The following is a 60,710-nucleotide window of genomic DNA, read 5'->3' as shown; positions in this document are numbered from 1 at the left end:
AAATACACACACACACACAACATGTTAGTGTATGAGAGATTCCGTGAATGCAAGAGCATGAGAGTCCTTGTGCCATAATAATAATTAGGCTAAGGATGGTGTGTGTGTGTGTGTGTGTGTGTGTGTGTGTGTGTGTGTGTGTGTGTGTGTGTGTGCATGGTGGTCTCAAGGGATGGGAGGTTCACAAGCATCCATTCCTATAAACCTGTCACCAAAAAATGTAACACAACTGAACAGAACTGAAAAAACACAGCTGGACTTAACTCTCAGACACACAGAGACACCTACTGTACATATCAGGGTCACATATCAACATGTATGTGCATATGAACATGTGATGTATATGCCCTGTTATTTTGAAAACACACACAAGCACATACATGCCTGCACGTACACACACATTCATTCAAAGAAACATAAAGACAATGTGCATCCTATTCCCTATATAGTGCACTATTATTGACAAAAATAAGTGTATTATAAAGGAATAGGGTGCCATTTGGGAGACAGACACAGACATTTTGAACCCTAAAGTATACTGTCTATGAAGAAGGCATTAAGGAAATATTGCTGAAATAAATACAAATAAATTAAATTATATAAAACAGTGGGTTAAAAAACATTAAAACTCTGTTAAATACAACAAATCATCAATTAATAAAACAAAAAACATATCTTTAAAAATAATAATCCATACCAAGTCACATCTGCTAATAGAAAACATACTTTTGTACGGGTCCAAAAGACAGACAGTACTCTGACAACCTGTAGATGGAGACAGACAGGTACATTTGTAAACAACAGACAGAGTAAAAGACATACAGACATACAGACAGAAAAACAGACAGAGGTGGACGGATCTCAATTTAGACATTCAGAAATCATGTCAGTATGAGGGAATGGAGGTGTATGTAGTCTTGAGGATGTGTAGGGGGGGTAGGTGAAGAGGGGTGAGGAGGGGTGACGAGGGGTGAGGAGGGGTGAGGAGGGGTGAAGAGGGGTGAGGAGGGGTGAGGAGGGGTGAAGAGGGGTGAAGAGGGGTGAGGAGGGGTGAAGAGGGGTGAGGAGGGGTGAGGAGGGGTGAAGAGGGGTGAGGAGGGGTGAAGAGGGGTGAGGAGGGGTGAGGAGGGGTGAAGAGGGGTGAGGAGGGGTGAAGAGGGGTGAGGAGGGGTGAGGAGGGGTGAAGAGGGGTGAAGAGGGGTGAAGAGGGGTGAGGAGGGGTGAAGAGGGGTGAAGAGGGGTGAGGAGGGGTGAGGAGGGGTGAAGAGGGGTGAAGAGGGGTGAAGAGGGGTGAGGAGGGGTGAAGAGGGGTGAGGAGGGGTGAGGAGGGGTGAAGAGGGGTGAGGAGGGGTGAAGAGGGGTGAAGAGGGGTGAAGAGGGGTGAAGAGGGGTGAGGAGGGGTGAAGAGGGGTGAGGAGGGGTGAAGAGGGGTGAGGAGGGGTGAGGAGGGGTGAAGAGGGGTGAAGAGGGGTGAGGAGGGGTGAAGAGGGGTGAGGAGGGGTGAGGAGGGGTGAAGAGGGATGAAGAGGGGTGAAGAGGGGTGAAGAGGGGTGAAGAGGGATGAGGAGGGGTGAAGAGGGTTGAAGAGGGCTAAAGAGGAATGAAGAGGGGTGAAGAGGGGTGAGTGAGGAGAGCTGAAGAGGGCTGAAGAGGAGTGAAGAGGGGTGAAGAGGGGTGAGTGAGGAGGGCTGAAGAGGGGTGAAGAGGGGTGAGTGAGGAGAGCTGAAGAGGGCTAAAGAGGAATGAAGAGGGGTGAAGAGGGGTGAGTGAGGAGGGCTGAAGAGGGGTGAAGAGGGTTGAGTGAGGAGAGGTGAGGGGAGGGTGAGGTTGTGTGGTTGTCTGGGGGGTCAGAGGGGTGAAAGGGGCAGAAGTGGCTATGGCCAAGGGGATGGGTGGTAGGGGGTGCAGTAAATCAGTATTTCTAAAGTCTCACAGGAAGTCCTGTGGAACAGTGTCTGACATCCCTTCCTGTTGCGACAGACACAGTTGATTGGCAGTGCTGCGGTGATCCCCTCTAAAACCTGTCCTGGATCAGCCACCGCCGTCCAAAATAACAAAATAACTTTATCGACATCAGTTGGTTGGTGACAACAGTGCAGACAGATAAACGGGGCTTCATGGCAGTGTGAATGTAGCTCTAGGCTTGGAGCTGATAGGTGGACTGACGCCCTCATTTGAGAACTCACATGGAATCAGGAAGGGGGAAGCAGACGTGATTGGTTTGTATTGGGAGAGAGGCGGGGACTGGGGAGTGGACAGCACCAAAACATGTCGGACAGTGATAGCCGTTTGGGTGGGTAGGGAGTCAAACAGCTGTGTGTGTGTGTGTGTGTGTGTGCGTGCGACATTGTGTGTATTTATGACAATAGTAGGCTGAGTATATCTCAATAATGATATAGGTTGATCCCATCGATCTTGTACTGTGTTGGTCAGCCATTTGTCACTCTAAGCATTGTCATTGTGTATATGGATGTGTACTATAGAAGTGAGAGTATGTGTGTGTGTGTCAGTAAATGTACATGTGAGAGTATGTCTAGCTGAGTGTGTGTGTAACCCTGTACATCAATGTCTGTGCGATGCAAGTCCCTGTGTGTAGAGTGGCGGTAGAGGGGTCAGGCTCAGACTGGGATGAGACTCCGCCTGGGAGATAGGGGTCATCCTGGTTTGGGGGCCAGTAGTTGAAGTTGTGAGGTTATAGCTGGGTTTAGTGGGCAGTAGTTGAAGTTGGGAGGTTATAGCTGGATTTAGTGGGCAGTAGTTAAAGTTGGGAGGTTATAGCTGGGTTTAGTGGGCAGTAGTTGAAGTTGGGAGGTTACAGTGGGGTTTAGCGGGCAGTAGTTGGAGTTGGGAGGTTATAGCTGGGTTTAGTGGGCAGTAGTTGAAGTTGGGAGGTTACAGCTGGGATTAATTTTCAGTAGTTGAAGTTGGGAGGTTATAGCTGGGTTTAGTGGGCAGTAGTTGAAGTTGGGAGGTTATAGCTGGGTTTAGTGGGCAGTAGTTGACGTTGGGAGGTTATATCTGGGTTTAGCGGGCAGTAGTTGAAGTTGGGAGGTTATAGCTGGGTTTAGTGGGCAGTAGTTGACGTTGGGAGGTTATATCTGGGTTTAGCGGGCAGTAGTTGAAGTTGGGAGGTTATAGCTGGGTTTAGTGGGCAGTAGTTGAAGTTGGGAGGTTATAGCTGGGTTTAGCGGGCAGTAGTTGAAGTTGGGAGGTTATAGCTGGGTTTAGCGGACAGTAGTTGAAGTTGGGAGGTTACAGCTGGGTTTAATGGGCAGTAGTTGAAGTTGGGAGGTTATAGCTGGGTTTAGTGGGCAGTAGTTGACGTTGGGAGGTTATATCTGGGTTTAGTGGGCAGTAGTTGAAGTTGGGAGGTTACAGCTGGGTTTAGTGGGCAGTAGTTGAAGTTGGGAGGTTACAGCTAGGTTTAGTGGGTAGTAGTTGAAGTTGGGAGGTTATAGCTGGGTTTAATGGGCAGTAGTTGACGTTGGGAGGTTATATCTGGGTTTAGCGGGCAGTAGTTGAAGTTGGGAGGTTATAGCTGGGTTTAGTGGGCAGTAGTTGACGTTGGGAGGTTATATCTGGGTTTAGTGGGCAGTAGTTGAAGTTGGGAAGTTACAGCTGGGTTTAGTGGGCAGTAGTTGAAGTTGGGAGGTTACAGCTAGGTTTAGTGGGTAGTAGTTGAAGTTGGGAGGTTATAGCTGGGTTTAATGGGCAGTAGTTGACGTTGGGAGGTTATATCTGGGTTTAGCGGGCAGTAGTTGAAGTTGGGAGGTTATAGCTGGGTTTAGTGGGCAGTAGTTGAAGTTGGGAGGTTATAGCGGGGCAGTAGTTGAAGTTGGGAGGTTACAGCTGGGTTTAGTGGGTAGTAGTTGAAGTTGGGAGGTTATAGCTGGGTTTAGTGGGCAGTAGTTGAAGTTGGGAGGTTATATCTGGGTTTAGCGGGCAGTAGTTGAAGTTGGGAGGTTATAGCTGGGTTTAGCGGGGCAGTAGTTGAAGTTGGGAGATTATAGCTGGGTTTAGCGGGCAGTAGTTGAAGTTGGGAGGTTACAGCTGGGTTTAATGGGCAGTAGTTGAAGTTGAGAGGTTACAGCTGGGTTTAATGGGCAGTAGTTGAAGTTGGGAGGTTATAGCTGGGTTTAGCGGGCAGTAGTTGAAGTTGGGAGGTTCTAGCTGGGTTTAATGGGCAGTAGTTGAAGTTGGGAGGTTATAGCTGGGTTTAGTGGGCAGTAGTTGAAGTTGGGAGATTATAGCTGGGTTTAATGGGCAGTAGTTGAAGTTGAGAGGTTACAGCTGGGTTTAATGGGCAGTAGTTGAAGTTGGGAGGTTACAGCTGGGTTTAATGGGCAGTAGTTGGAGTTGGGGGATGTCCCAACTAGTTGGTCGGGGGTACAGTTATTGTTGGGGGGCTATAGCAGGGTCTGGGGGGCCGGTGGGGCCTTGGGAGGTTTAAGGGTACAGTCGAAGTTGGGGGGTGTCCTGTGTGGTTGTTTCTGGTTGAGAAGTTAAAAGTGGGGGGCTATAGCAGGGAAGGGGATTGGGGTCCGATGATGTTGGTCTGGGGTACAGGAGCAGGGTTTGGGGGGCTATAACAGGGAGGGGGAAGGAGGTGGTCCCGTGTCATTGCCCTGGGGTACAGGAGCAGGGTTTGGGGGGGCTATAGCAGGGAGGTGGGGGTCCTGTATCGTTGGCCTGGGGTACAGGAGTTGGGTTTGGGGGGGCTATAGCAGGGAGGTTGGGGTCCTATGTCGTTGGCCTGGGTTGCAGAGGCAGGGTTTGGGGGGCTATAGCAGGGAGGTTGGGGTCCCGTGTCGTTGGCCTGGGGTGCAGAGGCAGGGTTTGGGGGGCTATAGCAGGGAGGTGAGGGGTCCTGTATCATTGGACTGGGGTACAGGAGCAGGGTTTGGGGGGGCTATAGCAGGGCGATAGGGGTCCTGTGTCGTTGGCCTCGGGTGATGGAGCAGGGTTTGGGGGGCTATAGCAATCTGTCCATGAAGCTAGTGTCGAGGCGCTGGATGAGCACGCGGATGAAGGACATCTCTTTGCGTGTGTTCTCAAAGATGATGCGTGGGTCGTCTGACTGGCAACGCAGGCAGTTAGGGGCCATCACCATGGCCAGGTTGTTCACATCCATCTTAGTGATCACTACGTTGGCAGGCTGGCCAAACACCTGGAGGGAGAGAGAGAGATGATGATGGGTGATTTTGATTGTGTGTGTGTTTGCTACCTATAGGAAGTGGGTGATGTTGAAGTTGATAGCGTGTATTTGGAACAGAAGATGAGTTCGGAGCAGATGATGTGTGTGTTACCTGTAGAAAGCGTATGAGGTAGCAGAGCACCAGTTTGTTGATGTGAGGAAGACCCATCACTACGTTGACTGCAGCCTCAGGGTCATCATAGTGAGTGATACACTCCTCATAGAACTCATGAGGAATCAACGGCTCCTCCAACTCCCTGTACCACAACTTCAACAGAGAGGCTGGTTGGGTTGTTGGGGGGTGGGGTGGGAATAAGGGGAGCAGAGAGGGGGGAGAGAGAAGGGGAAAAGGGGTAGAATTGGAAAAGGGAGACGGTGAGAAATAGTTATTTTTGGGCTCTAGCTATCTGTATGTACAGTGTAAGTCAATTTTCTTTACAAATTCATTGACAGTCCAATCAAGAGACAGAAACAGTTGACTGGCCAGACACACAGCCCCCCTCTACGCACTGACACTAATGCCTTAATCACACACAGAACAGACCAGAAGAACACCATCGCACTTCTCTATGTGTGAGTGTGTGCTCATCCATGTCTGTGTTGGTAATAGAGTTGTGACTGATGATGACCTCTGCCAACCTCCACACAGGATTGCTCCTTCTTTTCTGCTATGAAATCTATTTGATTGTTATTTATAAAAATTGCAGTAGTTTAGCAGCGGGCCCATTCAGTGTGTCAGTGTGGTGGGGGGAATGTGTGTGTGTGTGCTGGGGGTGGGTCATCCAATCATGTTGACCTGCTGCTGCAGCTCCTAACATGCTTTGGTGTTGGGGGTATTCATATTCAGAGAGAATTAGAGCACCGCAGAGGGCCTGAGGCTAGGGGAGGGTGGAAGAGAAGAGGGGGGGGGGGGGCTGGGGCTAGGGTAGGGTTGGAGAGAAGGGGGAGGCCCTGGGGCTAGGGGAGGGTTGAAGAGAAGGTGGAGGCCCTGGGGCTAGGGGAGGGTGGGAAAGAAGGGGGAGGGCCTGGGGCTAGGGGAGGGTGGGGTGGGAGAGAAGGGGGGGGGCTCGGGCTAGGGGAGGGTGGGAGAGAAGGGGGGGGGCTCGGGCTAGGGGTGGGTGGGGTGGGAGAGAAGGGGGAGGGCCTGGGGCTAGTGGAGGGTGGGGTGGGAGAGAAGGGGGAGGGCCTGGGGCTAGGGGAGGGTGGGAGAGAAGGGAGAGGCCCTGGGGCTAGGGGAGGGTGGGAAAGAAGGGGGAGGGCCTGGGGCTAGGGGAGGGTGGGAGAGAAGGGGGAGGGCCTGGGGCTAGGGGAGGGTGGGAGAGAAGGGGGAGGGCCTGGGGCTATTGGGGGGTGGGGTGGGAGAGAAGGGAGGGGCTCGGGCTAGGGGTGGGTGGGGTGGGAGAGAAGGGGGAGGGCCTGGGGCTAGGGGAGGGTGGGGTGGGAGAGAAGGGGAGGGCCTGGGGCTAGGGAAGGGTGGGATGGGAGAGAAGGGGAGGGCCTGGGGCTAGGGGAGGGTGGGATGGGAGAGAAGGGGGAGGGCCTGGGGCTAGGGGAGGGTGGGATGGGAGAGAAGGTGAGGGCCTGGGGCTAGGGGAGGGTGGGTGGGAGAGAAGGGGGAGGGTCTGGGGCTAGGGGAGGGTAAGAGAAGAGGGGGGGGGGGGGGGGGGCTGGGGCTAGGGTAGGGTTGGAGAGAAGGGGGAGGCCCTGGGGCTAGGGGAGGGTTGAAGAGAAGGTGGAGGCCCTGGGGCTAGGGGAGGGTGGGAAAGAAGGGGGAGGGCCTGGGGCTAGGGGAGGGTGGGGTGGGAGAGAAGGGGGGGGGCTCGGGCTAGGGGAGGGTGGGAGAGAAGGGGGGGGGGCTCGGGCTAGGGGTGGGTGGGGTGGGAGAGAAGGGGGAGGGCCTGGGGCTAGGGGAGGGTGGGAGAGAAGGGAGAGGCCCTGGGGCTAGGGAAGGGTGGGAAAGAAGGGGGAGGGCCTGGGGCTAGGGGAGGGTGGGAGAGAAGGGGGAGGGCCTGGGGCTAGGGGAGGGTGGGAGAGAAGGGGGAGGGCCTGGGGCTATTGGGGGGTGGGGTGGGAGAGAAGGGGGGGGCTCGGGCTAGGGGTGGGTGGGGTGGGAGAGAAGGGGGAGGGCCTGGGGCTAAGGGAGGGTGGGGTGGGAGAGAAGGGGAGGGCCTGGGGCTAGGGGAGGGTGGGATGGGAGAGAAGGGGAGGGCCTGGGGCTAGGGGAGGGTGGGGTGGGAGAGAAGGGGGAGGGCCTGGGGCTAGGGGAGGGTGGGATGGGAGAGAAGGTGAGGGCCTGGGGCTAGGGGAGGGTGGGTGGGAGAGAAGGGGGAGGGCCTGGGGCTAGGGGAGGGTGGGAGAGAAGGGGGAGGGCCTGGGGCTAGGGGAGGGTGCATAGCCATTACTATGTACCCGTACTCCCCATTTAAAGTGCCACCAGCCATCACTGGTGTACAGTGTGTGTATTACCTGGGATGTGTGGGTCCTCCAGGTCCGTGGGGATCTTCCATTGGTCCACTTGCAGTTTGAGAGCGTTGACCTCATCTATGTCACCTGGAACCCTGTGAGGTCAGGGGTCAGAAACACAGCCTTCCTCACAGCATTTCTATCCCTTTACCAATCCCTCTAGCTCATTCATGTATTGCTCTTCCTTTGTCTGGTCTCCATTAAGTACTAGGGCCCAGATTAACAAAACCTTCTTAAGATATTTCTTCTTAACTGACTTTTTTCCTTAACTATTTTATTGGTCATATACACGTGTTTAGCAGATATTGTGGGTGTAACGAAATGTTTGTTAAGCAAAGTTACTATTCCTCAAAAAGGTTATTGGAAATGTTCTTGCGCTATTTCTTCTGTTTCTCTGTAAGCAAAAAGTTAAGAAGAAATTAGATTCTTGAAAATAAAGTTGTTGGAAATGAAATTCCAAGATAGCTAAACCATTGTCTTAAACTCAGGGCAGTGAGAGAAAAAGCTCATGAAAGCAATTGAACATGTTAATTCACTCAAACTTCATCTGAAAGTTTCAGTATTGATTATATAAAACCCAAGAACACGTTTTAGAACAGTAATATCAGTATGAAATATGCTAACATGATTGCCATTGCTAGCTAGATAGCTAGCTAAAACGGTTGCCTAACAACAAGAAGATATTTGAGAAATTTGTAAGAAAATCATTACATCTTAAAACCTGTTAAAGAGGCTGCGAATTTTTGCAGCTTTTTGTTAAAAATCGCGCAACATTTCAACGTCCTGCTACTCATGCCAGGAATATAGTATATGCATATGATTAGTATGTGTGGATAGAAAACACTCTGAAGTTTATAAAACTGGTTAAATCATGTCTATGACTATAACAGAACGTGTTTAGCAGGAAAAATCCCAAGGAAAACTGTTCAAAAAAAACCCCTAAAAATATCCCTCCGCCAGTCTCTGTATTGTCTATGGCAAGGGAAAATAGATAGGGCCCAGTTTACAGTTCCTACAGCTTCCACACGATGTCGCCAGTACTGTCAATTGATTTTAAATTAATCCTTGGTAAAAATGAGGAATAGGCACTTCCTGTTGTCGAGCACACCAGAGGAAGTTATGAAAGAGAGAATGTGGACCATGATTTCAAGACTTGCTGCTATTGAATACAGATCGCCCCGTGATCAATTTGATCGATTATTAACGTTTACTAATACCTAAAGTTGGATTACAAAAGTAGTTTGAAGTGTTTTGTCAAAGTTTATAGGTAACTTTTTTAATTAAAAAAAATTACGGTGCGTTTTGGAACGGTGCTTTTTCATGGATTAGACGGGCTTCATAAATGGACATTTTGGGTATACATGGACGGATTTAATCGAGAAAAAAAAGACCCAATTGTGATGTTTATGGGACATATAGGAGTGCCAACAAAGAAGCTCGTCAAAGGTAATGAATGTTTTATATTTTATTTCTGCGTTTTGTGTAGCGCCGGCTACGCTAATTCTTTTGTTTACGTCCCCTTTGGGTATTTCGGGGGTTGCATGCTATCAGATAATAGCTTCTCATGCTTTCGCCGAAAAGCATTTTAAAAATCTGACATGTTGGCTAGCTTCACAACGAGTGTAGCTTTAATTGAGTACCCTGCATGTGTGTTTTAATGAAAGTTTGAGTTGTATCGAGTACTATTAGTTGTCACTCTGAAATTTCCGCTGATGTCCGCTGATGTTGATTCCTGTACAGGGACAGCAGCCGTAAGATAATGTTGAGGAATTGCACTTACGAACTATCTTATGCACTTCTTATTTTTTTTCTTAAGAAACTTCTTAAGTTTTTGTGTAAGAAGTGTTTTGTGAATCTGGGCCCAGGATCTTCACTGACAGGCATGTCTAATACTACTAACTCCTCCCTCCTTCCCTTTACCCCACTTCCACTCCTCCCTCTCGCCCTCCCTACCTCTCTCCCTAGTGTTAGTGAGTGAGAGGTAGGTACTGACCTGAAGATGCCCTCTATTTGGTCTCCATTAAGACCCAGGACCTCCTCAGAGAGGCGTGTCTGGACCCAGGGCAGCTGGCTATCGGGGTAACGCTCCTTCTGCAGTGACATCACTTCCTCCAGGGAAGAGCCAAACATGGAGGGGCTGAAGATGGCGTTCCTGGCGTGTTTGATCTCCTCCAGACACGGCTTCTGCAACCCCTGGATTACAACACAGGCAGATACGTCAATCAATCTATCAATTAATAAATCAAATGTATTTTATAAAGCCCTTTTTACTTCAGCAGTTGTCACAAAGTGCTTAAAGTTATCCGGCCTAAATGCCAGAGCATGCAATGCAGAGGCAGAAGTGGCCTGGAAAAGTTCCATAGAAGGAAGGAACCTAGAGAGGAACCAGGTTCAGAGAGGTGGCCCATCCTTTTCGGGTAGAGATTTAGAGTACATTTGTTTTTTTCTATAAACTAGGGTACCAATGAGGATTTCCTACACTGGACATTAAAGATACAAAGGGGGAACATGGCTATATTCAATACAATTCACAAGTTGATTTAAAACCTATCTTTAACCCTTTATCATGGTTGGTTTTTCAGTGGCAGGGACTGGGAGACTAGTCAGGATCGAGGCAAAGTACAGAGAGATCCTTGATGAAAACCTGCTCCAGAGTGCTCAAGACCTCAGACTGGGGAGAAGTTTCACCTTCCAACAGGACAACGACCCTAAACACACAGCCAAGACAATACAGGAGTTGCTTCAGGACAAGTCGCTGAATGTCCTTGAGTGGCCCAGCCAGTGCTCGGACTTGAACCCAATCTAACATCTCTGGAGACCTGAAAATAGCTTTGCAGCAACAGTCCCCATCCAACCTGAGAGAACTTGAGAGGATCTGCAGAGAAGAATGGGAGAAACTCCCCAAATACAGGTGTGCCAAGCTTGTAGCGTCATACCCAACAAGACTCAATGCTGTAATTGCTGCTAAAGGTGTTTCAACAAAGTACTGAGTAAAGGGTCTGAAAACTTATGTAAATGTTATATCAGTTAAAAAAATAAATAAAAAATTAAATGAACATTTCTGCCATAATATAAAACTACGGCTCTTGAGGCAAAGCCCAAAGTCACATATTACACGCTATGTTTAGCAACTGTGTGTTTACTGAAAAATAATGGTATTCATAAATGTTTCTAAATTCATAATTAAAAAATATGTGGGATTCAAGTCTCCATCTCAACCAAAAAGAAAAGTTAAAGAATATGATTATATCAAATCAAACTGTATTAAAGTGCATTTAAAGTTTTATTCGATTTGTTCCTATTCTTTAACTTTTCAATTTTTAGTTGAAATGGAGACTTGAATCAAACATATCAATTCTACATTTTAAGGGGAAAAGAGAGCATGGTTAAAGGATGGGGAAAAGGGAAAAGAGAGCATGGTTAAAGGATGGGGAAAAGGGAAAAGAGAGCATGGTTAAAGGATGAGGAAAAGAGAGCATGGTTAAAGGATGGGGAAAAGAGAGTATGGTTAAAGGATGGGGAAAAGGGAAAAGAGAGCATGGTTAAAGGATGGGGAAAAGGGAAAAGAGAGCATGGTTAAAGGATGGGGAAAAGGGAAAAGAGAGCATGGTTAAAGGATGGGGAAAAGGGAAAAGAGAGCATGGTTAAAGGATGGGGAAAAGGGAAAAGAGAGCATGGTTAAAGGATGGGGAAAAGGGAAAAGAGAGCATGGTTAACTAAAGGATGAGGAAAAGAGAGCATGGTTAAAGGATGGGGAAAAGAGAGTATGGTTAAAGGATGGGGAAAAGAGAGCATGGTTAAAGGATGAGGAAAAGAGAGCATGGTTAAAGGATGAGGAAAAGAGAGCATGGTTAAAGGATGAGGAAAAGAGAGCATGGTTAAAGGATGGGGAAAAGAGAGCATGGTTAAAGGATGGGGAGAAGAGAGCATGGTTAAAGGATGAGGAAAAGAGAGCATGGTTAAAGGATGGGGAAAAGAGAGCATGGTTAAAGGATGAGGAAAAGAGAGCATGGTTAAAGGATGGGGAGAAGAGAGCATGGTTAAAGGATGAGGAAAAGAGAGCATGGTTAAAGGATGGGGAAAAGAGAGCATGGTTAAAGGATGGGGAGAAGAGAGCATGGTTAAAGGATGGGGAAAAGGGAAAAGAGAGCATGGTTAAAGGATGGGGAAAAGAGAGCATGGTTAAAGGATGGGGAAAAGAGAGCATGGTTAAAGGATGAGGAAAAGAGAGCATGGTTAAAGGATGGGGAAAAGAGAGCATGGTTAAAGGATGGGGAAAAGGGAAAAGAGAGCGTTGGTAAAGGATGAGGAAAAGAGAGCATGGTTAAAGGATGAGGAAAAGAGAGCATGGTTAAAGGATGGGGAAAAGAGAGCATGGTTAAAGGATGAGGAAAAGAGAGCATGGTTAAAGGATGGGGAAAAGAGAGCATGGTTAAAGGATGAGGAAAAGAGAGCATGGTTAAAGGATGAGGAAAAGAGAGCATGGTTAAAGGATGGGGAAAAGAGAGCATGGTTAAAGGATGAGGAAAAGAGAGCATGGTTAAAGGATGAGGAAAAGAGAGCATGGTTAAAGGATGAGGAAAAGAGAGCATGGTTAAAGGATGGGGAAAAGAGAGCATGGTTAAAGGATGAGGAAAAGAGAGCATGGTTAAAGGATGAGGAAAAGAGAGCATGGTTAAAGGATGGGGAAAAGAGAGCATGGTTAAAGGATGAGGAAAAGAGAGCATGGTTAAAGGATGAGGAAAAGAGAGCATGGTTAAAGGATGAGGAAAAGAGAGCATGGTTAAAGGATGAGGAAAAGAGAGCATGGTTAAAGGATGGGGAAAAGAGAGCATGGTTAAAGGATGAGGAAAAGAGAGCATGGTTAAAGGATGGGGAGAAGAGAGCATGGTTAAAGGATGGGGAAAAGAGAGCATGGTTAAAGGATGGGGAAAAGAGAAAAGAGAGCATGGTTAAAGGATGAGGAAAAGAGAGCATGGTTAAAGGATGAGGAAAAGAGAGCATGGTTAAAGGATGGGGAAAAGAGAGCATGGTTAAAGGATGAGGAAAAGGGAAAAGAGAGCATGGTTAAAGGATGGGGAAAAGAGAGCATGGTTAAAGGATGAGGAAAAGGGAAAAGAGAACATGGTTAAAGGATGGGGAAAAGGGAAAAGAGAGGATGGTTAAAGGATGGGGAAAAGGGAAAAGAGAGCATGGTTAAAGGATGAGGAAAAGAGAGCATGGTTTAAGGATGAGGAAAAGAGAGCATGGTTAAAGGATGGGGAAAAGGGAAAAGAGAGCATGGTTAAAGGATGGGGAAAAGAGAGCATGGTTAAAGGATGAGGAAAAGGGAAAAGAGAGCATGGTTAAAGGATGGGGAAAAGGGAAAAGAGAGCATGGTTAAAGGATGGGGAAAAGAGAGCATGGTTAAAGGATGAGGAAAAGAGAGCATGGTTAAAGGATGAGGAAAAGAGAGCATGGTTAAAGGATGAGGAAAAGGGAAAAGAGAGCATGGTTAAAGGATGGGGAAAAGGGAAAAGAGAGCATGGTTAAAGGATGGGGAAAAGAGAGCATGGTTAAAGGATGAGGAAAGGAGAGCATGGTTAAAGGATGAGGAAAAGGGAAAAGAGAGCATGGTTAAAGGATGGGGAAAAGGGAAAAGAGAGCATGGTTAAAGGATGGGGAAAAGAGAGCATGGTTAAAGGATGAGGAAAAGAGAGCATGGTTAAAGGATGAGGAAAAGAGAGCATGGTTAAAGGATGAGGAAAAGAGAGCATGGTTAAATGATGGGGAAAAGAGAGCATGGTTAAAGGATGAGGAAAAGGGAAGAGAGAGAGAGAGAGAGAGAGAGAGAGAGGGAAAGTGAGAGCGTTCAGTGGGTTTGATCTTCCTTCACAAGGGCATAATCAGTACTATTAATCCCCCGGTAGAGGCTCTGCTCTGGGGTTAATACCAGTCAAACACTGTGCCTCAGGCTACAGGCTGCATTCAGAGTGTGTATGTGTGAGTCCACCAAGTGACAAACTGTCTCTATTACCACCCTGCAGAGATGCTGGCACATGCTACATGCCTCACACACGCTATGCCAACCACCAGTGCCCGCTATCACAGGCTGACATCGCCACGGGTGATAGGAGACAGGAACACACACACACACACACACACACACACACACACACACACACACACACACACACACACACACACACACACACACACACACACAAACAATTAATTACACTACCCACCACTATCAATCCATATTTTCACTCTTTCATTCCCTGTCTATTCGTCTTCCTCCCTCTCCATCTCAGTCAATTCCTCTCCACTGCTCCTTTGCTCTGATCCTCCCTCTATCCCTTGGTCTCACTCTCCATCTGTCTTTCCTCTGTCCCTCATCTGCCATTTCCTTCAGTTCAGCCCTCTGTCTGTTTCTGCCTCTATAGAGGCACTCTATAGTGTAGACAGCAGATGACTGCCTCACTGGCCCCCTACTGTGGTCGGAAAGAGAGAAGCACCATTCTATGACAGGAAGTAGAATTATTGCTCCATGGTCACATTGGGGCCTGTTTGAGAGGATGTAATGTTAGCAAACTTTCAAATAGAAATGCATTGTGATATATAACTGATATTAGATAGAATAAAGAAACCTGTCAGCTCTATTCATTCTATTTCAATCTCCAATTTTCAAAATATTTCACATGAACTGAGCTAGATGTAGCCCACTGGGCACAAACTGGTTAAATCAATGTTGTTTCACCTAATTTGTCAACGTATTGTGATGTGGAATCTACCCGGAAAATACATTGAATTAGAAAAAAGTAATTAGCATAAACTATTGTTAAGAGGATAACATTTCAACCACAAGATCATGTCATCATGGTAACCAACTTTCAAAATAGACAAACCTTGCATAAAATATGTTGAAATTGTACCTTTGAAACAACGTAGTGCAGGGTGGTATACCGTATTTTACTATATACCGGTATTTATCCACGGACCGGTTTGGGTTCTTACTTTACCTTCTATAACAGTATTTGAATGTTTGGTTTGTTAAATGTGATGCGCCGTGTGTAACGTCCATGTTTTATAGTTTACTCCGCTACTTGAGTCATCCCTCTCTGCTCTCTCAATTCAATTCAATTCAATGGGCTTCATTGGCATGGGACACATTTGTTTACATTGCCAAAGCAAGTGGAGTAGATAATATACAAAAGTGAAATAAACAATAAAAATGAACAGTAAACATTACACTCACAGATGTTCCAAAAGAATAAAGACATTACAAATATCATTTTATGTATATATACAGTGTTGTAACGATGTACAAATGGTTAAAGTACAAAAGGGAAAATAAATAAGCATAAATATGGGTTGTATATACAGTGGTGTTTGTTCTTCACTGGTTGACCTTTTCTTGTGGCAACAGGTCACAGGTCTCTCTCTCTCTCCATGCCGCTTTCCACACAGAACTAGTGTTGCTTGACCACGAGACACTTGCGTTTAGTCTGCATGGTCAATGCAGCACATGCAACAATGTTGATGACAACGATGTTGTTTCCACTTTAATCTTAATATAAATCCACAAGCGTTCTATAATTACAATATTAGTTTGTATTTCTTACATCTGCAAACAGCTAGTTTGTATTTTCTTAGCACTAATGCTAATCGCTAGTTAGCTGGCAAGGTAACTAGCCAATAAAAGTACTAGCTAGCTAATACAGCCTGATACCAGTGCTGGTGGAGGCCTAAATCAGCATGTTGTTTGTGCAACAGTATCTTCTAAATCAAAGAGGAAATAGGCGAAGCATGAACACGTTGGCTACATTAATAAAGATTTAATGTAGCCAAAGATTATAGTGTCCCCTAGGAAACACAACATCACTTTGGTTTCTACCCTGTCACAATAACTCGTCCATGGCATTTTCATTTGTCATGTCAAACAACACTGTATTCAAAGTGCCCACTATTATTTATATTCTAACTATAGAATTAGAATAAACATTCTATTTCCATGATTCCAAAAGTTCACCAAATGTTTTGATCTAAATCACAATTGCAACATTTGGTTAAAAATAAGGTGTAGTATTTTTCCCCATATTGTGGCAGTGTGGAAATGATCTGAAATGAGTGCAGGAAATGCAGAAATGGATGGAAATGCAGGAAATGATTTTAGGTTGAAGTTGAATTGAACAGTATAAACCATTCAGAAAGGAGAAAGACCCCTTTAAATCATTTAGAATGTATGTCTTGCTACCCTAGGATCACTCACTACTCTAAAGCACCCTCGGATCACTCACTACTCATAAAGCACCCTAGGGTCACTCACTACTCATAAAGCACCCTAGGGTCACTCACTACTCATAAAGCACCCTAGGATCACTCACTACTCATAAAGCACCCTAGGGTCACTCACTACTCATAAAGCACCCTAGGGTCACTCACTACTCATAAAGCACCCTAGGGTCACTCACTACTCATAAAGCACCCTAGGGTCACTCACTACTCATAAAGCACCCTAGGGTCACTCACTACTCATAAAGCACCCTAGGATCACTCACTACTCATAAAGCACCCTAGGATCACTCACTACTCATAAAGCACCCTAGGGTCACTCACTACTCATAAAGCACCCTAGGATCACTCACTACTCATAAAGCACCCTAGGATCACTCACTACTCATAAAGCACCCTAGGATCACTCACTACTCATAAAGCACCCTAGGGTCACTCACTACTCATAAAGCACCCTAGGATCACTCACTACTCATAAAGCACCCTAGGATCACTCACTACTCATACAGCACCCTAGGATCACTCACTACTCATAAAGCACCCTAGGATCACTCACTACCCATAAAGCACCATAGGGTCACTCACTACTCATAAAGCACCCTAGGATCACTCACTACCCATAAAGCACCCTAGGATCACTCACTACTCATAAAGCACCCTAGGATCACTCACTACTCATAAAGCACCCTAGGATCACTCACTACTCATAAAGCACCCTAGGATCACTCACTACTCATAAGCACCCTAGGATCACTCACTACTCATACAGCACCCTAGGATCACTCACTACTCATACAGCACCCTAGGGTCACTCACTACTCATAAAGCACCCTAGGATCACTCACTACTCATAAAGCACCCTAGGATCACTCACTACTCATAAGCACCCTAGGATCACTCACTACTCATACAGCACCCTAGGATCGCTCACTACTCATACAGCACCCTAGGGTCACTCACTACTCATAAAGCACCCTAGGATCACTCACTACTCATAAAGCACCCTAGAATCACTCACTACTCATACAGCACCCTAGGATCACTCACTACTCATACAGCACCCTAGGATCACTCACTACTCATACAGCACCCTAGGATCACTCACTACTCATACAGCACCCTAGGATCACTCACTACTCATACAGCACCCTAGGATCACTCACTACTCATAAAGTAAATGTAGAACTTTTATTAATCAAAAATATTAAATACCACATACCATCATACCGTCAAAAATGTGAAAAATACCATGATATGATATTTTGGCCAAACAACGTCAGATCTTCAACGTAATATCCACTATAAGAACCGTACCCAATTCTCCACGTTGAAATGACGTGTTGTGCCCAGTGGGAGGCTAGTAGTCTGGTTTACGCAGGGATATTAGATGGTCCGATCACACAAATTGCCTGGGTGCCAAACGTCTGGATGGATAATGTAATTTATCCGCGTTGTAACAAACCCCCACCTTACAACCCATGTGAGCCCATGTATTCACACCCCTTGCTGGCGGATAAAAAAATGCAAATTTCCTGCAATTCTACAAATTTTGCATGGGGCAGAGATTTATTTAGCTGTTTTAAAGCTAATCTCATGCAATTTTACGCATTATTCCAAAAATATATACGGTGCATTCGGAAAGTATTCAGACCCCTTGACTTTTTCCACATTGTGACGTTACAGCCTTATTCTAAAATTTATTGAATTGTTTGTTTTCCTCACCAATCTACACACAATAAATACCCCATAATGACAAAGCAAAAACAGGTTTTAGAATTTTTTGTAAATGTCTTAAAATAAAAAACTGAAATATCACATTTACATAAGTATTCAGACCCTTTACTCAGTACTTTGTTGAAGCACCTTTGGCAGCGATTACAACCTCAAGTCTTCTTGTGTATGATACTACAAGCTTGGCACACCTGTATTTGGGGAGTTTCTCACATTTTTCTTTGCAGATCCTCTCAAGCTCTCTCAGGTTGGATGGGGAGCGTTGCTGCACAGCAATTTTCAGGTCTCTCCAGAGATGTTTGATCGGGTTCAAGTCAAATGCCTGGGCCACTCAAGGACATTCAGAGACTTGTCCTGAAGCCACTCCTGCGTTTATCCTGGCTGTGTGCTTAGGGTCTTTGTCCTGTTGGAAGGTGAACTTTCACCCCAATCTGAGGTCCTGAGCACTCTGGAGCAGGTTTCACCAAGGTTCTCTCTGTACTTCGCTCTGTTCATCTTTGGGCGCCAGATAGCCTAGTTTTTAGAGCGTTGGGCCAGCAGTAATAGAAAGTTTGCTGGGTTGAATCCCCGTGCTGACAAGGTAAAAATCTGTCATCCTGGCCCTGAACAAGGCAGTTAACCCACTGTTCCCCGGTAGGCCATCATTGTAAATAAGAATTTGTTCTTAACTGACTTGCCTAGTTAAATAAAGGTAAAATAATAATAATATTTCCCTTGATCCTGACTAGTCTCCCAGTCCCTGCTGCTGAAAAATATACCCACAGCATGATGCTGCCACCACCATTCTTCACAAAGGTTTCCTCCAGACGTGAAGCTTGGCATTCAGGCCAAAGAGATCAATCTTGGTTTCATCAGACCAGAGAATCTTGTCTTTTAGGTGATTTTTTGGCAAACTCCATCCAGGCTGTCATGTGCCTTTTACTGAGGAGTGGCGTCCATCTGGCCACTCTACCATAAACGTCTGATTGGTGGAGTGTTGCAGAGATGGTTGTCCTTCTGGAAGGTTGTCCAATCTCCAAAGAGAAACTCTGGAGCTCTGTCAAAGTGACCATTGGGTTCTTGGTCACCTCCCTGACCAAGGCCCTTCTCCCCTGATTGCTCAGTTTGGCCAGGGCCAGCTCTAGGAAGAGTCTTGGTGGTTCCAAACTTCTTCCATTTAAGAATGTTGGAGGCATCTGTGTTCTTGGGAAGCTTCAATGCTGCAGACATTTCTGGTACTGTACCCCAAATCCGTGCCTTGACACAATCCTGTCTCGGAGCTCTCCCGACAATTCCTTTGACCTCATGGCTTGGTTTTTGCTCTGACATGCACTGTCAACTATGGGACCTTATATAGACAGGTGTGTGCCTTTTCAAATCATGTGCAATCAATTGAAATTACCACAAGGGGACTCCAATCAAGTTGTAGAAACATTTCAAGGATGATCAATGGAAACAGGATGCACCTGAGCTCAATTTTCGAGTTTCAAAGCAAAGGGTCTGAATAAGGTATTTATGTTTTTTGTGAATGGGCCTACCCCTCACCCTCCGATCCAACAGTTCCCAGATGTGATGGATTGAGATCCCATTGAGATCCCAAGTACAGCGTCTGGTTGCTCCTCATTACACACCACAGACCAGCAAATATTATTTACATCATCAACATATGAATCACTACAAAACTTCTTGTATGACCTCTTATACACTACAGTGGGGAGAACAAGTATTTGATACGCTGCCGATATTGCAGGTTTTCCTACTTACAAAGCATGTAGAGGTCTGTAATGTTTTATCATAGATACACTTCAACTGTGAGAGACGGAATCTAATACAAAAATCCAGAAAATCACATTGTATGATTTTTAAGTAATTGATTTGCATTTTATTGCATGACATAAGTATTTGATACATCAGAAAAGCAGAACTTAATATTTGGTACAGAAACCTTTGTTTGCAATTACAGAGATCATACGTTTCCTGTGGTTCTTGACCAGGTTTGCACACACTGCAGCAGGGATTTTGGCCCACTCCTCCAAACAGACCTTCTCCAGATCCTTCAGGTTTTGGGGCTGTCGCTGGGCAATACGGACTTTCAGCTCCCTCCAAAGATTTTCTATTGGGTTCAGGTCTGGAGACTGGCTAGGCCACTCCAGGACCTTGAGATGCTTCTTACAGAGCCACTCCTTAGTTGCCCTGGCTGTGTGTTTCGGGTCGTTGTCATGCTGGAAGACCCAGCCACAACCCATCTTCAATGCTCTTACTGAGGGAAGATCTTGCGATACATGGCCCCATCCATCCTCCCCTCAATACGGTGCAGTCGTCCTGTCCCCTTTGCAGAAAAGCATCCCCAAAGAATGATGTTTCCACCTCCATGCTTCATGGTTGGGATGGTGTTCTTGGGGTTGTACTCATCTTTCTCCTTCCTCCAAACACGGCGAGTGGAGTTTAGACCAAAAAGCTCTATTTTTGTCTCATCAGACCACATGACCTCCTCCCATTCCTCCTATGGATCATCCAGATGGTCATTGGCAAACTTCTGACGGGCCTGGACATGCGCTGGCTTGAGCAGGGGGACCTTGCGTGCGCTGCAGGATTTTAATCCATGACGGCGTAGTGTGTTATTAATGGTTTTCTTTGAGACTGTGGTCCCAGCTCTCTTCAGGTCATTGACCAGGTCCTGCCGTGTAGTTCTGGGCTGATCCCTCAACTTCCCCATGATCATTGATGCCCCACGAGGTGAGATCTTGCATGGAGCCCCAGACCGAAGTTTATTGACCATCATCTTGAACTTCTTCCATTTTCTAATAATTGCGGCAACAGTTGTTGCCTTCTCACCAAGCTGCTTGCCTATTGTCCTGTAGCCCATCCCAGCCTTGTGCAGGTCTACAATTTTGTCCCTGATGTCCTTACACAGCTCTCTGGTCTTGGCCATTGTGGAGAGGTTGGAGTCTGTTTGATTGAGTGTGTGGTCTTTTATACAGGTAACGAGTTCAAACAGGTGCCGTTAATACAGGTAATGAGTGGAGAACAGGAGGGCTTCTTAAAGAAAAACTAACAGGTCTGTGAGAGCCGGAATTCTTACTGGTTGGTAGGTGATTAAATACTTATGTCATGCAATTAAATGCAAATTAATTGCTTAAAAATCATACAATGTGATTTTCTGGATTATTGTTTTAGATTCCGTCTCTCACAGTTGAAGTGTACCTATGATAAAAATGACAGACCTCTACATGCTTTGTAAGTAGGAAAATCTGCAAAATCGGCACTGTATCAAATACTTGTTCTCCCCACTGTATATTAGGCCCAGCCTTTGGAACTTTGGTTTTCCTAGATATGGCTATTATATTGTGATCGCTACATTTGGATACTGCTTTAAAGCAAATATCTGCAGCGTTAGTAAAAATGTGATCAATACATGTTGATGATTTAATTCCTGTGCTGTTTGTAACTACCCTGGTAGGTTGACTGACAACCTGATCGAGGTTGCAGGCACTGGTTACGGTTTGAAGTTTCTTCCTGAGGGGCAGCTTGATGATAGCCAGTCAATATTTAAATCACCCAGAAAATATTATTCTCTGTTGATATCACGTACATTATCAAGCATTTCACACATATTACCCAGATACTGACTGTTAGCACTTGGTGGTCTTTAGCAGCTTCCCACAAGAACGGGCTTTAGGTGAGGCAGATTAACCTGTAGCCATATTACTTTAACAGTATTTAACATTAGATCGTCTCTAAGCTTTACAGGAATATGGTTCTGAATATAGACCGCAACACCGCCTCCGTTGGCATTTCTGTCTTTTCGGTAGATTTTATAACCATGTATTGCTACCACTGTATCATCAAAGGTATTATCTAAGTGAGTTTAGAGATAGTCAGAATATGAATGTCATCTGTTACAAGCAAGTTATTGACTTCATGGACCGTGTTTCTTAGGCTATATATGTTGATATGGGCTATTTTTAGCACTTTTCTGCATTGCTTGATTGTTTTTAATGCTTTACTGGGAAGCTTATCAGAGGTAGACTTCCTCATGTTATTTACATTGGAGCTGATAGTGCAGGGTGAGCTGCATAAAGTGGTCTTCCTACTATTGCACACCGCCTCAGTGCTAACAGTGTAACTCTGGTTTATAGGCTCATGATTACTGCTTACAATAGCTGTAGGATAAACAGATGTATTCGGTGCAATTAGGGGTACATAAATTAAATGACTTACATTGTGTTTGCCAATGCCCCTAAGATCAGCATTATGACTACTCATTGTCACAATGGTAGGGATTAATTGAGCTGGTCTTTGATCATTTACCAGTCATTGTTTCAACGCAGCCTTGAAATGCATGGACAGAGTCCAGGAGCCAAGATGATTTGGATGGACTCCGTCATTCCTGTAGAGTATCTTCTGTTTCCAGAAGGTGTCAAAGTTATCAATAAAAGTGACTCCATCAGAGCTACCCTAGTCTTTTAGCCAGATGTGTAATGCCAGCAGTCTGCTGAATCTTTCACACCCACGGCCCAACGATGGTACTGGACCTGAAATTATTGGCTGTTTTTTGTAGTATTTTAATGCTAAAATCAGTTCTATAAAATCAATTTTCAAATGTTCCGAGCTAGCCCTCCTGATGTCGTTCAACCCCACATGGACTACGACAGTGTCAGCTCCCGGCATCTGTGGTAGAACAGTCGGAAGCAGCCTTGTTATGTCCTGTACTTGTGCTCCTGGGTAACACAGGGTTTTTGCCTTGGGGACCGAGATGTTTCTCACCATAGAGCTGCCTATGATGACAGGTGATGTTGAATGGGCCGGTCTCTCAGGCATCCTCACTGTCTGGTGAGGCTGGGAGCTCTGAGGATTTGAACCCGAGGTAGAAGGCACCGGAGAGGGAGACAGGTACCTCCGGATCCGATCTTGATTGGGAAGCCACCACGGACGAAGGCAACGGAACCTCTAGATCTAGGGAGGCAAAGCTGTTTCTGGTCTGTGTCAGTTCCAGGCTCAACATCTCCATGGAAACCCCCGTTGCCAGAGGACGCCTTCTTCGACTTCCACGGCGAGTGACGTACCTCCATGGCTGGTTGGTTGGGTCGAGATCAGCTACATTCTTCAGGGAAGGGGGAGAACCCTGCCTAGCACCGGCCAGTTGTCTATGGAGAGCAAAACTAACTAGAAAAATAAAAAGTAGGTGGGCGTGGGTTCCCCAGTAGCTATGTAGGTTTTCTACTTGCTTGCTAAGAGTAGCTACTTCACTCCTGTAGTTCTCTGCAAGCAAGCAGTTGCTACATTGAAAGTCAACGCGGTCCACATTGTCCCGGAACAAAGCAAAGTAAACACAACTCCTGCAACGTTGGAAACGTTCAATAGCGACCTCCATTTGAGACGCCGAGCCAGCTAGGCTAGCTGGGCTTTCGCGTCTCTCCCCCTATACGGAATCTGGCAGGATCCCGGGACAGGTAGCTGCGCTCATAGCAATTTAGCCCAACAGTGGATTCAAAATCAAATAAAAGTATTATATATATATATATATATATATATATATATATATATATATATATATAAAAACACTGTCAGCTTTTAAACCGAGATCTTTAGTTCAGATTTCAGCGTTCGACAAACCTCAAAGAGAGGTTTCTAGGGCATTCAAAAGGTCAGAAGGTCAGAGTAGAGATCAGCACTGGTCACCACCCACTGGGCAAAGACTGGTTGAATCAACGTTGTTTCCATGTCATTTCAACCAAAAAATGTAATGTGATGTCGTTGAATCAACGTGGAAAACAAATTGGATTTGAAAAAAGTAATCAATTTAAGGGAATTGTGTTATTTTTTCCCTCAACTGAAATCCAATGACGTGGTGACATTTTTTGTTGATTTCACGTTGAATTCATGTTAGTTGACAACTCAACTAAATGTATATCAAAACTAGACGATGAACTGAAGTCTGTGCCCAGTGGGCAGTAGAGAGACGCCATTATATTACAACCCATTTAATCCAGTGGAGTGGCCTGATAATGATTGGTACTGGTCTAAAACCGACAGCTAACTGGGCTTGTATCGATCGGAACTGGTTTAGTGAGTCAGTTAGTCAGATAATGTTTTTTTAGGTCAGGGCGAGGATAGATGAACAACTGGAATGGAACGTCCCCCAGGAGATGGTTTCCATGACACCCAACCTTCCCTCCACACCCTACCAGCCTTACCCCCTTCTCTCTCGCGCACACACACACACGCACACACACACACACACACACACTCCTCCGTCTGGGAGCCTGGTAAACAGAGGCAGACTGTAGAGTTGTGATCTGGTATAAAAACACTCAGAAGACACATTTGCCTAAAGGGCCCCTGTAATTGGTGGACTAGTTAAGAAGCATGTAAGCATGTGTGTGTTTTGTGTATGCTTGTGCGTTTGTGTGTGTGCAAGCGTGTGGGCGGATACGTGTGTGTGCCGTGTTGTCCCAGCAGTCTCAGCAGGAGTCCTGCTCCAGACATTTACATTAATAATACACTACATTTTGTACACCGCTTGCTGAAACAATAACTAAATTAAGACAAATACACACACACACACGCACACACACACACACACACACAGCTAGAGGGAGATGATTCAAATGAGAGGCTAATGAAATGGAAAAACAGGAAGTCCTTTGTCACACAAACAGTAAAATACTAAATCAAAGGATAAATGATGAGACTAATTGGAGTTTAGCTTATCCTCTCATTCACCTATTATTATCTGACCCTGCTGGTCATCTATGAACGTTTGAACATCATGAAGAACAATCTGGCCTTAATGTCTATGTACTCTTATAATCTCCACCCGGCACAGCCGGAAGAGGACTGGCCACCCCTCAGAGCCTGGTTCCTCTCTAGGTTTCTTCCTAGGTTCCTGCCTTTCTAGGGAGTTTTTCCTAGCTACCGTGCTTCTACATCTGCATTGCTTGCTGTTTGGGGTTTTAGGCTGGGTTTCTGTATAAGCACTTTGTGACATCTGCTGATGTAAAAAGGGCTTCATAAATACATTTGATTGATCTACTTATTAATATTCAGGCTCGAAAGCAATACAAGTCAATGGTGACATACCGTTAATATTTCGGCTCGAAAGCAATACAAGTCAATGGTGACATACCGTTGAATGTGTGTGTATGTAGTGTGTGTGTGTTGTGTGTAAGTAGCATGTCATTGTGCCCCATATTCCCCTCCTATTCCCATCCCGGGGAGCATTCTGATATGGAATTCTTAATCAGATGGCGGTGGGGTACGCCGTGTTATCAGGGTGTGTACAGTGTGTCTCTGTTTGTGTGTGTGCGTATCCGTGCGTGTGTGTGTTTGTCTGTGTGTGTGTGGCGTGCATGAGGAGGGGTGTTAATTAAGTGGCGTGTGTTGTTGCCTTAGGGATGGCTAGTAGTTAGCTACATAGACCTCGTTACTCCCCTTGGTTACTGTGCTGTCAGCCAATTAACAGCTAGCTAACTAACCCTGCACTAACTGCGCTACGGCTAACAGGGGAGGAAGATGAGCAGACTTGCCCCCCAGACACAGCCCCGCCAGGTACAGAGACAACAGACAGACATCCCAGGAGAGGAAGATTAGAAGGAAGAGAAAAAAAACAGGGAATAACCAAGCACAGACCTTCTTCGCTCCGGTCAGAGCAGCCTTCTGCAGTTTACGGTAACAGTATTTGGCATAGCCGCTGATCGCCACTCCTGGAAGAAATAACACACACACACAGAGGTTAGTTGTTAGATCATACAGCAACGTGTTGTAATTACCGAAGAGAAGTGGACTCAAAACACTGGTACAGGAAGGAAACAGAGATAATAAATACACACACACACACACACACACACACACACAATAGTTCATTACTGGAGGGTAACACTGGTCTAATTCTGGAAACACACCATACTGCTCCAGGCCACTGTCCTCCTGACCCTACAAGAACACACGCACACAAACACACATACACTGACACAATGTTCAACCATCAAGTTCCTGTTGTCTACATAGTTACATACACACAACAGCAGGATTTCACTGAGGTAACAGGCCTAGCAGTTACCAGTTACCCTACACTAATGTAAAAAGACTGAACTGATGCCCAGGACTCTCCCCTTAGAGAGACTGCAGTGCAGACAGATGTAATATGGGTCAGAGAGGAGAGGTGCAGGGAGAACCTCCTTTCAATCAGACAACAAAATGATCTAGTAAAATGAATTAGTAGACACCCATATGAAAAAATACTATAGCATACTATGCTCTAAATACTGTAGTATTACTATATTTATAGTATACTTTTTGCAGAAGTATACTGTAGTATTCACTGTAGTGTTTCTAGTAAAGTTTACTATAGTATAAACACTAATATTACTATAGTAAAAACTATATTATAAACTGGGTGGTTCGAGCCCTGAATGTTGATTAGCTGAAAGCAGTGGTATATTAGACCGTATACCATGGGTGTGACAAAACATTTATTTTTACTGCTCTAATTACATTGGTAACCAGTTATAATAGCAATAAGGCAACCTGGGAGTTTGTGATATATGGCCAACATACCATGGCTAAGGGCTTTGTCCAGGCACTCTGCATCGCGTCGTACATAAGAACAGCTCTTAGCCGTGATATATTGGCCATATACAACACCCCTTTGTGACTTATTGCTTAAGTATACACTACCGTTCAAAAGTTTGGGGCACTTAGACATTTCCTTGTTTTTGAAAGAAAGCACATTTTTTGTCCATTAAAATAACATCAAGTTGATCAGAAATACAGTGTAGACATTGTTAATGTTGTAAATGACTATTGAAGCTGGAAACGGCTGATTTTAATGGAATATCTACATAGGCATACAGAGGCCCAATATCAGCAACCATCACTCCTGTGTTCCAATGGCATGTTGTGTTAGCTAATCCAAGTTTATCATTTTGAAAGGCTAATTAATCATTAGAAAACCCTTTCGCAATTATGTTAGCACAGCTGAAAACTGTTGTTCTGATTAAAGAAGCTATAAATCTGTCTTTTGTTAGACTAATTCAGTATCTGCAGCATCAGCATTTGTGGGTTTGATTACACTCAAAATAGCCAGAAACAAAGAGCTTTCTTCTGAAACTCATCAGTCTATTCTTGTTCTGAAAAATGATGGCTATTCCATGTGAGAAATTGCCAAGAAACTGAAGATCTCGTACAACGCTGTGTACTTCTCTCTTCACAGAACAGAGCAAACTGTCTCTAACCAGAATATAAAGAGGAGTGGGAGGCCCCGGTGCACAACTGAGCAACAGGACAAGTACATTAGAGTATCTAGTTTGAGAAATAGACACCTCACAAGCCCTCAACTGGCAGCTTCATTAAATAGTACCCACAAAACACCAGTCTCAACGTCTGTGTACGTCATTAAAATGCATCGCCACAGCCAGCTAGCCACCACACACACATGCACGTAACCACACACATCACACAATATCTCTCATCCAACCTTTAGTATCGTTAAGGGGGTCCATGTGTCTGTAGATGTATCCCTCCAGGTAGGAGTGGAAGCGAGGTGTAGGCGGGAAGAAGGCCAGACACACAGCCATGAGCTCCCAGCCCCTCTCCAGACTATCGTAGCGGAAGTTCTCTGTGAGAAGTAGTGGATGAGGTTAGTGTTCATTTGACTTCAGGTTGACTGTGCATCAAGCCTGTGTCTAATGAATTAATAGGTTTGTTAATTATGTGTCCAGTAGTTTACACACGGTTAGTGTTACACAGTGTGTGTGCACGTAGCTGTGTGTGTTCAGGTGTAAAGCGGGCCGTGTGTGAGTGTGTGTGAGCGTGTGTGTGTGTCTGTGTGTGTACCTGTAGTCTGACGACACAGCTGAATGTAGAGTTCATCACGAAGACCCTGGCTGCTCCAACCACGCACTGCCACCTGGGAAGAAAAGAGAGGGAGGGGTAGAAGAAAGAGAGAAAGGACAGAGAAGGGAGAGAAGGGAATTATTAAAAGTCACATATGTTTCCATGATGTGCAGAATTAATAAACTGAAGGAAAATTGAAGCTTAAAAGACATAAATGCATAAAATAACAGAGTAAAAAAGTAGAGAAGTGAGAAGCAACACAATGAAAGTCAATTCAAAGAGAGACATGAACAAGTAGAAGCAGAGAACAGAGAGAGGGATAATAAAAGGGCCTGTGCAGACCTCTAGGGCGATGTTCAGGGGGCCAGTCTTGGCGCGAAAGAGAGAGAGAAAGACAGAGAGGAAATGAGGGGGGGTGGAATCATTAAGTCATGTTTATTTCCTTGATGCACAAAATCAGAAACTGAAGATAAATTGAAGCTTAAAGCACATAAAATGACACATGGCTGCAGAAAGGGAGACAATGGCTCAGTCCAAAATGGCACCCTTTCCCCTTTTAGTGCATTACTTTTGACCAGGGTCCATAAGGGCTCTGGTCAAAAGTAGTGCACTATATAGAGAATAGGGTGCCATTTGGGATATGACATAAGGATATCAGAGAGTCTGCAGACCTCCAGGGCGACAGTGAGCGGGTCAGTCTTGGCCCGGCGGTCTCCCATGTAGGTCTGGATGAGTTTAAAGATCTCCACCGCCTCTCTCTTTACCGCACGGTCTGACGTCACGATCATGGGCTTTTTGATTGGCTCACTGCTCCACGCCAGCATGTTGGCTATGGACACCTTGCGCCGGAACAGACCCTGAGAGGGAGGAAGAGGAGGAGGGGGAGAGGAAGGAGGAGGAGGAAGGAATGATAGGTCAATATTTAGCTTTGCTTATACTAGATATTATATAGATGTGTTTGTGTGAGACAGTGAGTACTGAGAGTGTGACTGTTCCTGTGTATTTTAAATTGTAAAGCGGCGTGTGTGTCTGTAATGTATCAGTGAGTGTTAAAGTGTAAAGTTAAGTGTGTGTGGGTGGGTGTACCTGTGTGTGTTTGTTAAAGTGTTTGGAGGCCCAGTTCTCAATGTCGGTCTCGGAGGACGGCTTCCTCAAGGTGAATTCTGGGAACACTCCACAGCTGGCGCTGGGCATCATGTTCCGAGCATTCCGACTCGCCTCGAACTGAGCACACGCTCCAAGATCCTCCGACTGAGGGAGAGAGGAAGAGAAGGAGAGACAGAGAGAGAGGGAGGGAGAGAGAGAGAAAGAGAGAGAAACAGTAGCAGTAGACAAACACATGATGTTAAAAGGGAATGCTGTGAGGAAAGAGAGAGTAGAGGACAGACAGCCTCTTTTTTTCCCTTTAACGTCTCATTTTTTCTTTCTTTCTCTCTGCTCTGAGTTTGAGTAGCACTGTATTCCTTGGTAAGCACTTTCAGGCCTGCTATTTTCCACTAACCCCCACATCCCCCCCCCCCCCCTCTTTCTCTCTGATGGTTGATATGGGGGCAGATTTCTCTTATGTGAGGGCTAAGTTAAGTGTGTGTGGGTGTGTTTGTGTGTGTCTTACAATGTGATGGTAGATATAATGAGAGAGAGAGAGGAAGAGAGAGAGAGAGAGAGAGAGAGAGAGAGAGATGGAGCGAGTTAGAGAAAGGATGGATAATTGGAGGGATGGAGTGATGGGAAAAAGAGGTACTGTAGGCAGGGTTGCACATATGGAGCAGAATAAATCTGGCTTGTAGTTCCCCCCACAGGCTCCCATCCTTCTCTGGCATGGCTCCCATCTCTCTTCACACCTTAAAGAAGACCTGCTGTCTCTCTGTCTCACACATTCAGCAGCACACACAGAGAGGTGTGGGAGCATGTGACGTGTCTCTGTGTGTCTTTGTATATGGCCTGGTGTGTCAATGCCTTTCTGTGCATGTACTGGGATGTATGTGTGTGTGTGTGTGTGTGTGTGTGTGTGTGTGTGTATGCTTGTGTCTAAGTGAGTGTAGGCCTGTCTGGTACAGTGAGTCTAGATCATTCCTGTAGTCCGGTGATCTGTGCCTACATTCTAAGTGATGGTACATGGCAGTGTGTTATGTGTGTTGGTTTTTCTATCCTTGTGGGGACCTAAAATCAACAAAAGCCCCCACGAGGATATTAAAACAAGGAAATACGTGGTGACAAACATTTTAAACTTAGGGGTTAGGTTTAGGGTTAGGGTTACAATTAGGGTTAGGAGTTAGGTTTAGGATTTGGGTTAGGGTTAAGGTATGGTAAGGATTAGGTTCAGGGTTAGGGGTTAGGAAAAATAGGATTTTGAATGGGAAAATGTTTTGGGTTCCCACGAGGATAGAAGAACATAACGTGTGTGTAGCCTATCTGGTACAGAGAGTCCAGGTAAGTCCCTGTCTAAGTGGCAGTAGATAAGTGCAATAGCAGCAGTATGGATATTACACAGGGGATGGAACCGGTTCAGGGAACAGAACAGAAAACTGTAAAAAATATATATATATATATATATATTCAAGGAACAGAATCAGAACCGGGAACGAAAGTGATCTATACTGTTCCAGAACAGAACCGTTATTTGAAAAGAATGGGAACCGGTTAATAATGTTATTTTACGCTCTGGTCCCACAAAAAACACAACAAAGCGCCTATGCAAAGCCCTCCGTCTTTCAATCAAAAACTTCATCCAGTTTCTGCCTGACTGCCTTCTGTCTACCTGCCTGCTGTCTACCAGCTGAAAATCTTTGCCAGTGTGTGTGCGTGTAGTCTAGCAGCCCCTCCCCCTTCCAAAGCATAGCTGTAGCCTACTGACATTAAAAGCATGATTCAGAAGATAGGGAGAGCAATTATTAATTAGAGAAGAATGGATTATGTTTTTAAATGCCAGTTAGGTGTACTACAGTTGTCACATTTTACACTGGATTTATTAACTACAAAAAGGTAAAACGTGTTTTAAATTCTGGTACCGCTCTGCACACACAAGCTTGTTAGCTAGATAGCAAGCTTTGGTCCAATATTAAATCTCTGACGTTCAAAGACATTCAAAGTTCCTTCATAGAAGCCACTCTGGAGGCATAATTCTGTGGGCCTAATTCAGATAATGCATGTCAACACAAGATGCCACAGCACTTAAAGCACCCTCTCTCGCTTCCCACCCACAAAATGTCAGTTGTACACTTGTCTTTCCATCACTCAAACAACTCACTGAGCTTTAGCTTGCCCACTCCCTAGCAAGCTGCTCAATCCACACTGTATACTTGGTGAAGTAAACTAATGTCAAGCTAAATGTAAAAATAAAAAAAAGTCTAAGGTTTAAAAAGGAACAGAAGGAACAATATAAACCTGGACTTTTTTTGGTTCAAACCAGTTCAAAACTTTATTTTACTGGTCAGAACAGTGGAACGGAACGAAAAAAATAATTATTCTGTTTAGAACGAAACGATTGGAAAATAATTTTGGTTCCAACAACTGGTATTACATAAACCAATCTCACCCCATTAAAATAATGATCTGATTCTGCACATGATAAAACATTAATGGACCTGTGGCAGCTAGGGCGTGGCTCTGTGACAGAGAAGATGAGCTAGAGTTCGAAGTCACACAGTCACATGTGCACACACACACACACACACACACACACACACACACACACACACACACACACACACACACACACACTTACACGGAGACATAGAATATAAGAGCTAGAGTCTGCACTGCACTGACAGACTGTGTGTGTGTGTGTGTGTGTGTGTGTGTGTGTGTGTGTGTGTGTGTGTGTGTGTGTGCGTGCGTGTGTGTGTGCGTGTATGTGTGGATACCTGTGAGGGGTGTAGGAAGGGTTCAGGCGAGGCCAGGTTGGTCTGTACAGACAGGCTCTTCTCCAGCAGTGCCTGAGGGAAGCCCAGTCTGTCGAAGGTGCTGCGTTTCCAGTGGTAATGCCCGTGGTGCCCGTCGCTCTGTGCCAATGCCTCATCCTCGCTAAACGCCCTCACCACTGGGCCTGGCAGGGGCAGGGGCACCGCCCCATCACTCTCGTACCCGTCTTTAGACCCTCCTCCCTGGTTAGAGCCCCTGGCCGAGCCCCCTTCCCCCGGGGCTGATTCCCAACTGCTCCTCTGTTTCATCACTTGCTGGGCCTCCCATGCCAGCCTGGCCTGGTTCAACACTGCCTCTGACAGGGTCCCTGACATCGGCCCCTCCTCCCAGTCTGCCCCAACACCACCACCCCCTCCACACCTTCCCAGCTCCTGGGGCAGGGAGGGTTTCCGGGTCTTGCGTTTGCGGTTCCCCCCGGGCGAGAAGCCCCCTCCACCTGCAGACCCAGAGAGGGAGAGGGAGTGGTGCTGACTGGAGCTCCAGGACATAGAGTCCTCGTAGAGCAACCTCTGGCCTCCGCCCTCGCCCCCCTCCTCGCTCCCGTAGTCCAGCAGCAGCCGGGGGTCCCGTATCAGACTCTGGCTGTGTTGGAGGGTGTAGGATCCTCCGTAGGAGCCCCCATACCCCCCCATGGAGGATGGGGTGGCAGTGGAGGTCCCGTAGTGAAGGAGCCGGTCGGCTGTCTTAGAACGTGGGCTGGAGGAGGACTGTTGGAGGAGGAGGAGGGGGAGGAGGAAGAAGATGACTTTATTGAATAATGTACACGAATGTCCAACTGGTGCCAGCAACCTTCCAGTTACCGTCCTACTGTCAGACATGGGATTCGAGCCGGTAACCCTCCGGTGGCTGGCCTATCTCTCTAACCTCTAGACTACCTACCTGTTCCACGTAGACCAGCTGTTTGACATACTCCTTCCCAGCAGGGCTGTACTCCAGACTCTGGGTCTTCTCTGGACACTTCTGTCTGGTCAGCACCAGCTGGCCGTAGGGGGAGTGGCTCTGTTTGGGAGAGTGATAGAGGGGTGTCGCCGAGGAGGGCTTTCCCCGGGCCGGGGACTTCCCTGTGCCATACAGCAAGGAGGAGTCAGAGCCCAGGTGGTGCATCACGTCTGTGGGCGGTTCCTCGTAGATGGGCGGGGGCTGGTACTAGAATCATAAAAAACAATACGTTTCTCAAAAAGTGCACACAGAAAAGACAGGCGACAATCAAATCCTAGTGCAATTAAAATCAATCATAACAAGACCGATCACACAGGGACACTGGGAAAGACACAAAGAGGCAAGTCAAACAGAGTCAATCACAGAGCATACCATAGACTAGCTGAAAGAGATGTGTTTTTACATGTTTAATGAACGTGTTTCTGTAACTATGTTGGAGTGTCGTACCTCCGAGGGGGGCTCCTCGTAGAGGGGTGGTTCGTAGGCGTAGCGGGGGGAGGGGGGCTGTGAGTCGGCCGAGGGGCGACGGTGTGTCCCGGTACCTCCGCCCCCTAGCTCCGCACGTTTCAGGAAGGGCGACTGGCGGCGGTCGACGTAGAGGATTGGAGAGCCGTCAGGGCCAGTGTCAGGGGTGGCGGAGCCTCCAGAGGAACGGCGGGTACGGGAGGCGGTGCCGGTGCCAGGTGCGGGGGTGAGGGTAGGGGGGTCGCAGGGGGAGTAACCGTTCCCCTGGTGAGAGAGGAAGCTGGGTTCTCTGTCTGTCACCTTGATCAGCATCCTCTCCTTGGTACCTGTGTTCCATCTGAATGGAGAGGTTCTAAGGGGGGAGGCAGAGAGAGGTAGAGTGAGAGAGAGAGTTAATTATTGTATTTGGCACAGAGGAGCTGTCAGGCGTGATTCTGTTCAGTTACTGGTGTGTGGTATCCAAAGTAAATCCTGACAAAGTTTGAACACAGACACAGCATAGCATTTCAACTTTCCCATAGATGAGTTAGTGGTTGGAACAGAACAGAACAGTCAGAGACAGGAGTGAAACCCCCTAGCCTGGTCCCCGATCTGCTTGTGCTCTCTTTTCAACTCCTGTGGCGTAACAATGACCATAGGAGTTGGCAAGTCAGCACAACGAGATCTGGGACCAGGGTGTGAAGCCATTGTTCTACACAGTTGACCTGGTGCTGCTGTCAGTCACACAGCAGACAGGACAGCAATGTCCTGACCTGCTGCTCAGGAGACAGGTACAACTGAACCCTGGCAGGAAAGCTACACCTAAACCTAAGCATGGTATTCTCATAAAATATTGTTGTATTCTTATGGATTGTTTTAATGCAATATATTAACTGTGTATCACAAAACTGAGTGTTTTTCAGTGAACACCCAACAACAGAGAGAAACTGTGAGAGAAATATAAATGATGAGTTTTAAGAGAGAGAGATAGAGATGGAGTGAGGTGGAACCAAGGACTGATCACCCCAATCCACAAAAGTGGAAACAAATTTGACCCCAATAACACCGTGGGATATGCGTCAACAGCAACCTTGGGAAAATCCTCTGCATTCTCAATAACAGCAGACTCGTACATTTCCTCAATGAAAACAATGTCAAATGTCAAATGGGCATTTAACAAAATTACAGTACAACAGACCATGTATTCACCCTGCACACCCTAATTGACAACCAAACAAACCAAAACAAAGGCAAAGTCTTCTCATGCTTTGTTGATTTCAAAAAAGCCTTCAACTCAATTTGGCATGAGGGTCTGCTATACAAATTGATGGAAAGTGGTGTTGGGGGTAAAATATACGGCATTATAAAATTAATGTACACGAACAACAAGTGTGCGGTTAAAATTGGCAAAAAACACACACATTTCTTTTCACAGGGCTGTGGGGTGAGACAGGGATGCAGCTTAAGCCCCACCCTCTTCAACATATATATCAACGAATTGGCGCGGGCACTAGAAAAGTCTGCAGCACCCGGCCTCACCCTACTAGAATCCGAAGTCAAATGTCTACTGTTTGCTGATGATCTGGTGCTTCTGTCACCAACCAAGGAGGGCCTACAGCAGCACCTAGATATTATGCACAGATTCTACCAGACCTGGGCCCTGACAGTAAATCTCAGTTAGACCAAAATAATGGTGTTCCAAAAAAGGTCCAGTCGCCAGGACCACAAATACAAATTCCATCTAGACACCGTTGCCCTAGAGCACACAAAAAACGGTACATACCTTGGCCTAAACATCAGCGCCACAGGTAACTTCCACAAAGCTGTGAACGGTCTGAGAGACAAGTCAAAAGGGCATTCTATGCCATCAAAAGGAACATAAAATTCAACATACCAATTAGGTCAAAGAGCCCATTGCCCTTTATGGTTGTGAGGTCTGGGGTCCGCTCACCAACCAATATTTCACAAAATGGGACAAACACCAAATTGAGACTCTGCATGCAGAATTCTGCAAAAATATCCTTTGTGTACAACGTAGAACACCAAATAATGCATGCAGAGCAGAATTAGGCCGATACCCACTAATGATCAAAATCCAGAAAAGAGCCATTAAATTCTACAACCACCTAAAAGGAAGCGATTCCCAAACCTTCCATAACAAAGCCATCAAATACAGAGATTAACCTGGAGAAGAGTCCCCTAAGCAAGCTGGTCCTGGGGCTCTGTTCACAAACACAAACACACCCCACAGAGCCCCAGGACAGCAGCACAATTAGACCCAATCAAATCATGAGAAAACAAAAAGATAATTACTTGACACATTGGAAAGAATTAACAAAAAAACAGAGCAAACTATAATGCTATTTGGCCCTAAACAGAGAGTACACAGTGGCAGAATACCTGACCACTGTGACTGACCCAAACTTAAGGGAAGCTTTGACTATGTACAGACATGGCTCTCAAGAGAAGACAGGCTATGTGCACACTGCCCACAAAATGAGGTGGAAACTGAGCTGCACTTCCTAACCTCCTGTCCAATGTTTGACCATATTAGAGAGACGTATTTCCCTCAGATTACACAGATCCACAAAGAATTCGAAAACAAACCCAATTTTGATAAACTCCCATATCTACTGGGTGAAATTCCACAGTGTGCCATCACAGCAGCAAGATTTGTGACCTGTCCCACAAGAAAAGGCCAACCAATGAAGAACAAACACCATTGTAAATACAACCCATATTTATGCTTATTTATTTTCCTTTATGTACCCTTAACCATTTGTACGTTACAACACTGTATATATACGTAATATGACATTTGTAATGTCTTTATTGTTTTGAAACTTCTGTATGTGTAATGTTTACTGTTAATTTTTATTGTTTATTTCACTTTTGTATATTATCTACCTCACTTGCTTTGGCAATGTTAACACATGTTTCCCATGCCAATAAAGCCCCTTGAATTGAATTGAAATTGAAAGGCAGAGAAAGAGAGAGAGAAAAAGGTGTGAAATCGATTGCAGCACTAGCCACCCTCGGCTTCAATAGTTCCATGCTCTGTGTGTGTGTGTGTGTGTGTGAGTGTGTGTGTATTGAGGGGGTAGGATTAAGGATTACAGGGTTGTGTATGTTGGGTTAGACCACACTGTGCTAGGGAGCCATTAGATACAAAACCACCTCTACTCATTTTTCCCCTCTCGCTCCCTCTCTCCACATCTCCTCTATCATCTCTTGTTCTCCCTCCTGGCCTCTCTGTCACTCCCTTGCCTGTCTTCTCTCCTTCCATCCAGCTCTTTAAATCTCTCTCTCTTTCCCTCTCTCCCTAGAAAATCAGTATAAAGTGAACATTGTTCCTCCTTTCCCTATCCATAAATTATTCCTATACATTTGACCTTCAAATCAATTTACACCCTGCATCCCACTGCTGACTTGCCTCTGAAGATAAGCAGGGTTGGGCCTGTTCGGTCCCTGGATGGGAGACCAGATGCTGCTGGAAGTGGTGTTGGAGGGCCAGTAGGGGGCACTCTGGTCCAAGGTGATCCCAGAGCAGTGAAGGGGACATTGCCTTGCGTAGAGTTTCGGATGGGACGTTAAACGGATGGCATGACTCTCTGTGGTCATAAAAAATCCCATGGCACTTTATTATAAAAAGTAGGGGTGTTAATCCCGGTGTCATGGCTAAATTCTCAACCTGGCCCCGTTCCATCATCCCCCTCATTCCTAATTGGCATATATCACTCCTCACCTCTCTAAATGATCTGTTGTGAGCATTCTGGCACAAAAATGGTTGCAGTGCATTATCCATGTAGGTGCCACACATTGGTGGTGGATGAGGTGAGTTTCCTCCTTACTGTGTAAAGCGCTTTGAGTTCTAAAAGTGCTATATAAATCCAATCAATGGGGGTACCATGAGAGTTATTTAAGGTACTCGTCAAAGAGGTAGGGTTTCAGATGTTTTCGAAAGATGGGCAGGTACTCCGCTGTCCTGATTTTAGGGGAGAGCTTGTTTCACCATTGGGGAGCCAGGAGCTTTGACTGGGCTGAGCGAGAGCTGCCTTCCTGTAGGGGAGGGCCAAGAGACCAGAGGTGGAGGAATGGAGTGTTCCGGTTGGGATGTAGGGTTTGAACATAGCCTGAAGGTAAGGATGGGAAGTTCCCCTTGCTGCTCTGTAGGCAAGCACCAGGGACTTGAAGATGATGCGAGCTTCGACTGGAAGCCAGTGGAGTGTGCGGAGGAGTGGGGTGACATGGGAGAAATTAGGAAGGTTGAACACCAGGTGTATTGACTGGGCGTGGCTTTAGCCACTGCAACGATTTAATTAACTCAATCAATATGATCAACCAACCTGTCATCAACCAACTCTTAAAATTACGTCAAATCAAAGGGGAATTTGGAGCACCTGCATCATTTGATGGACATCAGACACACGTACTGTATGAGCACAAACCCAGCAGGAGACGGAGAAGAGAGTGGGTGATGTGTATGTGTTCAGGTGAGGGCAGGCAGGTTGGGCTGACAGCTGCAGTCTGTCGCGTCTCTGCTTCTGAAGATCAACTCCAGATGGCTGTGAGATCTGGCTTTCTCCACATACATTATGGATCTGACACACACACACACACACACACGCACGCACGCACAGACACACAGACACACAGACACACACACACATACACACACACACACGCACGCACGCACAGACACACACACACACACACACACACACACACACACACACACACACACACACACACACACACACACACACACACACACACACACACACACACACACACACACACACACACACACACAGGCTTAGTGTATACAATGCATTATGGATCTGTTCATCAATATGCTGGACCTTCAGGAAGACTGAACTCCACAGCACTGCAGAAAAACCTCCACTAAAAACCTCCAGACTCTGTACCGGTTCCCCCTGTATATAGCCTCGCTACTGTTATTTTACTGCTGCTCTTTAATTATTTGTTACTTTTATTTCTTATTTTTCTTTAGGTATTTTTCTTAAAACTGCATTGTTGGTTAAGGCAGCATCTTTATTTAACGGACATTTGAGAAAATGACCAGACCCATATGCATTGGGTCTCGTAGCCTGATATCTTAACCGCCTAACCGCCATCGATAAGAAACAATACTGTGCAGCCGTATTCATCGACCTGGCCAAGGTTTTCGACTCTGTCAATCACCACATCCTCATCGGCAGACTCGATAGCCTTGGTTTCTCAAATGATTGCCTCGCCTGGTTCACCAACTACTTCTCTGATAGAGTTCAGTGTGTCAAATCGGAGGGCCTGTTGTCCAGGCTTCTGGCAGTCTCTATGGAGGTGCCACAGGGTTCAATCCTTGGACCGACTCTACTCTCTGTATATCATCAATGATGTCGCTCTTGCTGCTGGTGAGTCTCTGATCTACCTCTACGCAGACGACACCATTCTGTATACTTCTGGCCCTTCTTTGGTCACTGTGTTAACAACCCTCCAGGCAAGCTTCAATGCCATACAACTCTCCTTCTGTGGCCTCCAATTGCTCTTAAATACAAGTAAAACTAAATGCATGCTCTTCAACCGATCGCTGCCTGCACCTGCCCGCCCGTCCAACATAACTACTCTGGACGGTTCTGACTTAGAATACGTGGACAACTACAAATACTTAGGTGTCTGGTTAGACTGTAAACTCTCCTTCCAGACTCATATCAAACATCTCCAACCCAAAGTTAAATCTTGAATAGTCTTCCTATTTCGCAACAAAGCATCCTTCACTCATGCTGCCAAACAAACCCTTGTAAAACTGACCCTCCTTCCGATCCTCGACTTCGGCGATGTCATTTACAAAATAGCCTCCAATACCCAACTCAATAAATTGGATGCAGTCTATCACAGTGCCATCCATTTTGTCACCAAAGCCCCATATACTACCCATCACTGTGACCTGTATGCTCTTGTTGGCTGGCCCTCGCTTCATACTCGTCGCCAAACCCACTGGCTCCAGGTCATCTACAAGACCCTGCTAGGTAAAGTTCCCTCTTATCTCAGCTCGCTGGTTACCATAGCAGCACCCACCTGTAGCACGCGCTCCAGCAGGTATATCAGGTATATCTCTCTGGTCACCCCCAAAACCAATTTTATCTTTGGCCACCTCTCCTTCCATTTCTCTGCTGCCAATGACTGGAACGAACTACAAAAATCTCTGAAACTGGAAACACTTATCTCTCTCACTAGCTTTAAGCACCAGCTGTCAGAGCAGCTCACGGATTACTGCACCTGTAAATAGCCCATCTATAATTTAGCCTAAACAACTACCCCTCCTCCTACTGTATTTATTTATTTTGCTCCTTTGCACCCCATTATTTATATCTTTACTTTGTACTTTCTTCGACTGCAAATCAACCATTCCAGTGTTTTACTTGCTATATTGTATTTACTTCGCCACCATGGCCTTTTTTTGCCTTTACCTCCCTTATCTCAGCTCATTTGCTCACATTGTAGATAGACTTATTTTTCTACTGTATTATTGACTGCATGTTTGTTTTACTCCATGTGTAACTCTGTGTTGTTGCTTTATCTTGGCCAGGTCGCAATTGTAAATGAGAACTTGTTCTCAACTTGCCTACCTGGTAAATAAAGGTGAAATGAATAAATAAAATAAACTCTGAAATCTTATAATTGTATGAAATTGATTAGAATCATACAATTATAATCTGATGATGTATGTAGTTGTAGTTAGAATTAGATTAAACAATGTATTTGTATAGTGGAAAAACACAGACTGTCTGAGCAAGGCGTAGCTTAGGATTTGAACTTGTATGTGTGTGCCGACGAAAAAAAACGAGAACAGTTCAACTGTGTTTGGACCGACCTGGTTAGGCCTCTGAGGAACTTATGATAGCATAGGGAGTACTTCTCAAGGTTTCCCTAATCTCGGGGGAATGGAACTGTCGGCTAGGTAGTGATACACAGTGGTGAGAACTATGGAGAAGGATAAAACTCACCTACTGTTTGTGTGGAAGTATGTGCGTAGGATACCTAATGTTTGTGTGGAAGTATGTGCGTAGGATATCTACTGTTTGTGTGGAAATATGTGCGCAGCTATAAAATGGATGTCTTTGTATAATTGACTTCAGAATGTTCTCGTGAATAAACTGTACTAATCTTTTGCATAAGCTGAGTCTTTGCCTAATTATTATTATACCCATGGTCTTACAAAGCTCGGGGATTGGTCAAAGCTATTGATTGATTGATAGATATTATCATTGGGATTGAAAATTCTCATGACACTATATAAGGTCCCACAGTTGACAGTGCATGTCAGAGCAAAAATCAAGCCATTAGGTCGAAGGAATTATCTGTAAAGCTCAGAGACAGGATTGTGTCGACGCACAGATCTGGGGAAGGGTACCAAAAAATGTCTGCAGCATTGAAGGTCCCCCAAGAACACAGTGGCCTCCATCATTCTTAAATGGAAGGAGTTTGGAACCACCAAGACTCTTCTTAGAGCTGTCTGGCCGGCCAAACTGAGCAATCTGGGGAGAAGGGCTTTGTTCAGGGAGGTAACCAAGAACACGATGGTCACTCTTACAGAGCTCCAGAGTTCCTCTGTGGAGATGGGAGGAGTCTCTGAATGTCCTTGAGTGGTCCAGCCAGAGCCTGGACTTGAACCCAATCCAACATCTCTGGAGAGACCTGAAAATAGCTGTGCAGCGATGTTCCCCATCCAACCTGACAGAGCTTGAGAGGATCTGCAGAAAATAATGGGAGAAACTCCCCAAATACAGGTGTGCCAAGCTTGTAGCGTCATACCCAAGAAGACTCAGGGCTGTAATCGTTGCCGAAGGTGCTTCTACAAAATAATGAGTAAAGGGTTTGAATGTTTTTATTTGTAATACATTTGCAAACATTTCTAAAAACCTGTTTTGCTTTGTCATTATGGGGTATTTATTGTGTGTAGATTGATGAGGAAAACAAACAATTCAATCAAATTTAGAATAAGGCTGTAACGTCACAAAATGTGGAAAAAAATCTATGGGGCTGAATACTTTCCGAATGCACTGTACCAGAGGCCACTAAAATAGAGCTCGTTCTATTGCCCCATTGGACCCCCCCAGCCCGGAACTCACAAAAACAACTAGTACTGGACCACACACTGCCCAACATCACTGACATTATTAATTAACTCTGAAAATCACACAAAACCACTGAACACTACTTCTCTTAAGGGGACATACTGACTGAAAATGTGTGTGTATGTGTGTGTGTGTGTGTGTGTGTGTGTGTGTGTGTGTGTGTGTGTGTGTGTGTGTGTGTGTGTGTGTGTGTGTGTGTGCGTGAGAGAGAGAGAGAGGAGAGCTGGTTTGTCAGCTCTGGCAGAGACAAGAGCAGAGAACACATTTACAGGACACTGTGACCCGGGCCAAGCGATTTCACCAATCACAGAAGACTGAAGCAGATTACAGCAAGTGAGCAAAAGACAGACTTGTTAGAGAGAGAGAGAGAGAGAGAGAGAGAGAGAGAGAGAGAGAGAGAGAGAAAGAGAGAGAGAGTGAGAGAGAGAGAATAGGGGGGGGGGGGAGAAAGAGGAGGAGAGGGAGGGAGATAGAGATGGAGCGAGAGAGAGGGATGGGCAAATAGAATGTCAGAGAACCTACAGGATTTGTGGTTGTGGTCATGGTTCTGTATAAGACTTAGATACCCCTGTGCCTCCTCCCTGTGGTTGAGTTAGAGTTAAGATTGTGGTCGGGTCATGGTTAGGGGAAGTGTAGTGTATGCAGTTACCTGTCTGCCTCCTCTCTGTTCCCCTGTTTCTCTGATGCGGTCAGTTCCTGGTCCAGTGAAGATGAGGTGCTCCCCTCTCTACTGACCGCACTGCTCCTTCCCGGGCTGTTATCAGCTGACGTCCTCCCCCCTCTTTCTCCCCCTGTCCCTCCCCCTCCCGGGCAGGGAACATCCGTGTGCTGCTTCAGCGTCTGTAGCTTCGCGAGGGGGATGATGTCACAGGCCTGAGGGCGGTGCCAGACGGTGCGTTGCGTGGAAGCATTGTAGTAGTAGAAGCGGGAGGTGTTGGGGTCAAACAGCTCCCACCACTGGTTGTCCCCTGTCCTCTTAATACGTACCCCTTGAGGGGGGTCCCACACACACTCTCCGGTGAGGAGATTGGCATACATGCGTTCCCGCGTGCGCGGCTCTATGATCTCCACCCACTCCAACCTGCAGAGGGGGACAGAGGAGAATAGACAAGAGATGAATAATACTGTACTATAGCATCATGTGATGATATAGGCCCAGGAAATTAATACTATTCTAATTCCTATTACTATTTTATTCTAATTCCTAATTCTATAGTGTAAAGCGTATATGAGCCTCTTTGCAAACATGACTTAGGCTTTGAGATGTGAGCTTCTCTACAGCTGTGAGTCTGCCTCTTCCTATCCTCTCCTGTGGAAGCCAGCTGCATGGGTCAGATGTGACAACAACCTGCATTATCCAGGCCACACCACATAATACACAGACAACCTCAAATCAAATCAAATCACATTTTACTTATCACATGCTCCGAATACAGCAGCTGTAGACCTTACCGTGAAATGCTTACTTACAAGCCCTTGACCAACAATGCAGACCTTACTGTGAAATGCTGACTTACAAGCCCTTGACCAACAATGTAGACCTTACTGTGAAATGCTGACTTACAAGCCCTTAACCAACAATGTAGACCTTACTGTGAAATGCTGACTTACAAGTCCTTAACCAACAATGTAGACCTTACTGTGAAATGCTGACTTACAAGCCCTTAACCAACAATGTAGACCTTACCGTGAAATGCTGACTTACAAGCCCTTAACCAACAATGCAGACCTTACTGTGAAATGCTGACTTACAAGCCCTTAACCAACAATGCAGTTCAAGAAAGAGTTAAGAAAATATTTACTGAATAAACTAAAGTAAAAATTGTAAAATAAAAATAAAAATGAACACAATAAAAATAACGAGGCTATATCCACAAGGTACCGGTACGAGTCAATGTGCGGGGGTACAGGTTAGTCAAGTTATTTTGTACATGTAGGTAGGGGTGAAGTGACTATGCATAGATAATTAACAGCGAGTAGCAGCAGTGTACAAACAAACAGAGGGAGGGCGTGTCAGTGTAAAAGTTCAGGTGGCCATTTGATTAATTGTTCAGCAGTCTTATGGCTTGGGGGTAGAAGCTGTTAAGGAGGCTTTTGGTCTTAGACGTGGCGCTACCACTTACCGTGCGGTAGCAGAGGGAACAGTCTATGACTAGGGTAGCTGGAGTCTTAGACAACTTTTTGGGCCTTCCTCTGACACCGCCTAGTATATAGGTCCTGGATGTCAGGAAGCTTGGTCCCAGTGATGTACTGGGCCGTACACACTACCCTCTGTAGTGCCACCCTAGACACACTCCAATTTGCTTACTGCCCCAATAGGTCCACAGACAACGCAATCACAATCACACTGCACACTGCCCTAACCCATTTGGACAAGAGGAATACCTATGTAATAATGCTGTTCATCGATTACAGCTCAGCATTTAACGCCATAGTCTCTTCCAATCTCGTCATTAAGCTCGAGGCCCTGGGTCTTGACCCCGCCCTGTGCAAATGGGTCCTGGACTGTCTGACGGGCCGCCCCCAGATGGTGAGGGTAGGAAACAACATCTCCACCCCGCTGACCCTCAACACTGGGGCCACACAAGGGTGCGTTCTCAGCCCTCTCCTGTACTCCCTTGTTCACCCATGACTACGTGGCCATGCACGCCTCCAAATCAATCATCAAGTTTGCAGACGACACTACAGTGATAGGCTTGATTACCAACAACGACGAGACGGCCTACAGGGAGAAGATGAGGGCCCTCGAATTGTGGTGTCAGGAAAATAACCTCACACTCAACATCAACAAAACAAAGGAGATGATCGTGGACTTCAGGAAACAGAAGAGGGAGCACCCCCCTATCCACATCGACGGGACAGTAGTGGAGAAGGTGGAAAGTTTTATGTTCCTCGGCGTAGACATCACAGACAAACTGAAATGGTCCACCCACACAGACAGCGTGGTGAAGAAGGCGTAACAGCGGGAGGCTGAAGAAATTTGGCTTGTCACCAATAACACTCACAAACTTCTACAGATGCACAATCGAGAGTATCCTGTCGGGCTGTATCACAGCCTGGTACGGCAACTGCTCCACCCACAACCGTAAGGCTCTCCAGAGGGTAGTGAGGTCTGCACAACGCATCACCGGGGGCAAACTACCTGCCCCTCAGGACACCTACACCACCCGATGTCACAGGAAGGCCAAAAAGATCATCAAGGACAACAACCACCCGAGCAACTGCCTGTTTACCCCGCTATCATCCAGAAGGCGAGGTCAGTACAGGTGCATCAAAGCTGGAACCGAGAGACTGAAAAACAGCTTCTATCTCAAGGCCATCAGACTGTTAAACAGCCATCACTAACATTGATTGGCTGCTGCCAACATATAGACTCAATCTCTAGCCACTTTAATAATTAATAATTGGATGTAATAAATGTATCACTAGCCACTTAAACAATACCACTTTATATAATGTTTACATACCCTAAGTTACTCATCTCATATGTATATACTGTACTCTATACCATCTACTGCATCTTGACTATGCCGTTCGGCCATCGCTCATCCATTTATTTATATGTACATATTCTTAATCATTCCTTTACACTTGTGTGTATAAGGTAGTTGTTGTGAAATCGTTAGATTACTTGTTAGATATTACTGCACGGTCGGAACTAGAAGCACAAGCATTTCGACTACACTTGCATTAACATCTGCTAACCATGTGTATGTGACCAACAAAATTTGATTTTGATTTGATTTTGAATTTTACGGTCAAATGACGAGCAGTTGCCATACCAGGCAGTGATGTAACTGGTCAGGATGCTCTCGATGGTCCAGCTATAGACCTTTTTTGATGATCTGGGGACCCATGCCAAATCTTTTCAGTCTTCTGAGGGGGAAAAGGTGTTGTCGTGCCCTCTTCATAACTGTTTTGGTGTGGTTGGATCATGACAGTTTGTTGATGATGTGGACACCAAGGAACTTGAAACTCTTGACCCGCTCCACTACAGCCCCATCGATGTTAATGGGGGTCTGTTCGGTCCACCTTTTCCTGTAGTCCACGATCAGCTCCTTTGTCTTGCTCACATTCGGGGAGAGGTTGTTGTCCTGGCACCACACTGCCAGGTCTCTGACCTCCTCCCTATCGGCTGTCTAATCGTTGTCGATGATCAGTCCTACCACTGTTTTGTCGTCAGCAAACTTAATGATGGTGTTGGAGTCGTGTTTGGCCACGCAGTCGTGGGTGAACAGGGGGTACAGGAGGGGAATAAGCACGCACCCCTGGGGACTCCCATGTTGAGGATCAGAGTGGCAGATGTGTTGTTGCCTACTCTTACCACCTGGGGGCGGCCCGTTTGAAAGTCCAGGGTCCAGTTGCAGAGGGAAGTGTTTGGTCCCAGAGTCCTTAGCTTAGTGATGAGCTTCGTGGGCACTATGGTGTTGAACGCTGAGCTGTAGTCAATGAACAGCATTCTCACATAGGTGTTCCTTTTGTCCAGGTGGGAAAGGGCAGTGTGGAGTGCAATTGAGATTGCGTCGTCTGTGGATCTGTTGCAGCGGTTTGTGAATTGGAGTGGGTCCAGGGTTTCTAGGATAATGGTGCTGATGTGACCTGGGCTACTACTAGGCTGGGCACTGCAAAGAGCTGCTCACCACGGTGTCTGGGTGTGTATTTCTCAAATACAAAGACACACACCTTCTCTCTCTCTCTCTCTCTCTCTCTCTCTCTCTCTCCCTCTCTCATCCTTTCACCCACCACACCCCCCCGTATCTCTCTCTCAGTCTAAGTCAGACATAGTATAATGTTATGAATGTGTAAAGCTATGAGAGGGCTGGCCCTCCATCACTAGACTGCCTACTGCCTACCCAGGATCCCATGCTGCTGTAGCTGTAGGAGTATAATGGATGATAGAGACATCACTCTGAGGCCCTCTACAGCCCTCCTCATCATTAAATATCCCATCCATCAAAGCTTAGTCAGTCTCCACACACACACACACACACACACACACACACACACACACACACACACACACACACACACACACACACACACACACACACACACACACACACACACACACACACACACACACACACACACACACACACACAGCCACTCCCCATCCCGGCCACAGAGCCTCTGAGTACAGGTGTGTGTGACATCAGATGGCTGCTAGGTTGCTCCAGTATATCCAGCTATCATCACAACAGCAGTACCACTCCTCTATGTTATGCTGTATGAGCCCAACACATCACAGCCTGCTGGACACATGCACTCAGCACACTCAGCACAGTTACATACAATACAACCTTGGTTAGGAATTGGACATATGTAATATGAGTAATATGTGCTAAATATACTATTCATACTATAGTCAACTCCTGATAAATGTTACTGTTTAGGACAGTTGTGAGATCACTTATATCAGGAGGAGCAAGTAGAAAGAAAGTATTTGAAATGGGATTGGAGAACTGCTATTACTAAATAATCTATTGCTGGTACAGCACAAGGCTCCATGTTAGCAGGTTAGCATCATAGCCATTCCCAGCAGTGTAGTTCATTACAGCCTACTGAGCCTGGTCTGCAGGTTAGCATCATAGCCATTCCCAGCAGTGTAGTTCATTACAGCCTACTGAGCCTGGTCTGCAAATGGCTGCAGGTTAGCATCATAGCCATTCCCAGCAGTGTAGTTCATTACAGCCTACTGAGCCTGGTCTGCAGGTTAGCATCATAGCCATTCCCAGCAGTGCAGTTCATTGCAGCCTACTGAGCCTGGTCTGCAGGTTAGCATCATAGCTATTCCAAGCAGTGTAGTTCATTACAGCCTACTGAGCCTGGTCTGCAAAGGGCTGCAGGTTATCATCACAGCCATTCCCAGTAGTGTAGTTCATTACAGCCTACTGAGCCTGGTCTGCAGGTTAGCATCACAGCCATTCCCAGCAGTGTAGTTCATTACAGCCTACTGAACCTGGTCTGCAAAGGGCTGCAGGTTAGCATCATAGCCATTCCCAGCAGTGTAGTTCATTACAGCCTACTGAGCCTGGTCTGCAGGTTAGCATCATAGCCATTCCCAGCAGTGTAGTTCATTACAGACTACTGAGCCTGGTCTGCAAAGGGCTGCAGATTAGCATCATAGCCATTCCAAGCAGTTTAGTTCATTGCAACCTACTGATCATGGTCTGCAGGTTAGCATCATAGCCATTCCCAGCAGTGTAGTTCATTACAGCCTACTGATGCTAACCTGCAGAGCTTGGTCTGCAGGTTAGCATCATAGCCATTCCCTGCAGTGTAGTTAATTACAGCCTACTGAGCCTGGTCTGCAAAGGGCTGCAGGTTAGCATCATAGCCATTCCCAGCAGTGTAGTTAATTACAGCCTACTGAGCCTGGTCTGCAAAGGGCTGCAGGTTAGCATCATAGCCATTCCCTGCAGTGTAGATAATTACAGCCTACAGAGCCTGGTCTGCAGGTTAGCATCATAGCCATTCCCAGCAGTGTAGTTCATTACAGCCTACTGAGCCTGGTCTGCAGGTTAGCATCATAGCCATTCCCAGCAGTGTAGTTCATTACAGCCTACTGAACCTGGTCTGCAAAGGGCTGCAGGTTAGCAGGTTAGCATCATAGCCATTCCCAGCAGTGTAGTTCATTACAGCCTAATGAGCCTGGTCAGCAAAGGGCTGCAGGTTAGCAGGTTAGCCATTCCCAGCAGTAGGACCAGCATTTTTACTGCAGCTGTCAGCTGTTCTCGTGGCCTCTTCAGAAAGTTGCAGGAAATACGAATCACTGACGCATTCTGTCCATGTGTCATGACAAAAGTATTAATATATTTTTAATATATTTAGTTGATTCCCTACTAAGTTCAATACATCTTTGAATATTGTTGAATTCCATTCTGTCTTTATGCAAAAGTTTAATAAAAACATTTTTTATACACTTCTGTTTTCGCAATTTGAATGACATTTATCAAAAACGCATGTACCAACAACACCTTGCAGCTTTAACGTCAAGAAAGGCACAGCTGCAGTGGTGGGGTGGCAGGTAGCCTAGTCTTTGTTGGGCCAGTGTGTTGGGCCAGTAACCGATAGGTTGCTAGATCAAATCCCTGAGCTGTAATTCTGTCCATGAACAAAAAAAATGAACTGGCCACTCTGATCTAGCATGGTGTTTGGGGATGGAGTAAGCAAGCTACAACAACTCCATCACCCCTGCACGTTTTGTAGAAATTAACGATCAAATATCTACCAATCGGATTAATGTAATTGTTTATTACAAGGTATGGTTTTTGCTGAACTTCCTGGTCTTTACTTAGATCATGGTAGCCAAAGTTTGTGAGTTATAGATCTGTCATTCTCATTGCAAGCAACTTTAAGAAGTGATAGATCTGTTCTATGTGCAATATTTCTATGCTTCACATTCTTAAGTTTAGTTTTTGAGTCTACCAGCTTCAAACAGCTGAATATACAATATTTTTGGTCAAGGAAAATATATTTCACAGCGGTTTAGATGGTACAATGACTGTCTACACTATACATTGCTTGTTTTGTCACGTACACTGAAATTAGGTGAACTATTACAATTTTAGCAACCAGGAAATGGTGGAGGGATTTCTGCATAGTACACCTTTAATGTTCTCAGCATCACGTATTTTATAGGGCCCTAGATGTGTGTGAGTGTGTCTATGTGTGTGTGTGTGTTTGTATGTGTATGTGTGTGTGTGTGTTTGTATGTGTGTGTGTGTGTGTGTGTGTGTGTGTGTGTGTGTGTGTGTGTGTGTGTGTGTGTGTGTGTGTGTGTGTGTGTGTGTGTGCGTGCGTGCGTGTGTGTGTATACCACTCAACTGTGTATCCCATCCAACAAGTCTAAGCACCGATAGTACGGGTGAAACAGTGGGTGAGGTTTTCCTCAAACCCAGTTGATAGAATAAAGGGGGGCTGCTGTTTTGTCCCCTAATTAGCTGTTAATCCTGTATCCATTGCTAATCTAGTCTAATTTAACCAGATTATATAGAGGATGTCATCCATAACCACGGCTCTAATCCACTTTATAACACAGTGGGCCACGCCTAGCCAATCATAACCTGGATAGGCCACGCCCAGCCAATCACAGCCTGGATAGGACTCGCTCAGAGTAACAGCCCAGCCAATCCCAGGCTGAATCGGTCTTGTCCCTCCTCTCCTCTGTCTCTAAAGGCCAAATAGGATTCTGTCTGATCTCATTCGTCATCACATCACGCATCTGTTCTCACATCTGACAGACAGACACATAGCTGACTCATCTGGGGATGCCTGGCTGTGTGAGTCTGTGTGTGGCTGGGCGATATGACCAAAATATCATATCACAGTATTTGTCAAATTTTGGACCGTATGAAGGTATTTCCTGCAATTTGATGTTTCTGAATAATGCAAGTTCTAACTGTGCTTTATGGGTAGAGCATGGCACCACATTTATTCTCATGGTTTTAATGACATTTTCTCCATTCTGATTGCTTTATACTGTTTAATCAAAATGCAAACAAAAATATTAGGAGGACAAAACTGACAGTGAAGTAGTCCATTTTGTAGAACATTGCATAGGAATCAAAATTATATTTTGTAGCCTCAAACTCTGGTACTCAACCAATGGTTTCCATTTGCATAGTTATTTCCTCAATTCCAATATTCACTTCCAGCATTTTCGTAAATTTCTCAATTTCCTGCACTAATTAGTTATCATTGACACAATGTGTCACGTTTCTTTTGTCTTAGTATGCCTCTATTTCGTCAACAACCCAAAAAATCTTCATGATAATAATTAGTAGTCGGTCGATTTCAGAGGGTCTATTTGGCAAGCTTGCCCTCCCGAAGTTGACTTGCTGTGCTAGAAAGTTAGCTAACAGTCCTCAGGTTTCATTTTTTTGTATATCTATTTTTTTTACTGCCCATAAAAACAGATTATTGACATACTTTTTCCGAGTCATTACTGAACTATTTAATGTAACAAATATAACATTAAAATACTATTATAGAAGGTAAGGTAAAAGTCCGTGAATGAATACCGGTACAGTTGACTGCACAGCCCCTCAAATCAAATCAAATTTTATTAGTCACATGCGCCGAATACAACACATGCACCGAATTAAACCTTACAGTTTAATGCTTACTTACGAGCCCCTAACCAACAATGCAGTATAAAAAAATATGAATAAGAAATAAAAGAAACAAGTAATTAAAAAGAAGCTGTAAAATAAAAATAGCAAGACCATATTCAGAGGCGTACCCGTACAGAGTCAATGTGCAGGTAGTACCGGTTAGTTGAGGTAACACGTACATGTAGGTAGAGTTATTAAAGTGACTATGCATAGATGATAACAGACAGAGAGTAGCAGCGATGTAAATAGTCTGGGTAGCCATTTGATTATATGTTCAGCAGTCTTATGGCTTGGGGGTTGAAGCTGTTTAGAAGCCTCTTGAAACTAGACTTGGTGCTCCGGTATCACTTGCCGTACGGTAGCAGAGAGAACAGTCTATGACTAGGGTGACTGGAGTCTTTGACAATTTTTAGGGCCTTCCTCTGACACCGCCTGGTATAGAGGTCCTGGATGGCAGGAAGCTTGGCCCCAGTGATGTACTGGGCTGTACGAACTACCCTCTGCAGTGCCTTGCGGTCAGAGACCGAGCAGTTGCCATATCAGGCAGTGATGCAACCTGTCAGGATGCTCTCGATGGTGCAGCTGTAGAACATCTTGAGGATTTGAGGACCCATACCATCAGTCTCCTGAGGGGGAATATGTTTTGTTGTGCCCTCTTCACGACTGTCTTGGTGTGTTTGAACCATGTTAGTTTGTTGTTGAAGGTGACACCAAGGAACTTGAAGCTCTCAACCTGCTCCACTGCAGCCCCGTCGATGAGAATGGGGGCGTGCTTGGTCCTCTTTTTCCTGTAGTCCACAATCATCTCCTTTGTCTTGGTCACGTTGAGGGAGAGGTTGTTCTCCTGGCACCACACGGCCAGGTCTCTGACATCCTCCCTATAGACTGTCTCTTCGTTGTCGGTGATCAGGCTGTCTGTTGCTGTCTGACAGACACATACAGAGGTGAGAGATTATGGATTATGGCTCTAGATAATGTAAAGGAGAGACTGAACACATGGCCAATCATATTCTACTGTTGCAGATTTAGCCTACCACGAATGAGCAGATGATTCCTGCAGTGGTCTATGTAAGTGTGTGTTCTGGTTCTCTTGTGAGCCATCTAAACAGGATTTGAAGGAGTTGGGGTACAGATAGGGAGAACAGAGTCTGGAGGGGGGAATGCGGGACCTCAGCACCCCCTCCTCTCTCTGACCCCCTAATCCGATCAGATTCCGTTCAATATGCCATCAGATATTCACAGCACACTCATACAGTCTGAAGGAAGAGAGGCACGAGACAGAAGGAGAGATCTGCAGTCTCATTAACACTATTGCTGCTGATTTGCTCTTTCTTTCTCTCTCTCTCTCTCCCCCTCCCTCCCTCCCTCCCTCCCTCCCTCCCTCCCTCCCTCCCTCCCTCCCTCCCTCCCTCCCTCCCTCCCTCCCTCCCTCCCTCCCTCTCTGTAAAATGGTTCAAACACTTGAGATATTTTTAGCTATGTAAATGTAGTTTTGTGAGGAGCTGTGTGTGTGTGTTGATGCCTGGATGCATTTCTCTCCTAGTCAGACTGACTCATCTGACTCCTGACAGGTTAAGAGATTTCTGCTGGTGAGAAAATAAACAGGATTTCAGTGCTTTTACAGTACCACACAGACACACACACAAACACACACACACACACACACACACACACACACACACACACACACACACACACACACACACACACACACACACACACACACACACACACACACACACAATCTCTCTCCCTCTCTCACCCCCTCTCATGTAACCTCCCACAGTCCTCTGCTCTCTGTCATACAGAGATGATCTAAGCGATGATGTCGTTATATGTCGGCCCCCTCCCATTGCACATGACACATCCCATTATACATGACACACAGCAAATAGGCCTGTTTGTACACTTTTCAAGTGTGTGTGTGTGTGTGTGTGTGTGTGTGTGTATGTGTGCACAGTGTGTGGTGTATCAAAGGCTGATGATCTTTATGATGTGTGTTTTAGATCTCTGGCAGTCTCTCCAGATGCAGTGTGTGATGTTATACTGAGAGCTGTATGAAAGACAGACTGATCTTCAGTTGAGAATGTAATTAGTTGAATCAGCTGTGTTTGCTAGGGATGGGGAAAAATAGTGACTCCACTCTGGCCCCCGAAGACTGGAGTTGCCCATCCCTGGTCTAGGGACACTCACACAAACACACTAGATAACTAGTGCACAACAAATCAACAACTTCGGGAAGGCAAGCTTGCCAAATAGATCCTCTGAAATCAACCAACTACCACTAGTGGCAAAAGTAAGAACCATCAACTGAAACCAAAAATACACAGTAGAGGCACGAAATAGAGGCATGCTAAGACAAAATAAATGTGGCACAGCGTGTAAATGATAACAAATTAGTGCAGGATATGTTTTACTTTTTTATGCTGGAAGGGAACAAATAACTATTCAAATTGCAACCATTGGTCAAGTACCAGAGTAAGAGGAAACAAAGGAGGATTTGAATTCCTATGCAATGTTCTTCAAATACAACAACTTCACTGTCAGTTTTGTCCGAATAATATTTATGGTTAAAGTTTGGATGAACAGTATAAAGCAATCAGAATGGAAAAATGGCCATTAAAACCACTTTTCGCTACATCGCCCAACCCTCACAGTCACACACGTGTAATTGTTGAGCCCCATCTGGTGAAAGGGGAACTCGTCAATGATTCCGTATTGGCTCTCAATAGTGTGTGTATGTGTGTGTGTGTGTGTGTGTGTAGTGTACTGTGTGTGGGCCCTTGCTGTAGTCTACCTGTCAGAGACAGAGAGTGATCACCAAGGAATCAATTGACCTCAGGATCAGCCAATGCCCCACTAGATTACTGTTACTGTACCATAGAGATCATACTCTGTGAAGGTGGGTAGGTCTGTTGTAATGAGGGTTACAGACGTCTCCTCATCAATATTTGATTGACAGCCCTCCTGTGTGTGTGGCTGTGGAGGGTCTTGTGTCCCCCAGAGGGACACTTTAGAACAGGCAGGGAGGGGACCACTCAAGTGGCCCCCAAAGAAACAGCAAGGTACACACACACCCATTCATGCATAGCCAGATAGACTCATAGTCTGTCTGGTTGAATGAATGAAGCTGGCATTCACTAGCTAATGAGGTCCACAGTGAGTGAAGAAGCCATTATTAGAAAACACAGACTGGGGGACTTTCTACAGTAGATCCCCTCCCTATTGTGTCTATAGGGCTTGTTTTTATTTATCTGTTATTTAATCAGGTAAGTTGACTGAGAACACATTCTCATTTAGAACAACAACCTGGGGAATAGTTACAGGGGAGAGGAGGGGGAAGAATGAGCCAATTGTCAACTGGGGATTATTAGGTGACCACAATGGATTGAGGGACCGATTGGGAATTTAGCCAGGACACCAGGGTTAACACCCCAACAATAAGTGCCATGGGATCTTTAATGACCTCAGAGAGTTAGGACACCCGTTTAACATCCCATCCGAAAGACAGCACCCTACACAGGGTAGTGTCCCCAGTCACTGCCCTGAGATATTGGGATATTTTTTAGACCAGAGGAAAGAGTGTCTCCTACTGGCCCTCCAACACCAGCATCTGGTCTCCCATCCAGGGACTGACCAGGCCCAACCCTGCTTAGCTTCAGAAGCAAGCCAGCAGTGTTATGGAGGGTGGTATGCTGTGTTTCAGGCTTGTGTTTAGGGCTTGAGAAAGTAAGAAGAGTGACACAAAGAGAGTGAAGAAGAGCAGACAGAGGTACAATGGCTCTTTCCAAGAAACGGAAATGCCATTTTAATGACAACATGATGAGATAATTTCCATTTATACGCTCAGGTCAAGACGATAGAATGGTTCACTGCACCCTTTGTAATTCCTCTTTTTCAATTGGCAGCTGGAGAAGAACGGCAGTGGTAGAACATCAACAGACCAAAAAGCATAAAGCCTGTCTGATTGGCCGTGTTGGTATGCCCTCTATCACCACATTCTTCAAGAAGGTAGAACCTTCCCAAGAAGAATATGATTTAGCTGTGCAGGAGGGTGTCTTTGCATACCACACTATGGAACACAATCATAGTTACAGATCTATGGACTGCACAGCACAACTCACACGGAAGCTTTATGAGCCAAAGTTTACATGTGCTAGTACACAATGTGAAGCCATAGTGAGTAACGTGTTAGCACCATGTACTAGGACAAAATGTGAAGCCATAGTGAGTAACGTGTTAGCACCATGTGCTAGGACACAATGTGAAGCCATAGTGAGTAACGTATTAGCACCATGTGCTAGGACACAATGTGAAGCCATAGTGAGTAACGTGTTAGCACCATGTGCTAGGACACAATGTGAAGCCATAGTGAGTAACGTGTTAGCACCATGTGCCAGGACACAATGTGAAGCCATAGTGAGTAACGTGTTAGTAACATGGACAACTACTTTGGTAACACAGGACCTAGAACAGGTTGAATTTGTGTCCCTGTCCATTGATGTGTCCATTCATGGACATGTAAAGCTGCTGCCAGTAGTAGTCAGATATTGTAAGATATATGATGGCAGCACATCTGTGGAAACAAAACTGCTTGATTTTGTTGAATTGAATGGGGAAACAGCAGAGGAAATTGCAGCTGAGGTCCTGGTGGTCATCCAGAATGTAACCTGGAAAACAAAGTCGTGGCATTCTCTGCCGACAACACAAATATTAACTAGGCTGGGGAGGGTCAATGTCCATACCAAAGTTAAAAATGCTCTGCAGCGGGAGGTGATTGGCTTAGGTTGTCCTGCTCACATCACTCATAACACTGCCAAAACAGCTTCGGATATGATTCCCCTTGATGTTGAGTACCTGCTCACAAAGATATTTGGATATTTTCATATTTTCACCATCAGAGTAGAAAGACTGAAGAGCTTTTGTGATTTTGTTGGCCAGGAGTACCATAACATTTTAGGACACAGCTATGTTCGCTGGCTGTCCATGCTCCCTGCTCTAGAAAGAGTGCTGAAAATGTATGTGCCATTGAAATCCTATTTCTGAAGACAAATGCCCTGTTGTACTGCGAACAATGTTCGAAGATCCACTGACTGAACTTTGGCTGGCCTTTGTCCATGGAAACTTGACCGTATTCAGTGACACGATCAAGATGCTTGAAGGCCAGGAACACTGTGCAGTGGAGTCATCTGCAATTCTGAGCCATGTCTAAAGAGAGCTTCCTCAAAACATCCCAATCATTCCTCACTACGGCTGTGAACTACTTGCAAGCATGGGGAAAGCACACAGATAATCTAAAAGATTTACATTGTCTCCTTTTAAAAAGGCAAACCTCAGCGTGAAGAGATCCAGAAGGCAGCAGGCACACTGCAGGAAAAATGCCCCAATGTGACCATCAATGAGGATGCATTGTTTGACGAGGTTACTGGCCTGCAAGAGTTCCTAAAGGGGGGGATCGCTTGAAGAATGGAAAACATCTGAGACACAGCTTAGTCAGAGATGGAGCACGGTGGAGACACCGCTCAGTCAGAGATGGAGCACGGTGGAGACACCGCTCAGTCAGAGATGGAGCACGGTGGAGACACCGCTTAGTCAGAGATGGAGCACGGTGGAGACACCGCTCAGTCAGAGATGGAGCACGGTGGAGACACCGCTTAGTCAGAGATGGAGCACGGTGGAGACACCGCTCAGTCAGAGATGGAGCATGGTGGAGACACCGCTCAGTCAGAGATGGAGCACGGTGGAGACACCGCTCAGTCAGAGATGGAGCACGGTGGAGACACCGCTCAGTCAGAGATGGAGCACGGTGGAGACACCGCTTAGTCAGAGATGGAGCACGGTGGAGACACCGCTCAGTCAGAGATGGAGCTCGGTGGAGACACCGCTCAGTCAGAGATGGAGCACGGTGGAGACACCGCTCAGTCAGAGATGGAGCACGGTGGAGACACCGCTTAGTCAGAGATGGAGCACGGTGGAGACACCGCTCAGTCAGAGATGGAGCACGGTGGAGACACCGCTCAGTCAGAGATGGAGCACGGTGGAGACACCGCTTAGTCAGAGATGGAGCACGGTGGAGACACCGCTTAGTCAGAGATGGAGCACGGTGGAGACACCGCTTAGTCAGAGATGGAGCACGGTGGAGACACCGCTTAGTCAGAGATGGAGCACGGTGGAGACACCGCTTAGTCAGAGATGGAGCACGGTGGTTACCCACTTCAAAGAGAACGACATCCCACACACTAACCTGGCTAGATTAGCGTCTGTTGTCATGTGCTTACCTGGAAGTAATGCACCAGTCGAGAGAGTGTTCTCCCAAATTAATGATCTATGGACAGCAGCAAGAAATATGTTCACTGTTCCTACCATCAAGGCCATGCTTATTGTGGTGACAAACTTCAACCTCCCCTGCCAGGAGATCATGGAGAAGCTGGCCAAAGACAGAGCAATCCTGAAGAAGATACATTCTTCTGAGAAATATACATATTACATATTTTTCATTTCATAGATAATAACATTGGATATTTTAATGGTATATTGACTGCCGAACTGGAAATGTTTTCATTTCAGAATTCCTCCCCCCTCCTCTTCCTCCATCTCTCTCCTTCATTGCATATATAAGAGCCACTGTCCTCTGTTGTCGTGGTTGGCTGGAAAGGCAGAGCTAACACCACACACACACACACACACACACACACACACACACACACACACACACACGCACACGCACACACACACACAGGCAAGCCAAGCAGACAGAGAACCAGAAGCACCAGGCTGCAGGAGTCACCTTTGACCTCTAAGCCCCAGCCTCATCAGGCCACAGGAAGGAGACTGGCTATAGCTTTCTCTGGGGCTACTGCTAGTGTTTGTATCAGCTTCAGGGATACAGAGCATGGCTGTTTGTGTGTGTGTCATTGCTTCATCCATTACATGGACCAGCACCGTGTTTAATGGAGATGTGTGTGTGTGTGTGTGTGCGTGTGTGTCTGTTTGAAGCAAAGATAATATGTAATAGGCGAGCAATTGGTTGATTAGGCAGTGTTACAAACGACCTAGATTTCAGAGTTACTCTTCACTCCTCTTACACACTCAGGACAGACGGACAAATTGCTTCTGGAGCCAAGCAGATGCAGGGTGAATCCTCTCTCCTTGTTTCCTTCTCAATAAGTCAGAGAGAGAGGAGAGCATTGAGAGCTGCCTGCTGAAGACTTACTTTCATTAAGATGCTTTTAATGTGGGGCGACAAGCAGCATAGCAGGCAATAGCGTTGAGCCAGCAACCAAAAGGACGTTGATTCAAATCCCCGAGCCGACTAAGTGAAAATGCTGACAATGTGCTGAGCAAGGCACTTAACCCTAATTGCTCCTGTAAGTCGATCTGGATATGAGCGTCTACTAAATGTCTTCAGTGATTTTAATTAGCTATCTTCTTTCATTCTCCTCTCTCCTGTCTTTGTTAGTAAATTTTTTTGCATTATTTTACAATGAAGCACTTTGTTACCTGTATTAAAAAGATATTTTCAAGTTATTATGAATATTAGGAGAGGAGATCAAGATCATAAGGAACCAAGGAAATACTCATAAAACTCTGTGAGTTCCCATAGAGAGAACAAGACGATACAGTAGGATAAATACAGTCTCTCCTGATTCCTGAACATTCAGCCTAAAGGATGTATAACACCTGCATGTTGTCTCTGAGATCTCAACGCACGGTTAGGATGCTACTAACCTCTTGTCTGTCTGTTCAGAGTGTTGGATTTGGATTTGCTGGATGGGGAAAATACACTAGCTATCAGTAGTACAACATACTGTATGTCGGGACTTGGATGATAATGTCACTGTTGGAGGACCCATGACTCAATATCAGTTTCCACAATAAGTACCACCGATAGACTGTCCAGTCCATGGAGGCATTTGACAAACACACAGAAATGGCAGTCTGACATTCTCCAAACAGCGGATAACATAAATAGACATATTTCCATATAAATATGTGATTTGAATAACCATATTCTGATTGGATGTCCTGACAATCATCCTCTCTCTCCTTTCCTCTTCTCTCTCTCTTCGAGTCATTTCCATTTAAATGCTGTTGATAGAGGTGCTCTATCAGACATGGTCAACGTCCAAAATGGCACTGTATTCAATAGTGCACTACATAGGAAATAGGGTGCCATTTGGGATTTAGCCATTCTATTCTTGCCTGGCAGTTGGCCTTGAAAAGACAACAAAATCTGTTTGACTTTAGCAACATTTTTTATGGTAACAAGCAATACATGTCACTATCAATAAGATACAGATACTGTATATACAGAACATAGTGTAAAGGAGAATCTGTACTGTCTCCTGTCATCTAGATTGCGTGTCTGTGAGAATAAACGTAAACATACAGAAACACAAACAGACAAACGCGTGTGCATGCACACACACTACACATAGCCTAGTACTGTATTCGGAAAGTACTCAGACCTCTTCCCTTTTTCCACAATTACGTTACGTTTCAACCTTAGTCTAAAATGGATTCAATAAATACAAAATCCTCAACAAACACACAATACCTCATAATTACAAAACATTTAAAAACATGTTTTTTAAATGAAATACCTTATTTACACAAGCATTCAGACCCTTTGCTACGAGACTGGAAATTGAGCTCAGGTGCATGCTGTTTCCATTGATCATCTTAGAGATGTTTCTACAACTTAATTGGAATCCACCTGTGGTAAATTCAATTGATTGGAGATGATTTGGAAAGGTACACACCTGTCTATATAAAGTCCCACAGTTGACAGTCAGAGCAAAAACCAAGCCATGAGATCTAAGGAATTGTCCGTAAAGCTCCGAGACATGATTGTGTTGAGGCACAAAAATGTCTGCAGCATTGAATGTCCCCAAGAACACAGTTGCCTCCATCATTCTTAATGGAAGAAGTTTGGAACCATCAAGAATCTTCCTAGAGCTGGCCGACTGGCCAAACTAGGCAATCGGGGGAGAAGGGCCTTGGTCAGGGAGGTGACCAAGAACCTGATGGTCACTCTGACAGAGCTCCAGAATTCCTCTGTGGAGATGGGAGAACCTTCCAGAAGGACAACCATCTCTGCAGCACTCCACCAATCAGGCCTTTATTGTAGAGTGGTCAGACGGAAGCCACTCCTCAGTAAAAGGCACATGACAGTCCGCTTGGAGTTTGCCAAAAGGCACCTAAAGGACTCGCTGACCATGCAAAACAAGATGCTCTGGTCTGATGAAACCAAGATTAAACTCTTTGGCCTGAATGCCAAGCGTCACGTCTAATGACAGTTTAATTTAGCAGTTCCCATTTGGCAGTTCCCATCCCATGGCAGTTCCCATTGCCTTGTGCAAAGTGGTAGACACAGCTGTCTGCAGCAGCAGCATGGGGTGGTACATTTCTGTGGTAACTAGCCACAGAGCAGATCCAGTCACTGCCACACACATACAACCTTTAGCCAATCAGTGCCTCCACATTCAGCAACTTCCCCTTTAACCACAAAGGGATAGTATCATCCCTCCTTGAGAATGTGATAGAACCCAACACATCCCTGCAGGCCCTCCAGAACTCTTGCCAAATCTTGTCTTCTTTTGGGCCATCCTTCCTTACACACAACGCTTGACAGAGAGAAAGAGAGATAGAGAGCCCTCTTAGCATATCGTCCTCTACAAAATCAGTTTCCCTCTCTCCTCCTATCCCTACCCTCATTCCTCCCATCTTCTCTTTCCCCTCTCTGCCACATGCTTTATTCCCTTCACCATTCCCTTATTTCTTCTCCCATCCCTTCTTTCCTGCAGGTTGGCATTTATTGTCATGAATCTTGCCCTGTAGGCAGCTGTGTATAGTGGTCACTAGCTGGCACAGTCACAAAGTCATACAATCTGATTTTAAACCTAACCTTACACACACTGCTAATCCTAAAGCCTAACCCTAACCTTAAATACATTTTTGTTTTCATGGATTTCTACAATGTAGCCAATTTTGCAGCTGGCCCATCTAGTGGAATTCGCTCCAGCGCAAGATTCATGACTATAAAACATCAACCTGCTTCTCCCCTCCCTCCTCCCATCCTCATGGCTAATACAGGCTGCATCAACCCCATCTCTTATCCTCTCTCTGATTTGTTCAATCAGCCAGCTGGGGTCATAGGATCAGCCTCATCACATAAACCCTCAGCATCAAGCTGCCTGCTACAGCCACAGCCACGGCCAGTCACTGCTACACACACAGGATCAGTGGCTTGCTTGGTGCTTGGTTAGCCACATTAGCTAAACAAGGAGCTGTACCCTAAGACACATTCATTGGTTAAACTAGCAGAAATAGTAGGGTACCTGACAGTATTAATTTCAGAGTGATTACAGTACAGCACATTTAAAGCAAACCCCACCAACCTCACAGAGAGGAGATGACGACAGAATGAATAATGAGCAGAATCCTTCCCTCTTGTTCTCTTTCGCTCATCCCCCTCTTTCTCCCTCTCTGCTAGTCCATTAACACAGCATGCGGTACTACCGTGGTAAAGCAGACAGAAGAGGCAGAGAGAGAGTGAGTATGCAGATCTATGCAGATGTAACACTGCAGTTACTCCAAGCTTGTAGGGAATACTGATAAACCTATCTAGAGAGAGAGAGAGAGAGAGAGAGAGAGAGAGAGAGAGAGAGAGAG

The 60,710-nt window shown here is 45.6% G+C and overlaps 1 protein-coding gene across 1 annotated transcript; it reads right to left on the bottom strand.

Annotated features, from left to right (window-relative positions):
• Positions 1 to 4,815: 4,815 nt before the first annotated feature.
• Positions 4,816 to 44,462, bottom strand: LOC139410235 (rho GTPase-activating protein 39-like). The gene is made up of 15 exons (XM_071155708.1): positions 44,452 to 44,462; positions 41,570 to 42,001; positions 32,786 to 33,155; positions 32,279 to 32,545; positions 31,342 to 32,106; positions 28,565 to 28,729; positions 28,150 to 28,335; positions 27,821 to 27,847; positions 27,479 to 27,551; positions 27,120 to 27,260; positions 25,274 to 25,347; positions 9,651 to 9,850; positions 7,661 to 7,752; positions 5,307 to 5,476; positions 4,816 to 5,167 (listed from the first exon to the last, which is right to left on the bottom strand). The coding sequence occupies exons 1-15, from the start codon at positions 44,460 to 44,462 to the stop codon at positions 4,973 to 4,975; spliced, it is 3,168 nt and encodes a 1,055-aa protein (XP_071011809.1). The 3' UTR covers positions 4,816 to 4,972.
• Between the last annotated feature and the right edge of the window lie 16,248 nt (positions 44,463 to 60,710).

Source organism: Oncorhynchus clarkii, chromosome 5 (genome assembly GCF_045791955.1).
Source record: "Oncorhynchus clarkii lewisi isolate Uvic-CL-2024 chromosome 5, UVic_Ocla_1.0, whole genome shotgun sequence".
NCBI lineage: Eukaryota > Metazoa > Chordata > Actinopteri > Salmoniformes > Salmonidae > Oncorhynchus > Oncorhynchus clarkii.
The sequence above is the reverse complement of the archived record's forward strand: the minus strand, read 5'-3'. Positions and strand labels throughout refer to the sequence as shown.

Excerpts from the sequence above, each read along its gene's own strand:
- LOC139410235 (XM_071155708.1), bottom strand. Across the intron at positions 25,348-27,119 it reads CCCCCTTAACGATACTAAAG|GAGTGGCGATCAGCGGCTAT; the intron begins GTTGGATGAGAG and ends TATTTCTTCCAG. Across the intron at positions 5,477-7,660 it reads GGAGGACCCACACATCCCAG|CCTCTCTGTTGAAGTTGTGG; the intron begins GTAATACACACA and ends CAACCCAACCAG.